The 72,089-nt window shown below is 44.5% G+C and overlaps 2 protein-coding genes across 3 annotated transcripts in view; one reads left to right on the top strand and one right to left on the bottom strand.

The window, feature by feature from the left end:
- Positions 1-402: 402 nt before the first annotated feature.
- Positions 403-27,503, bottom strand: CFAP97D2 (CFAP97 domain containing 2). The gene is made up of 5 exons (XM_083168495.1): positions 27,319-27,503; positions 13,374-13,454; positions 9,717-9,835; positions 2,651-2,843; positions 403-1,443 (listed from the first exon to the last, which is right to left on the bottom strand). The coding sequence occupies exons 1-5, from the start codon at positions 27,409-27,411 to the stop codon at positions 1,006-1,008; spliced, it is 924 nt and encodes a 307-aa protein (XP_083024621.1). The 5' UTR covers positions 27,412-27,503; the 3' UTR covers positions 403-1,005.
- A 33,054-nt stretch (positions 27,504-60,557) lies between these two features.
- RASA3 (RAS p21 protein activator 3) overlaps positions 60,558-72,089 on the top strand; it is a 213,195-nt gene continuing 201,663 nt past the window's right edge. For both annotated transcript variants that reach the window (XM_083168496.1, XM_083168497.1), the window contains exon 1: positions 60,558-60,816. In XM_083168496.1, the coding sequence (XP_083024622.1) occupies positions 60,762-60,816 (55 nt within the window). In that variant the 5' untranslated portion in view covers positions 60,558-60,761. The remainder of the gene's footprint in view (positions 60,817-72,089) is intronic.

Genomic DNA, 72,089 nt, shown 5'->3' on the forward strand with positions numbered 1-72,089 from the left:
AGGGGGGGATGGGTTCTCATACACGTCCCCTCGCATGGTACCGAGGGGATTCAGCAGCATGTGTGTGTCAGGGGGTATTCAGCTGGGCGAAAGGTGGCATCTCATGCACTCGGTAAGCTGTGATGTTCGCAGCTTACCGAGCCAACCTGAATTAGGGCCTATAATATATCAAAAAAATGTATTTGTCAACCTTTACAGTTACACCATTTATTTTATTAAGGAATAGTTATGATCAGGGCTATTTTTGTGCAGGCTCCAGCAGGAACTGTGGCCCTTATTCTAGCTCACTCTTTCTGACAAATATTTCTTAGATGGACAAAACCATGAGCACTGCAGGTGAGGCAGGTGATACTTGTGCAGAGATAATTAGATTTGGGTGGGGTTTTACATCTGCCTCACCTGCAGTGCACATGGTTTTGTCCATCTAAGAAATATTTTGTCAGAAAGAGTGAGCTAGAATAAGGGCCACAGTTCCTGCTAGAGCCTGCACAAAAATAGCCCTGGTTATGATCGTATAGCAGTGGAACGTTACTGTGTGACTAGAGGTACTGTATGATGTCATGTCCCATACACATTATCTGATCCCCACCGACACAGATATTGGCAGAGGCGGGGACCCGGCAAGGGGCAAATGCATACACCTATGCTGATGCTGGACAAGAGGGGGAGGGACGTCATGCTGCAGCCGCAGTATGGCTGTCATTAACGAGGGGTCATTAATGATGCATAGGAGCGCAAATTGTTAACGACATTGAGGGTACACATTAGGAAATATTGTTCACAATATCGCCTAGTGTGTATGGGACTTTACATATCTGCTGGCTTTATAAGCGGAAGTGTTCATGACATTACACTGCTGATTGAGTATAATACCAGTTCCTAAATGTTACTACCCATTCTTTTCTTTATCTTCTACAGTAAGTGGACTATCTTGATCATGTAACCAAAATTAGTACAGGCCACCAGTTAGATAATGCTGCTGATATTATTATTAATAATAATCTACTACTCTGATTTATGGATTGAATGATTCTCATTATCCGTCTCTTGGTCACTCTCTGACTCTTCTGACTTGTCAGATCTGTCAGTGTCATCTTTCGCAGTATCAGAATAATTATCTTCATTTTCATCCACCAGTGTTTTGCTGTCTTCTGCCTTCTCCTCTCCCCCCTGTGACTCCTGTTCCATCTTGTTGTTCTCCTGGGTTTCCTCTTTCATACTGTCTGCTGTCTCCTCATTTATATCTATAGTCTTTCCTTCTGTTGTATTTTCTGTTTCATAAACTTTATTTTCTGTGGTATTTACAGCTTCCTCCTTGGTGGCATCTGTTTTACAATTTCTTTCATCCACTAATTCTCGTTCCTCATTATTATCTTCCTCCTCTGTAGCTTTAATATCTACCTCAGACTCTCTCCTGGAAGCTTTATGTTTTCCGTTTGAAACCTGCAGGAAAAAGATCAAACCTATAAATTAGTGTGTCACTCACAAATTAATAACCCCAGTATTTGTGAGGTAGAAATTTTTGACTGTAAACTCCACTGTGGCAGAATAGGATTAAATATTCTCTGTACACATTAACAATAATAAAAACAGTTTAAGCTCTGCAAGAATCATTCCCTTGCTTTCACACATTGGGGGTGATTCAAGTTCATCACAAAGCACATTTGGTTTGCTGGTGGACAAAACCATGTGCACTGCAGGTGGGGCAGATGTAACATGTGAAAAGAGAGTTAAGGTGCCCGTACAAGGTGCGACAGGGCAGTGCGATGAGATGCGTGCGCACATCCCATTGCACAGCACATAAAGTATGTACAGCTCGTGCCTTTAGTACTAGATTGCATCGTATCTAGTACAAAAAGCACATTGCTGTAGCACATTGTATGCTTTTTGTACTAAATTTTATGCAATCTAGTACTAAAAGCACGGAGTTCAAAGGTGTATGGGGGGGGGGGAGTTATTTTGTTTCTGTGCAGGGTAAATACTGGCTGCTTTATGTTTACACTGCAATGTAGATATCAGTTTGAAGTACAAACCCCCCTCTAAAAATCCTGCGTTTGTTACTGCCACATGCAGTGAACATGGTTTTGTCCATTGGCAAACCCAATGTGCTTTGCAAGTGAATCTGAATCAGGCCAAAGGTTTGTTAAATCTGGGCGAACTGCATTTCCCATCAGAGGTATGTGATCAACTGGCCAGCATGCAGAGATGGGGTAGATTTACTAATGCTTCCAAAACAGGCAAATGGTGGTTTTGCCTTAGCAACCAATCAGAGTATGTGTATTTTTTGTGATGTAACAGACAAATGATAACTCAAATCTAATTGGTTGCTATGAGCACCACCCCTATTTATTTTGTATTTACTTTAGAAAATGTATCTCATGTAAATTTTAGGGCACGGGGGGATATTTTTACAAATTTTCCTCCAAAAAATCTAATGAAACTAAACACATTTCACATTATTTTACTAGAAATAAGATTGACAAATATGTCCCTTAGTTTGTGAATAAGCCATCTTCTAGGAAGGCTCCATATTCACAGCATAAACTCCATTGAATTTACTGAGACATATCAAATGTATCTTGAAATGCTATTAATATATCCAATATCTACCAAACGGTATATTTTCTGAGGAATCCGATCCCCACAGTACCTTCTGGTGACGGGTGGCATACCATCCCCTCGGGTACTTAGCGATGCTGTCCATGTATTTCTCTGCTTTTACCCAGTCCTCGTGCCACTTTTCAACCCGATACTGAGGCTCACACTTTGTAAGTCTGTCCCCAATGGATTGATTTTCTCTGGAAACCTTCAGCAATTCTTGCTCTCTTTTTTCCCTGTTTAAGCTGAGGATGAGATCATATATTAGGTAATAAAATGAATAATTTATTTATTTATTAACAGTTTTTATATAGCGCATACATATTCTGCAGCGCTTTACAGAGAATATTTGACCATTCACATCAGTCCCTGCCCCAGTGGAGCTTACAATCTATACTCCCTACCACATGTACACGTGTACACGTGCACTCATTTTATTTATTGTAGGGTTAATTTTTGTTAGGAGCCAATTAACCTACCAGTATATTTTTGGAATGTGGGAGGCAACCGGAGTACCCGGAGGAAACCCACACAAGTATGGGGAAAATATACAAAGTCCGCACAGTTAGGGCCATGGTGGGAAAGGAAACCATGACCTCAGTGCTGTGAGGCAGGACCAAATTACTCCTTACTCCTTAGCAGAAAGTGAAACCAAAATGATATGTTTCAAACTTCTTGGATATGGACAGAGGGAGCTGCGAAGACAGAGATTGGAGGTTAGAGCAGATAGGGACTAAGCCATCATCTTTAAGGGCTTTTAACTAGTTAAATATAATTGTTCCAGTGCATAAAGCAGAGCAGTATCTTTATTGTAACCAAGGTCAATTTCTCTATTTATTTATTAACAGTTTCTTATATAGCGCACACATATTACACAGCGCGTTATATAGTCATAGGCATATCTATAATGGATGAAGTGTGTGTGGTGCACACGGGCTCCTGGGTTCAGGGGTGTCCATACTGCACACCCTGCATTCATGTTCAATTATACCGTTTTCACATCACTCAACCGGTTTGGACCCGGGATCGAGATCCCGGGTCCGGCACTTTCACATTACACCCGGATGGCCCATTATACACAGGGTGACCCAGAATTAACCCTTATTTTATCCCGGTTGGAATTGACGGTTTGGTCAACGTGGATTATAATGTTTGGAGTTTTCACACCGCAGCTCGACCTGGGTTGACTAGGGTTACCACCTCATCCCTTTAATTCTGGACACATTAATGACACCGGTTCTGCGGTTGGCTGACTTCAAGACTCCATTTCACCTGGTTTTCCATTAATATATTTTATTGAATTTTCAACAAACAAAAGGAATAGGATACAGAAAAATAGAGATTGGGAGGGACACACATACACACACAAAAAAAAACAAAAAACACGGGTATGGGATGCACACAGTATCAGTACAAGGATGCAATATATAACAATAGAGAGCTCAATACAGTGTTCAGTCAAAGAATAAGACATTTTGATAAAACATAGAAAATAGGAAGTATACCCCCAACAACCTCAAGTATCAGGTGGTTCGTTCAGACTGAACTGCAGAGGGGATGACCCAGAGGGTTGGATTACCAAAGCCGCTCCCTCACCATCTGTAACATAGTTATGCCAGGCCATCCATTTCACAATTGGGGAGGATGGTGTGGAGGAATATGGGACAAACTCGGTTTCCATTGTGAAGTGGAATTGGATTTTATGAAAAACTTTTATCACCAGGGGGGGCAAAGGATTTTTCCATGCTTGGGCTAGTGTGGCCCTTGCCGCTATACACATTTGTCCCAGCAAGTATCTACAATGGGGTGGGACTTCCGGAGGGTAGAGGTGCAGTAATGCTATTGTTGGGGCTGGGTTGAGGGTGAGGCCCATGACCTTATTGATCAACTGGAAGACCTCCATCCAGTAATTACGCAATAGGGGACAGGACCAAAAGACATGATAGAGGTGGCCTACCTCGCCGCATCCCCTCCAGCACTGTTTGGAGCAGGACGGCCAGTAGGTGTGTAGCCTATCAGGTGTGAGATATAATCTGTTAAGCAGTTTGACATGCATCTCTGCGTGGTTCAAGCACTTGGACATTTGAAAGGACGAGCTAAAGATACAGTCCCACTGGGAATCCGATATTGTGATGTCAAGATCTTTCTCCCAGCGAAGTTGAGCATTGGATTTTTTAGATTTGGGCAAGTTGACTATTACATCATACCAGAAAGAGATTTCCCCACCCGCCCTGGTTGAAGTTAAATGGGATAGGACAGAGTTAGCTACAGCACTAGGGGGATGTGTGGGGCGTGGCAGGCTCTGGAACCAGTGTCTGATCTGAATATAATGAAACATTTCCCTGGTTGGGATGGCAAAGCGGTCCTGAAGCTGAGGGAATGTGAGCAAATTAGTTCCGTCTAAGATGTCACCTAGTACCCGTATATTACACTGGAGCCATGGGGATATGTTCAAGTTGGGAACCAGTCTGGCAATGGCTGTCAACGACAATGCTGCAATAGGGGGGCTAAGGTCAGGCAGTTTGGCAACCAACTTGTCCCATGTGCGTATAGCAGAGGAGGTAGAGGGGAGTAAGGGTAAGTTTGGTGTCCGTAACTGCTTTGGTGTCCACAGGATATCTGTGAGGGGATATATGGAACATTTAGTTTGTTCAATTGTAACCCAGGGAGAAGTGAGGGGAGTTATCCAGTATTTCAATTGCGCCAAGATGCAGGCATCTTGGTATGCCGGCAGGTCAGGAAGATCCAGACCTCCACGGTGTCTGGGTAGGACCATACGGGAGTAAGCTAACTTGGGTGGGTGCGATTTCCACAAATATTTTGTGAGTATAACCCTACACTTGTCCAGGTATATCTTGGGGAAACTAAAAGGGATCGTTCTAAATAAATACATAAGCTTTGGTAGTACAGACATTTTAAAGGCAGCTAAACGACCCAGCCATGAGATCTCATAAGAAATCCAGGACGAGGTCAAATCTTGAAGGGCAGCAATGAGGGGAGGTAAATTCACATCAAAGACCGCTTAAGTAGAGGGAGGGATGTGGACGCCTAAATATATAATAGATTTGGTATTCCAGTTATAGGGGTAGAGGGAACGCAAGGTTGCCACCTCCGTCTCAGGTAGATTTATCGGCAAGGCATCTGACTTATTCGTGTTTAACCTATAATAGGAAACCGCACTGAATCTAGACAAAAGGTCATGTAAGTGTGGGAGAGAGGAGGTGGGGTTGGTGACAAAAAGAAGAACATCGTCCGCAAAGAGACACAGTTTATGAGAGATCTGGCCACACATTAATCCTGGGAACTCGCTGTCTGATCTAATTTTAGCCGCAAGGGGGTTCCATCACTAACACAAAAATCAAGGATGAGAGAGGGCAACCCTGACGGGTGCCATTGGATATAGGAAATGTGTCCGACAGAAAGCCATTGCTAAACACTCTGGCTGTGGGGGAACCATATAAGGCCATAATGGCTGACATTATAGAACCACTAAGGCCAAATTTGGACAGGACCGCTTTCATGTACAGCCATTTCACCTGGTTTTAATCAGAACCTGTTTAATTAATATGTGCCCAGAATGAAACTGATGAGGTGGTAACTCTAGGGTTGACCCAGCAATAACCTGGATTTTAGATGTAGTGTAATAGAGGTATGACGTACCTCTACACAGTCCCATATAGCAGCACTATTTCTACAGAAGAAAACACTTTCACAATGGTGCTGTGGCCATTATCTCATTGATTCGCACATGCACAGTAGAGAAACATTTGCCTTTATTCAGATACGATCGCAGTACAAATTTGTTTGGAAAATGGGCAAAACCATGTGCACTGCAGGAGGGGCAGATGTAACATGTGCAGAGAGAGTTAGATTTGTGATATTGAGTTATTTTGTTTCTGTGCTGGGTAAATACTGGCTGCATTATTTTGACCCTGCAATTTAGATTTCAGTTTCAACACACCCCACCCAAATTTAACTTTCTCTGCACATGTTACATCTGCCCCACCTGCAGTGCACATGGTTTTGCCCATTTTCCAAACAAATTTGTACTTCGATCAGATCTGAATAAAGGCCATTGGGGGAAATTTACTAAAGGAAATTTGTAAAAAAAAATAGGTGTATTTGTATCCAGAAATACACTTATTTTTTACATTTACTATCCCGAAAATATGGCAATTCGTAGTCGTATTGATGTGCTATCAATACGATTACGAATTGCCGTATTTTTGGGATAGTAAATGTCAAAAATAAGTGTATTTCTGGATACAAATACACCTATTTTTTACAAATTTCCTTTAGTAAATTTCCCCCATTGTGTGTGCCTTTTCATTCACAATAGAGATTAGTTGCAGTGCCGTGTTTACAAGCCCTGCATGTACACAAAATTCAAAGAGTAGGAGCCCACACAGTAGGTACACACAGGCCCTTCGTCTCTTAAACTGCCAGTGTATGTAGTATGTACTCTAACTTGTATGTATCATACTAATGTTTTTGTGTAATTTATAGGAGCTATGAATTATGACACTTTGGAGGAAATTTATCAAGATTGAATAGGTAAGAATGCACCCATTTGATCTTTATTGCGGCCGGGACTCGGTCATCGGCGAATTTACAATCAGTCGAATTCAGCGAATTTGCTCAGATGAACTTGGCTATATAAATAAATATGCCATTGGTACAACTCGGCCATAGATTTCTATAAGAGTACAAGAAGTGCCGGCTCTTTGATGCGGTGCTGGTTCCCCAGATCTGCAGCCTCAATATTAGTCCAGACCTTCCTTGCCTCAGGGATACACCATTGTATACAGTGAGCTAGATGCAAAGCTATGTAGAATCATCTAAAATCTAGAACCAGAGGCGTAACTAGAACCTTGCGGGCCCCATAGCAACATCTCGAAAAGGGCCCCTCCCCCTCCAGAAAGAGTGAGCATCAAAAAAAGTGTTAAAGAGAGAGAGAAACGGAGGGAGAGGGGTGATCAGGAGAGAGTGCTTCATGCAAAAAGAGGTAATGAGTGAAAGAAGGGAGAGCATGGAGAGAGAAAAGGATAGAGACATGGAGAGAGATATAAATTAAAGATGAAGAGAGCTTGTCAGGTAGAGTGAGAGAGGGTGTCTGGGAGACAGTGCCAGGCAGAGAGAGATGTGAGGGAGGGGGAAGAAAGAGAGAGGGGAAAGAGATGGGGTTCAGAGAGACAGAGGAGGAAAAGAGGGGATGAGAAAGATGAAAAAACAAGTGACAGAATTGGAGGTGGAGTGACAGAGGGTTGAGAGAAACAAGGGGTCAGGAAGCATGGGAAGAAAAGTAAAAAAAATAGAGCAGAGGAGTGAGGGTCAGAGAGGGAGGGGGTGGGGGAGCACAGGAGGGAGAAAAAGATTAGAAAGAGCAAAGAACGAAGCGCAGGGTAGAGATGGCAAGGATGGAGGAGCACAGAAAAAAAGAAGAGAGAGCAGGGGACTACAGGAGAGAGGGAAGGAGTAGGGGAGCACGGGAGGGAGAGCCAGGCATCTTTTATGTGCATATTTAACCCCATCTCCTCCACCAGAGGGTACCTTGCCCCCCCCCCGCTCTCCCCCCAACCAAAACACTGAGTACCTTGCTCCCCCCAGTAAGACCAGTGCACCTCCAGTGTCAGTTCCGTGCTGCTGGGTGGGTCTCTATCTCCCGCGCTCACCTCGTGTCATCTGTATCCCCACACACTGCTGACGCCGGGTCTCTTGCTCTCTCTCCCCTGGTCCCTGGTCATTGCTGCCGCTGGCCTCCTGTTCTCCCGGTCATGCTACAGCCAAGCCTCCTTCCCTTGTCACCGCCGCAGCCAGTACTCCTGCGCTGCCACCGCGCCTTCTGCTCCGGGTTTCCTCCCCTGGTCACCTGCAGGACTCCTGCAGTGCCACCGCGCCTCCTGTTCTTCGTATCATTGCTGCAGCCAGGCATCCTCCTCCTCCCCTGGTCACTGCCGCTGCCAGAACTCCGCTGCCAGCAGAAGCTGGACCTGGCTTCTGCTGGGTTATATCCTGCAGTTACCCCGCGTACAGATGCGGCTGCCGGAACCAAGAATAAACTTAAAGGTCAGGTGGGGAGGAGCCCCGGCTGCGGACGGGTAGGGGGACATTCAGCATAATTTGAAAAGTAGTAGAATAAAATAAAAAACTTGAAGAGGGTGCAAGGGATAGCTGCCTGGGTCCTCGGGCCCCTAAAACCGCCGGGCCCCATAGCAGCTGCACCCCCTGCACCCTCTATAGTTACGCCACTGTCTAGAACACCCAGTACTCTGTCAAAGTGAAGAGCTGTAGCAGTTAGTGACAAATTGTAGGATGCTTGTTTTCTCAAATAAAGTGGAAAGTTTGAAATCTTAGAAATTTAAACAATATCATATATATATATATATATATATATATATATATATCCTTCTCACACATGCACAAACACAGAAGGTAGCAGACTAGCTTTCAAAGCTTTTGCTTCATGCGGGCTTACTAGTGGGGGAATATAGATATAGGTAGAGGAGTCTTGGAAGAATGTATATTTTCACCAAGTTTATTTTGCCTATCCACAATATAAAATGGGTAGACCACAAAATTAGATCTAATTTGATCTGATTTAAAAAAACAAGGAAAGTTAGCTTGAAATAGTTGATGGTGTCGGTGTGTTAAAAAGACACCTAGGTATTTACGTTTTGGTTTATTTGAATCCATGTTTTGGTTTATGTCGATTAAATGTAAAAGAAGCCTCTAGAGCTAGTTTGGCTGTTGCGGGAAGATAAAAATCAAGAACTGCAGTTTTATTTGTGTTGATTTTGTAGCCTCAATTTTCCTGCACATTTGTATGGGGTGCAAATCAAAATGTTGGTGCCCATGTGACATTTCTGAAAACACTTTCTGTGTGTAGAATTGCCACCAAAAGGGTCAACATTCTTATACTGTTTATCATACAGATTAGGTTTGGGTCAGATTTGTCAATGGGCAAACTGTACAAATGGAAACATTCTGCATATTTTTTTAATTAATTTTGCGCTATTTTTATTACAAACAACTTTGAAGAATATACGTAACAATGGTTTACACTTACAAAATTTCTTATGTCAAATTCCTAGGTTTAGAATTTTTTTTTTGACTTTTACCTTTTTCCTTCGTAATTATTTTTGTTGTCAATCCTTCCTTTGGTTCTCATGATAGTTGACATTTTCTCTAGCAACAGATGGTTGTCCCTTTCAATAACTGATAGACGCTCTTCTTCAAGCTACAAAGTAACAATATTATTAAGAAGTCATTCGGAAGGAACTACTGTTATGTTATACCCCTTTAACACTAAAGTCCCGGTTCAGACCCCTTTTACTTTAGGCCAAAGACCTGAGTAATGCGTTGGTTGGCCCCATTCAAACTGCACCTGTGTGCAATGGAACCCTTCTGCCTAATTACATCATTTCTAAGCCCCGGGAAATCAGGACCTCCCCCTGCTGTAAATGGCACCTGGGCTGGACAACCTGGATTACCTGTTTACATTGCTTCTTAACTCATGTCCTTCATGGAACCGACCCTACAAGTTACTTGGGTTGTAGTCCCGGTTTCAAAAGCTCAGTGTAAAAGGGGTTATAATTGTCTTATACCCTTGTAATGGATACTTATGGTCAGACCAATCCCATAGGGGATCCAATTCCTGAATGAGCCATTTTGACGGTGCACCAAAGAGTCAGTAAATAATTAAAGACACAAAAAGAAAAATAGAGAAGTAATGCACTCTTTAGGGAGAAAATAGTATAATATACATGTTAATTGTTATTATTAAAATAATTTGTAGCAAAGAAACCAACTCACTCTAATTATGTATGTGTGTATAATATTAAATATAAAAATGTATAAAATAAACCTAAACTCTTTCATGTGTGTTTATAAAGATAGTGATAGTTTATAATTGAACCCCCAATATACAGAGAAGCCTTGACGTGGCTTGGGGGCATATCATACACCTGCGCAGGTATATGTAACCAAAATCTCTGAATTCTATCATCATGTAGTGTTCAAGATTGGTTACTAATACCATTCAGTGTGCTGGGGGAACCAATGTCTTGCTATACTTACTCAGTATTAACCCCTCCCTTGCATGCACCTGAATGTTATTACTGAACTAATTTGAGCATCTACCACTATCTGTATGTATATTGTTAGAGGCAGTGAGGAGCTTGTATTAGGAGGAGATGCAGGTCCTGATATGCCACATGGAGTAGTCTGGGGTTGCTCCAAGGTTGGTAGCTCTTAGTTCAGATATACCAAGTAAGGAGCCATTATCATGTGGCTCCTTGCTGGTTAATCGTAGACCCAATTAAGGGTAACGGTGGTGTGGGGTGCGGTGCCCCTGGACTGGATGGACTGGGTGGCTTCAGTGCTGCACGCCTTTTTTTACTTTATCTCTCTCTATTTATATAGCCTTGGCTTCCTATCACTAATTTTTATTAACACTATAATATCTCAATGGCGTGCCGCACTGGGCTTTCTAGCTTATGATAGTTTTTGGGGTGCCGCACCCTGCACCTAGATATAGCGCTAGGGACCCCCAATATACAGAGAAGCCTTGACGTGGCTTGGGGGCACATCATACACCAGCCGAAGCTACATTCCAACACAGTCACCATAGTGACAGGACGGTTTGCGTTCCACAAAGCTACTGACACTTCCGGGACGCGGTTATACTGACGTCCTTCCAGTTAGAGCTCCCGTCCTTCCGGCGGGGAGACGGCACGGCCACAGGTGATCGGCACTGGACGGCGTGACCCCCAATCTCCTTCACTCCTTTATAAGGTAAGCACCTCACTGTTAATTTGTTCTCACTAGCACCTTGACAAAGGGGTTGATACCCCGAAATGTTGGTCCTTTTTTGCACCTCAATACAGCACGTTTTATACAGACTCCTGAGTGCCATCCTTATTCCATCCTGCATTTACCCTTCTGTGGAAGGGCACCGGGGCAGCTGACCGTTTGGAGGAGTGCCGGGCCGTATACCTTCTTCTTCTATATATATATATATATAGATATATATTGATATATCTATCTATTTATATATATATATTGTAAGACAGTGGCAGGGAAAGTCATAGACGGCAGGTACCTTTCCCCTAGAATCCTGTCTTATGGCATATAGACTGCAGGCTATTTCAATCTGTGTGGTAAGCTCCGGCTTACAAAGGGTGTTCTGTCCTGGGCTGGTAATCAGGAGAGCACCTGATTCTTTAAAAAGGAGTCAGCCCTCTCCATAGTGCTCTCTCTCTCCCTGGGTGTTGGAGGCAGTAAGCTGCTGCTAGAGAGAGACAAGGCTGTAAGTACTGCATTACTTGATCTATATCTGCTGTATGCGTCCAGTGTCACATAGTGTGGCCCTGGTATAGAGAGGGACGTTTATTCTGTTTAGTTAGAGCTCAGACGAGCAGGTTTTTTTTTTCTGTTTTGCCTGAAGTGTAAAAGCTGTTGTTAGTTTCTTGCTCTGAGTGCTGAAATAAAACTCAGGCAAGCCCTGTTTTGGACCCAAGCCGTGATGTCACTGTCTAAGTCTGTGCCAAATCCTCACCTGTGCCTACCCGTTTGATGCTAAAACCCCACAATATATATATATATATATATATATATATATATATATATTTAGCAGAATTAGGCGGCACTCACAGAATTTTTCAGTGACAAAAATGCAAGTTTATTGCATGTTAAAGACCCGACATGTTTCGAGCCATCAGGCCCGTCCTCAGGGATCCTTGAGGACGGGCCTGATGGCTCGAAACATGTCGAGTCTTTAACATGCAATAAACTTGCATTTTTGTCACTGAAAAATTCCGTGAGTGCCGCCTAATTCTGCTATATATACGTGGGCTGAGAAGTCTAGTCTGGAAGGCACCGGGTAAGAATCTACGTGGAAGCAACTTGGGGAGTGCCGGTTCTTGGGACTTTATATATATATATATTGATATATATACATTGATATATAACAATAGGGGTGACGGCGGCACTCAGAAAAAACGAGACAGGACTACAAGCGGGCACCGGGGCAGCTGACCGTTTGGAAGAGTGCCGGGCCGCATATCTTCTTCTTCTATATATAGATAGATATATATTGATATATCTATCTATCTATCTATATATATATATATATAGATATATATTGATATATATATATTGATATATATACATTGATATATAACAATAGGGGTGACGGCGGCACTCAGAAAAAACGAGACAGGACTACAAGCAGTGTGGGGACCGACGTTTCAAGGCTCTTGAGCCTTTTTATCAAGGTGCTGAATTGAATAGGTTCTCAAATTGAATAGGTTCCCAATTCAGCACCTTGATAAAAAGGCTCAAGAGCCTTGAAACGTCGGTCCCCACACTGCTTGTAGTCCTGTCTCGTTTTTTCTGAGTGCCGCCGTCACCCCATTGTTATTGATGGAGTGGTCGACACTGTCCACCTCCTAGGAAGGCACCAGATGTTACTTTTGGCTACCAGTATCCCCTCAGGAGTGCCACCCTACGTTCTTCTATATATATAATATATATATATATATATATATATATATATATATATATATAGATAGATAGATAGATAGATAGATAGATGGCACTCACAATCCACTATTTCTAGCTGCTTGGGTGCAAATCTCAGGCTAATGTCCCAGGAGTATAGCCAAAATATTGTTCTCCCAGATTTCTTTCCTAATCATCTGTTTCACTACTCATTTACAGCCAGAAATGATACAGTACCTCAAATAGTAATGAAATGGGAAGTAAACAGTAATTACCTTCAATTTCTTCAGTTTGAGATTGAGATGGACATATGTTTGAGGACTGTGTGTATCCACCATCGGTTTAGCTGACTGTACCTGAAACATACAAATCACCATCACTACAACATATATTTGCTGTGAAATATATCAATAGTTTAACATACTTATTTAAAATAACAAAATAAAAACAGCTAATCGCAACATTTACTACATTCTGATCCTGATGGAGAGGCCCCTGCTGGGCCAACAGAATATTTTGCAATCTATATACACAAGGACCCTTATTCAGCTTTACTCACAAAGGCAAATTTCTTCTCATATGGACAAAATCATGTGCACTGCAGGTGGGGTAGATGTAACTTATGCAGAGAGAGTTAGATTTGGGTCGGGTTTTACTTCAAAGATCAATATTGCAGTGTAAAAACTGTGCAGGAAAAATACTGGCTGCTTTATGCAGCCAGTATTTTCCCTGCACAGAAACAAAATAACACCCAAATCTAACTATCTCTGCACAAGAATCAAAAGAAAAAATGACAGAGTGCTGATCCAAATTATTCCTATTCCCAAAAATGCTGCTGTCTTTACTAAGAGAGTACTCCACCCCTTACTTTAGAACAAACAAAACAAGAAAGAAAAACAGCGCTGATCCGGGAATATATTTAAAAATAGTTTACTAATAAATCAAATAAAAAAGAAAAGCATTAATACAATATTTAAAGTTTAAACACTTCACCAGCCGGTGGTTATAATACATAGAATGTATGTATTTAAAAGAAATTGCACATAATCGCTTCCCAATGTTTACTGCTTTTAGGCCCTTATTCTGATCGGTGCGGATATTCCCGAATTCTTACGGTGCGGTCCGCACGCCACGGTGTGCTGCCGCGTGCGGCCATCGTCCGTAGAAACGCCCACGTGTCCTCCGCATTCGGACGGACTCACTCTTTAAGAACAGGGCGTGTTTACGGACGAAATACAAACCATACGTGTGCGGGTGAAACACTCCGATTCTGCACGGTATTACAGAGTATGCACGGGAATCCCGCATCCAAACGGATGGCAAGCGGTGCTTCCGCACGGAAGCGGTGTATTTACGCCAAACTACAAACTATTATGTCTATTCTGCAATACATCACATGACCCACTTATTCAATTACCTATCCTCATACAAAAATGCCTGTTTGGAATTGGAATCAATTAGATGCCAATATATCCTTACAAGCATGCCTAACACATGCATTGCACACATTAACCCTTCCAGCAATTGAAGCAGCAATGGTTTCAATTAAAGCACTGACAAGCGTCCTATTAGTGAGTAATGAGTAAAGGAGTCGATTGTATTGGGTTCAGGTGTTAATGCTTGTAGTCATTAGGCGTTCCGTTCGGCTACCGCAAGACCGAGTGGTTTCCGCAAAGCAATACTTGACTTATGGACACCGCACATTTCTATCGGTTTTGGTCGCGTGCATTCGGAGTGCTATCCGAATGTACGCCCCCCAACATAAGTGTACTCCCCCGTGTCCGCCCATGTTTCCTCCCAGTTTTTCCCACTTTGAAACTACGCCCATGTCTCATTCCGCATGACGCCCATAATACGCCCATATTTCAAGACTGATTGCGGGGCACAGTTTTGTACGGGATTTGCACGAACAGGTACGGAGTCAATGCGTGGCACATGCGCGTGGCGTTCTCCACGCATGCGCAGACGCCGTAAAGACGCTATCCGAAAGTATGCGGAAAAGTACGCATCAATCAGAATAAGGGCCCTAGTTAGTAAGGCAGACAGCACGTTAGTTCTCCTTATATATAACTGTTAGTATGTCCATAAATTGGAGTATTGAATGAACAGTCCTTTTAGCTCCCTCACAGCTAATTATGCGGTTTTTAATACAGGTTGAGTATCCCGTATCCAAAATGCTCGGGACCAGGAGAATTTTGGATAACGGATTATTCCGTATTTTGGAATATTTTAATATTTCAATTATGTATTTTGAAGTATCTTGTATGTATGCTGTATAAACACATAAAATACACACAAATATATTTTATTACCACATAAAATACACACAAATATATTTTATTACCACATAAAATACACACAAATATATTTTATTTGTTCAAAAAACAAGGTGTCAAAACATGAAACAAAATTTGTGTACTATCTCAGATATTGAATTTGAATGCCAAGCAATCATTTTCTTGCACATATATAGTGCCAGTTACATATCATGTCACCAGTAGTGCTGTTACAAATGTCCCCAGTGAGTTTTTAGCAAAAAAAATATTTTTTATTCACTTTCTGGAATGTATGGTTTTCGGAATAATTTGGATAACGGATACTCGGATACGGGATACTCAACCTGTATATGATTAGTGAAAAGGTCATCAGAAGATTAGTATAAGCAGGCAGTCAATGGGTTAGTGCACTCATTAGGGTTCTCACTTGCCAATCTTTGGTTTAAGCTGCAATGTCTGGTTCCGTTTAAACCACGGTGTCCCGGCTGCTGGCTCCCAGTTGTATAATTGAGAAGGAATTTGCCTTTGCGAGTGAACCAGAAAAAGGGCCAAGTTCTAAAGCAAATGCCATGATTGGTAGACTTCATTTATTACCGTTTTCATTACAGTACAATTATGTTTACACCACAGTATACATTTATTTGTTTGCATTTTTATCTAGTTTATTGTATTTTAATTTATCGTTTCCTTTCTTCACTTGCAAAACTTTTGAATACTATGGGGGTTATTCTAATTTATTTGCATCAACACGCACGGGTGACCGATTTTGTGCGTATGCACAATGTTTGCCGGGCACACGCACCCATAACTACGGGTGGAGTGTCGGGTGGCAGCGGATAGTCGTGCCCATGGGAACACCCAGAGTTTCATGGGTGTGCTCATGGTAATCGGCCCGTGAGCGTGCCAGGGGCGGACAGCTGACATCACCGGATGTCAGCTGCCTGCTCAGTTCCTCCCGAGTGTGCACGAATATCTAAGTCACCTGTGAGTAATTTTAGATATGCGTACACTCACGACCACCGAATAATGTGGGTGTTTCCACATAGCCTTAGAATGGATGTTTATGTCAAACATCCATTCCCAGCCTGTGGGAACTAACCCGGCGTGCGGTCCGGCATTCGACGGGTGGCATCTGGGTGACTTGCAAGGCTGTGAAATTTCTGCCTTGTGAGTCAACCAGAATAAGATCCAATATTTGTGTAATGGCAGTACTTATTACATTGGCATTAAATACAGCTGATACCTCTGTAATTTTATACTTTGTGTAGCCATAGAGTAATTATGACTGCTCTTTTATTCAGCTTAAATTATATGTTATGCATAGTATTGTAACCTAACAGGTAACAGTGTTGTATTTACAATTGCTAGTAAATCTGTATATAGTTTCAATGCTGCTAAGCAACAGTAATCACTGCATGCTGTTTACTCTGGAAAGCAGTCTAGAGCATACTCTAACAAAATGATCTACTTAATTACATTATTTTATATTCATACTGTACTTTTTAATTGCTTATGACTATTCATATTCCATGCTTATAAATGAAGAACGATTATATACTCAGGTTTAAATTCTACAAGTTATAGAGGATGGGTGACTACTGTAACAGGTTTTCTTTTGTCAAGTACAGATGAATTATTAAACTAAAATTCACTAGAAATCATCAGTGAAGAGAGGGCATATATCACAGGAATAAAATGTATTTAAAAATAAGATACATTTTAATGAAATTACATCACAATAAAAATGGATGCTATATATTAAAATGCAACATATAATTATGGCATTGTATTAGTCATCAACCTAAATATACTATATTAGTAAGTCCATATTGGACCTCTTGTGGATCCCAAAGTTATTACGTAAAGTGCTTTGCCAACATCCTTGGTAAAATGAAGTGTTCTCACCAATATATTGGCGTCCTCTTTGGCCAAAGAACAAAAAGCTCAGGCTATGAGATCCGTCAACTGTCCATCCTGGGATAGCCATGGGCTGAATAACCGGTGTTGGCTGGTGGGTGGTAAGGTCCGCTCTTTAAAGTGTCCCAGGTGGACCGCAGCGGGTATGGATCAATCGGTCAATCCAAGAAAGGTCGACATTCCTTAGGTCGACACCGGAAGTTCAACAGGCAGAAGGTAGACAGGGACTGAAGGTCAACGGGGTCCTTAGGTCGACCGGCAGAAGATCGACATTGCAGAAAGTCGACAAATATTTGTTGATTTTTTTTTAGGCGTCTAGATCTAGATGTTTTGTTCTGGATGCTGTCAAAGTGTACTGAAGCCCCTCGCATCACTCGCTACGCTCTTAATGCTTTGGGCGCGGTGCCGCGCCATGCTTGGAAGACTATTGTATTCTCCCTCCATGCCCTAGTGCAATACTAGAAAAATTTGTGATGACCTTTTTATAACCAGGGGAGGTTCCAGAGGGGGGCTGCAGCCCAGTTCAAAATTCAAATAGGGGAGAAACACCAACTGCCATTCCCAGGGCCGGCAACACAAATCTTGGGGCCCCATACACGGATATCTATGGGGGCCCCCTCCCCATCAAGCACGGTAGTGGTGTGGAGCAGGGAGGGAGTAGTGGTGCGGAGCAGGGCAGGAGGATGAGAGTTGTGGGGTGGAGCAGATAGGGAGGGTGTAAATTGTGGTGCTGAGCAGATATGGTGAGTGGGAGTAGTAGTGCGGAGCAGAGGTGGAGGGTTGGAATATTGGTGCATGGAGTGAGGGTGGGAATAGTGTTGCATGATGTGCAATATAATGGCTGAGCCCAGCGCAGAGTACCTATTCATTGTACCCCCACCCATTAGTGCTCGGGGGACACTTCACTGGCTTGGGTCTGAGCAGTTGGCTTCTGGGTGCCTAAGTGGTGGCAAGGCTGGGTGTCTGAGTGTCAGGGGGTTTCGGGGCTAAGCGTCAACAAAACCAATGTCTAAGTGGTGGGGGGCAAGGTGGCCAAACGGTGGGGGACCCAGGCAACAGGAGCTGGGCAGCTGTGCGGGTGGCTGGCTTTGGGCCAGATCATTGGGGAATAGGACAATTGTCCCTTTTGAGACCGTTGCTGGGCCCGAAGTCAGCAACTAGTAACTGGTGTTACTTACACACATACATATACACACAAATACACACATAGATTACATATATATGCACACAAACATGCATACATGTACACACACATAGAATACATCTACACATGTATAGAACACAAACATACAAATACAAAGGTTGAGGGAGGATGCCACAGCAGTAGTCATTTATTTCAGCAGAAATTTTCCTCTTAAAAACCCTTACCCATGGCATATGCCCGACGCATTGCGAGCGCATGCGGTGCACTTTAAACTGTGTCCATGTCGACTGTGTTGACATTCAGGTAAAAAACACGTGAAAAACCCCATGTCGACCTTTTCACTGTCGACCTAGACATTGTCGACCTAATGACATGTCGAACTAATGACCTTTCGACCTAGAACCGTGTCAACCTTTTCCCATGTTGACCTTTTCCCATGTCGACCCAATGACTGTCGACTATCATGCTGTAGACCAAATGATCCCAACTTGTCCTCTCTGTCCCTTCACAAGTGTGCCATCCCACCCGCTGGTTTATACACTGGCACCCCTGCTAGTTTTTCTTTTTTTTACAGGGACGTGACCATGCCCCCTCTTGTTGGCCACGGTCCCTCATTTTATTGGAGCCCGACAGAGCTGTCGGTGCCCCTGATGACAACCATTGTCATGGGGACCTTTTGAATCTGTAGACCTTACTGTCTACCTATTATTTATCAACCTTGTGACTCTGTTGACCTATTGTATGTCACCCATATGGATTCCATCTAATGACAGATTAGATCTTTTATACCACACCCCATGAATAAACCTCATAGTTTACATTATACATGGTAAAAACTTATTTTTTATTTGTTTTAAGGAATTCCCATCCCCATTTTTATAAATATTAGAAATAATGTATTAATAAGTTGATTATTATAAATTAAGAAATTCTTTTTATTGGTCAATATAAAGATTAAACCAAAATCTCAGCAAACATTGTTCAAGTTTATTTTATAAAAGAATATGCACCTAGCTAGTTATTATTTCAAAATGTTTTTACATTTCTAAAGTTGCTCAATCATTTTAATTACATTGAAAATGTGACTGTTTAATTGATATACTGTATACTGGTAAAATACCCACCTGCCACATAATACTGATCATATAGTTTACAGTAGTCATTGTCAGACTTGACACTGATGTGTGTAATGATGAATATTTTGTAGCGTTACCATGGAGCTAGTGTAAAGCTGCTCTTTAGGAATATTAGAGTAGTCAGAAATGTCACTGTGTCACTTTGAAGTGACAAATAAAAGCTGCAGGACAAGTCTTCCTCCTTAGGTGAGTGCTGCAAAAGAACATTTGCATATTCCGTGTGTTGTCTCCCCCCCCAGGCATGTTAATAATAAAGGGATTTCCACACATACCCAGATATCTGTGACAAATGATATACAGTATACAGGATCAACTAAGTAACAGACTACCGATTTCATATTATCCTTTATCTAAAAATAAGAGAATGCCATTTATATTAAATGAATACTTTAGGTAAAAAGACATATCACAGAAAATAGAGACAAGATACAGTTTTGTAAAGGTTCTTTAAGGCAAATAACAAACCAGACAATTAGTTATATGAAACAGGACAATTATGTTAATGGCAGATTTAAAAAAAATGCCACATGCAGACAGTAAGAAACATGACTGACAGTCACTATGATTTATAGTTAATTCTAGCACACTGACATAACAATCTGCCTCTTGTTGCTTTAGTCAATGATTTCAATATGCAAGCAAAGTCAGCTACGAAGAAGTCATAAAGTGCTTGAAGAATTAGTTACTGTGTACAGCAAATGTCACTACGGTACAGTAATTGTCATATTTGACACAATATCAGTAAATGCTAGAAAATAAAAGTAGTGCTAGGCAGTGACGGACTGGGTCGCCGACTTGGTCCTGGCATTTGTGCCCGAGCTTTCTGGTGAGTGTGCATGCGATGTGCACATGCATGCATGTGTCGCGCATGCCTGTGCTTCCTCTCCCGGCTTGCAGGAGAGAAGGGAGTAGTGGCATGTGATATCCCCTCTCTCCTGGACCCGATGCGCACAGAGAGAGCCGCCGGACCCGCTGTAAGTCCAGCGGCACTCTCTGTGCACTGATCAGGAGGTGGAGCCTCCAGCTTGTGGCAAGAAAATGGCCCACCTGGCCATCAGCCCCTCTGGCATTTGCCAGAAGTGCCAGATGGCCAGTACGGCCCTGGTGCTAGGTTTCAGTAAACAGCCATTGTACTTAAAGCAGAACTGGGATCTAAGAGCGATTGATCTGAACAAAAGTTTTCAAGCCCAATAAGAGGTAATTTACGAAGCACACCATCAAGTTTAGTCCTGCCATGTACCTTGATTTCATTATACTGTACTAATTAAATTGGTAAGACCAATTCATTTATAGCAAAGAACCTTTTCCATATGTTTATATGAACTTGGATGCCCCTGGAACGTCAGTAAAGGCTTATTAACTCAGGGTAATGCTTAGGACAGTGGTTTCCAGACTGTGTGCCTAGGCACCCTGGGGTGCCTCAGGATATTTGCAGAGGTGCCTCGGGTTGGGGGTCCATGACCAAAACAAATTATTTATGCTCAAAGTGATAGGCAAAACCAGTGCTGGTGGGTGAATAGCATAAAAGGTATGGACAATTAGCACCACAGCTATGTTCCCCACCACATAACTGAACCTGGGGGTGACTGGTATGCACAATTTACTTTATGTTTTTGTTTAACTATAAGACATTTTTTGAATAGGGGTGCCTTGAACAAATGCTGATATTCTAGGGTGCCCTGGTCAAGAAAGTTTGGGAACCACTGGCTTAGGAGTTCAGATGGAAACATCATGGTAGGAGGTGGGACATGGTGGGTAGCTCCAGTGGTTTGTCAGATATAGTTTAGACACAGGAGGAATAAGCATTGGTCAGAACCAAATGCAGGTGTAGCACACCAATGATCAAGCGTATAGTGTGCAAAAATGATGCTGTTGCTATGGAGCCCACCTGCACTACAGTTTGGACAGTGCACAAACTACTAAGATCGTGACAAGTAGCTTGAAGACTAATTATTTATACCAGCCCGCTGCACCCCAGTGGGCTGTGTGTAGCAGATTCAACACAAGAAGCACATGGGAAAGAAGCGAGCGGCCTTGGTTAAGGATTGTGGTAAGCAGGAGACCCGTGATAACAACTAAGAGTGTTGCATTATGTGAACTATGGGAACTCTGAGCCAAATTGTTGCTATGGGGCCCACAAAGTCATGCACCTATCAATGATCATAAAGCATATACAGAAAAACACTTAGGACCTTATTCTGGCCCACACGCAAAGCTGCCTTGGGTGCAGGGGAGAAATCATTCGATGTTCGGCGACCATCGAATGATTCCTAGATCACTCGCAGATGTAAGACACCTCTCTCTAGTGTCTTACATTTGCAAGTGCCCTGTCCCGAAGGGGGGCGGGCAGTTACATACACTGACGCCAGCTGCCCGACCCCAGCACCCGCGTCACAGGCGCATTTACATGGGAAAGCCCATGAAGAGCTGGGTGTTCCCATGGGTGCAGACCGTCGTCGCCCCACTACTAGCAGTTCGTCGTGCTCGCTCGCACCCAGCAACTGCACATAAAAGCACATGTGCGTACGCTTAACATCGCTCCCCTCTGCAGGGGGGGGGGGGAGCGATGCACTCAGAATAAGGCCCTTAAAGTATTGCCATAGCGCATACATTCATGGGGCTAAATAACCTTGTTTATAGATGAGCAGAAGCCTGCATACTAGAGTTAAAAAACTTGTAGTAAATACAGAGCATTTTTAGGATGATTCCGTAACTGTACGAAAGGACTTTTGCATAATTAAAGACATTTTAAACAGTGAAGTTCTGTTGGTGGACTGGTCTTATACTTTAAATGGAACCAGTAGTATATCTATAATGTGTGCAGGGTGTGCGATGTACACAGCAGGGGCACAACCATACATTTTTGGGCCCCATAGCAGAACATCCCAATACTTCTCGAGAGACACCTCTCCACAGCAGTTATTCATTTTAGCACCATAATAAGACCATAGTTCATTCTCTGAACCATAGTAGTGGAAACCATCATGGTTTCTTACTTTACATGATGTTAAAGTGTAGGGCTACCATTACAAATTATGCCAGTATCCCCAATTCACATGATGCCATGCAGTATTCCCAATTCACATTATGAAATACAGTTCCCCCTTTTCTCCCCAATAGAGTGTCCTCTAGATATACTGTTTATTTCCATGTTACAGTGCCCCAATTCATATTATTTATTAACAGTTTGTTATACATCGTAATAAGTTCCGTTGCACTTTACAATTGGAAATAGGGATAAAGCAAACTGGGTATTTACAGATAGCCCAAATGGTAGGAAGGCCCAGCTCGCAACCTTACAACCTATAGATTATGATCCAGTTCATCCACTTCATATTGTGCCACATTACACTGCCCCAATTCTTATTATGTAACATTATAGTGCCATCCACATTACAATAATCAGATCAGATTATGACAAAATACAGTGCTCTCCAGTTCATATTATGCCACATCATTGTTGGATTCAGGGGGGGAGAGGAAACCCAGGCACGTGCCCCCCCCTGTCATTTCATTTTGTAGCTGAGGACAAGGGCTTTCCAACGAGCCCAGCCCCGTGTCACTAGTCCCCCTGAAACCGGAGATATCGCCTGGCAAAACTGTAACTTTTTCCCCATAGGATAATATGGGACCCGTTAATTCCGACCCCCACCCAGTTCCAATGGCTGCCAGTTCCCCCACTGGAATCACAGAAGCTTGTGGTTGATCTCATTCAATTCAATCGCTGGGCCTTCAATATTATACCAGGTTGGTCCATATCGGTCAATCGGTTCCAGAGATAATGTGGGTAAACCGATTTTTTTTTATTTTTTAAATTTAATTTCATGGCTGTTCATGTTCTTTGAGGGCAAATTACCCTGGAACCAAACGTTCCAGTTTCACTGGACCAAAATCATTCAAAGCCCACTCAAAAGTTCTTCAATATGATACTTGTCTCATGTAAATGGGTCAGTTGGTTCCGAAGATATAGCTGGTTAAATGAGATAACTGGTTAAAGGGGGGGCGGGGTGGTTTTCTCTCCCCCTCACACCAGAAAATGCAGGGACTAGGCTGGTGTAAATGGGGCCAACCTGGGAATGCATTTTCTAGTGTGAGAGGGGTATTATTTCAAATAGCCGTCCCAGTGCAGTGCTCTGTCAGTGGCTATCACTTCTGCCTGGCAGTGGCTGTCCCCCATTTACCGCAAGCATGTATTCCCCCTTGGCAACGAGCATGGAACCTCTGGCAATAAGCATGGAACCCCATAAGTTTTAATAGGCATTATGGTGTTTGGCATAATACATAATGGACATAATGGTGTGTAATTTAACGTGTAATGGACATTATGGTGTAAATGTTTGGCGGACAATGTCCCTGTTTATGAAGCGTATTGTGAATTTTTGCTTAATCTGTGTGGCATTATGTGAAGTTTGGCTCATTCCATTTGGCATCATGTGTAATGGGCAAGTATAATGGGGTCTAGTATTTTGTTGCATAATGTGTAGAAGTTGTATATGGTGTGGTACACTACACTCAAGGACACGCCCCCTGTTGAGTGGCCACACACCCTTTTCCAGAGCACACTTTCGGCGCGTGCACAACTACATCCTTCACTTTTGTCGCCATGGTGGGCCTGCGTACTTTAAATGCCAGGGCCAATTTTTAATCCTATTCCCACTCTCTCTCTCTGCCACTCTCTTACCATGTACACTGGCACCACTAACACCGCCCCTCCCCCACCTAAACCCTATTTTATCATGGTGCCCCCCCCTGTCATTTTATCCTGGATCCGCCCCTGTGCCACATTACAGTGAGCCTTTACCATGATAATATCCCCTACCACTGAAAAATTAAATTCAGGTTGGGCATTGGATCAGACCCAATTGCTTAGAAGGCAAACTTGGAAAATGCTATGCAACTTTTTATTCTGGTCCGAAGCCTCTGGGTCCCATAGCAGTAGCACACCTTGAACCCAGTTTAGGTACACCCATGGTACACAGGGATCGGAGGGTATTAGTATTAGACACCAATGTCTAGTACTTGCTTCTCTGGAATTCAATGTTGGTAACAGCAGTGCTGCACAAATAACAGAGGAAATTGTGCAGTGGACACTTTCCCAAAATCCCAAGAAAACATTGCACAGATGCCATATTGCATAGTACCATAGTCTGACTTACACATCCTCTTAGAGAGGAGGGGGCCGACAGGAACTGAACACTGGGCCCCTGAATATGCACCTTCATGTACACTGATGTAGAAGCACATTTATAGGTGTACTCTGGATAGTGTAATAAATAACTTTACTTATAGCAAAATGACACATAGTAACAACCCAGATATCACCTCACGTGTTTGATTCAATGAAGCTAAAAGGATTAGTATAGGATTAAAATGGAAACATTTTATGTATTGAAAATAATGGTACCAAAGTGATGGACAGTGGACTTGAATGTCACAATTAGCTATTTGTACCATAAAGGTCATTTATATGTGGTTGGAAATGAATGCTGCTTCCTTGAATAGCACAGTGATAGTGTGATCCACGGGCCGGCTCAGGTCTTTTGTTCCAGGGTAGTCGGATGGCAATCAGGGAATTTAGATTTGAGGAAGCAGATATGCTTAAATAGAGTTAACTTTTATTACTCACCCTCTAACAAGAGGGTAGGCCACAGCGGTAGGCAAAACGATTTACTGTAACCACAAGGTTAACGACTCAATGCAGAGTAATCAACATTACACACTTCAATACATCACAATGAATTGCAATTTAACATAAATCAGGGCCTTAGTGTACACTTCTATACAGTGGCGTAACTAATAATTCTGCGCCCCCTGCCGAAAATGCAGGGGGGCGCACCCCCCAGGGTAAACAAACACAAGTGGAGGGGAGCCGGGGTGCGGCGGAGGTGAGCCAGGTGGGTGTGTTTTACCTCGGGTTGCATCCGTCTGCGCCGGGTCCCGGCTCTCCCGGCTACTGCTGCTAATGAAAAGTGACACTTGGAAAATGGCTGCCCCCATACAGCAGACGAAAAACTGTCTGCGGTATGGGCGCAGCCATTTTCCAAGTGTCACTTTTTGTATTAGCAGCGCTGCGGCTGCAGCAGCAGCCGGGAGAGCTGGGACCTGGTGGAGACAAAAGCGCCGGCGGCAGAAAGCAGCCAGTGAGTAATAATAGTCCCGCAGCCCCCCCGGCGCCCACACCCTCTCCCCACCACCGCGGGGGCTGTGGGACGATAGTTACGCCACTGCTTCTATATCTCGAGAACAACTTGTATAAAGTTAACACACAGTAACGTACCTTAAACGTACTACACAACTCCACTTATTCTAATAACCACGATGTCTGCAATACCCAATAAGGGGTGACCTAAAGGTACAGGTACCTAATTACTGTCCTGGACCCGAATCTAGTACTCGGCCTGTGCACAGGAATTAATGTACAACTCCCCTGGGCACATGTCTCAAATGAAACGACCTGACCTTCCTACAGATCAATAGCCGGGGTCTCACATTAATTAGGCCTTCCTACGGATTAATAGCCTGTACTACCTGGTAGCTATCTGGCCTTCCTATGGATCAATAGCCAATGCTATGCAGCTGACGCTGTCAGGGTTAGGAATTTCCCCAAAAGGAGTTTGGGCTGGTAGGACCTAATCTGTCCTTGACTTGGCAACTGCGTAGGGGTTAATGGGCTGGACGGTCCTCCCTGTATGGGGCCCTGCTTCTGTACACTGCTATAAATTCCAATCGATGCCGAGCTAGTTGTTCCCTAGTAGGCTGCCGGACAATTACTGGGCTCCACTATGGCTCTCCCACTCTGGGGTACACATCTACACCCTTAGGGCCACAATCTCTGCTGGCTCCACTTAGGTAGGTCCCGCCCCTTCAGCTCCAGCACTCATGGGAAGGTAATTAACCCCCTTGCTGCCGTGGGTAAATTAATGGGGTCTGGCTGCAGTGGGACCCGCTGCTGGGTGCCACAATAGCGCTGTAATAATGCAGTAGGAGGCATCTATTACAAGTAGATGCCTCCTGCTACAGTACCAATCCAACCTGCATCCTTTTGGCAAACTAGATAAAAAGTGAATAATATTTGAACCTACACATCTGACATTATGCAACGTTGCCCGTTCCAGCTTTACACAAGGATGATATAATACACTAAGTGGCAGCTAAGTGCAGCACTGCTTTTGAGTGTACAAGTGTTTACACCATCTAAGCAAAATGACTCAACATATGCTTAACAAACTGACACGGTACTCACAAAGTCACTACTTTAGTCACATTATGTTAATTGTATTGATATAATTAAGAGGAAAGTCATTGATATTTAAAATGCAATTAATCAGCTTGGTGCTGAGACTGAGCCATATAATTAGCAAAGGCTTCTGGACTTGTTATGAAAGGCACACTGTTTACTCTGACCTTCAGGGGATCACCTTGTAGCCAGAACAGTATGTTTGTTTTCTTAATTGATTTAGAAATACCCATTCATAGAATTTCAACAGTCTTCCAGCTTCATTGAGAAACAAGTGTTGAATACTTTTTTTGTTATAATGACCTCAGAAATGCTGCCAATATTAAACAATACAATATCAATTCATGGAAATACTGGATTATATATAATATAACTAACACAGGCAGTGTCGCTAAAATCTAATATGTTATATACTGTAGGTCAAATAGCTCAGACAAACCAACTGAGTTAAATTAGTTATTTTGCTTTAGAACTAGAAGTGTTTTATGTATTAAATAACAGCTAACATACCTTTCTCTTATGCTCATCATAGTAGGTTTTGTCCCATTTCTGCTGTAAGTATTTATTACCACATGGTAATATTGGCTGATAGGCTCTGTGCATCCTGACAGTCAGCTACCTCCCCTGCCTGCAAACTTTGAAATGAGTGACTGAGACAGAGGATCAGAGCCTGGGGAGAGAAACCGTGGAGACAGTGGTGTGTTTGTGGCAGGTCATGTGGTGGTTGTCATGACATCGGTATTAAGGAGAAAAGTGAATAGCCTGTGCTTGGTAGCATTTCAAACATTGCGGCAGTATATAAGCAAACAAAGCCTGAATATGGGAGCCTAAATCCACCAAGTCACTGCATAATAGAACATTGCTGCCACATCAATCCAGCTCAAAGCCTGTCACAGGTGAAAGCTCCCATTAGAAGGGCATGTGCACGTAGCAGACCAGCAGTTGGAGATGGGCAACAGGATTTTGCTTGTAACTTTAACTATGTTTGGCAATGGGAAAACCAGCATTGGCCTGGAAATGCGGACATCATTATTAAATTCCTATCATCTGTATATTATTTATCTCGGGGGACCCTCAAACCCACTTCATCATTGGGACATGTTTTACTAACATAGGCCTTTATTCAGATCTGATCACAGTACAAATTTGTTCTCAAAATGGGCAAAACCATGGGCAGAACCTACACGGGCCAGATGCACTGAGCTTCAAAAGTGATAAAATGGATAGTGATAAACAACCCGCCAATCAGCTCCTGCCTGACAATTTTAAACACAGCCTGTGACATGACAGGTAGGAGCTTATTGGCTGGTTGTTTATCACTCTCCATTTTATCACTTTTGAAGCACAGTGCATCTGGCCCGTATAGGTTTTGCCCACCCAAATATAACTCTCTCTGCACATGTTACATCTGCCCCACCTGCAGTGCACATGATTTTGCCCATTTTGAGAACAAATTTGTACTGCGATCAGATCTGAAAAAGGACATGAGTGTGTGTTTCTGCAGGGGCTGCCATATTTCATATGGTAAAATACAGGACAGAAAGGTGGCCAAATCCTAGAGGCATGGTCATTCTCCTCTCAAAAACAAAACAAAGCCCCCTTGTGTCTCAACAACTCTCCAATGCATCTACTGTCCCCCAGTGTCTCTCAAGTGGCAGCACCTTTTTGTCTCTCCAGACCCCAAGTGTCTTCCCAGCTTCTTTCTGTCTCGATATCCCCCAGGGTCTCTCCAACTGTAGCTCCCAGTCACTTACGACCCCCATACATTAGTCCGGGATGCAGTTAATTTGCCGGCGGTCGGGATCCCGGCGGTCGGAATCCCGACACTGGAATCCCGACCGCCGAAATCCCGAAACTTTCTCCCTCTGTGGGTGTCCACGACACCCATAGAGGGAGAATAAAATAGCGTGCCGAGCGTAGCGAGGCACCGGGCCCGCTGCGTGGCGAGCGCAGCGAGCCGGCAAGGGGGGGCGATCCATGTCCCCCCCTTGTCGGGATTTCGGCGGTCGGGATTCCAGTGTCGGGATTCTGACCGCCGGGATCCCGACCGCTGGCAAATCGTATCGGACCCCATTAGTCCAACTTGTCTTAGGCACAAGACCTGATTTCTCTTGAACGTCCACCTTTACGGTTACCTACCTTCTATGTCTTCTGGCTGCTCCTCTTTTCAATGTGGCTTCGCTCTGTCATTCAGCGGTGCAGTGCCATAACTGTGGATCCAATTATTAATAATATCAGCAGTTTCTAATATTTTCCCAGACCGTGGTACAGTAGGTGCAACTAATGGCAGCAGATATTTTCTTTAAATATCTGTAATTCAAGAAAACATTTACACATACTGTATATGTTGTGTTGGCATTTATTAATGGAGAGCAACAAGTACAGGCCAATTTGAAGAGTTGGCAAAGGTGAGGGCATTCCCTGCAAATTAAAGAGTAGCTGCACCAAGGCACTTAGTTATGTAGAGGTAGAGCGCAAACACACAGGATGCGTGTCTGTGAGTTTATTGAAATGACATAAAGTATACCTCTCAACTGACCCAATTACAGCAGGACAGTCCCGCTAATTGGAGACTGTCCCTGCCAGGGGTCGCAGTGTACCGCGGATGAGGGCTTGCAGTTGGGGAAGCCGGAGATCACTGCATGCGCACAGCATCTCTTCAGTGCAAGAAGTAAGCAGGGGGGCTGCTCGGGGAGCACTAGGCACGCCCCCAAAGTGACGAAAACGGGGGTCGCTGCGCTAAGCCATGCCCCCCTGTCCGAGACCTCGCCCACACTGCTGGTTTCTGCACCCCTCCTCGAGCCAGACGCACCCTCCCAATTTAGTGCCATTCATTGCTGTGTGGAAGGGCATAAACCCATACATTTTGTACCAGCTAAATGTTGTCAACTTTTAATTGTCATGCTGTGTTGCTATTATTAGTGGAAGTCATTTAGCAGCTTCTCCATTTGCCAGAATGCATTAACGTTAATTTTGCGGTCAATGTGATAAGAATATTTACATGTTAGGAAGACATTCCCAATGTACACTTAAGGAGCCCATACACGCTCCGTTGTGGGCGTACCTTTTGTACTTAAATAGTACGCATCGCATGCCTTGTGTATGCAATGCGATGTGATGCGATGAAAAGCTAGTACAAAAAGTATGTGCAGCACATACTTTTTGTACTGTACGTTGAGATGCGCGGGAGCGCGCATCTCACAGTACAAAACGGAGCCACCGCGATCGCAGCGTGTATGGGCTCCTTAATTATCGTTATTCGCTTACTGAATAACAGAGGTGAATCAGAGCAATATTAATGGAGACATTTAGAAGTGCATCGCATTGAGGTGACAATACAATCATAGAATGTTAAACTGTGTTATCACATTTATGTTTTGCTTATATTTATCCAACTCTCTGAACATTAAGGTGCACTGATAAATTGGGATACTGTTGCTAGGGCGACAGTATGAAGATTAACATATATTAGGTCGACCACAAAAGGTAGACAGGGCTTAGGTGGACACATGAAATGGAGCGTCAGAAGGTGTTTACGCATGGGGCCTTCGAGCAGGAGTTTCCTGTGAGGCTAGTGGAGGTTGCTGCCCGGCTGCTGTGGTTGTGAATTACATAAAATCAGAGCTGCCAGGAAACATTCTCTATCGGCCTGCAGCCAAACAGTTACTGGCTGTAAACTGCTAATTGCTGGATGGCAGGTAGCAGGTGGAGAGACACCGCAGGAAGTTATATAGATTTTTACTTATGTAGGGGCCCCAATGCATTGCTTTGCCTAGGGCCTACAAATGCCATTAAGACGGCCCTGCCTGGGAACATTTGAGACACAACTTGTACCAAAACCAACACTGCATGAAAATTTTCTGATGCAAACAGAAGGTGGTGCTAATGAGCTTTGTACAGAAAGACAGCATGCAATGATCTACAGGCATTTTATCAGTATACTGTAATTGGCAGTGCTTTGTTTTCTATAAAGCATACTTGCCTACATTTTGTCTGCTGCATTTCCAGGGGGCGTGGCCGGAGCCTGACATCATCAAGCCATGCCCCTATTACAGTAAATGCCATGATTTGTGGCTCTTCTTGGAGGGTGTAGCTCTAATATTACGCGATTTGCGCATACTTACCTACTTTTGCACCCCATTGAAAAAGTTTGTCTAGTTCCATATATGGACCAGAGTCAGATTAAGTGGGGGTCCCAGGCAGTGTTCCTTCTAAGCTGTGCGCACGTGCGCGCGCACACAACTCGACGAGCGTGCGCACAGACATTACAACAGAGCGCACAAAGCAACAGTGGTCCCTTTTTGCATTAATGTGTGTTTTACCCATTAACTACATTTTGTGCTGTGTTTTAAATGTTTAAATGTTTAATATCATTTTGAAGTAAAGTTAACACAAATGCTGAACGTCATTTTCCAGTTATATATAAGTGACGCACAAAAATTTAAATTTCCTTCCAGAGTTGCACAGCCAAAATCTTTTGCCGCACACAGACTTCGTAAAATTAGAGGGAACATTGGTCCCAGGGTGTCAGTGCCTCCTGCCTTAGTTGCCCTTTCAGTAGCGCACGCAGGGGGGGGGGGGTTCTGAGTACCCAGAAACCCCCCCAGGAGTGTAAGGGCACTATGCTGAAAGCTGAGGGTCCCTTCTTTCCATAGGTACAAGAATTTTAAAAATCGGCCCTTGGGAACTGGAGATATCTGACTTCAAAGCAGTGGTCCCCATCCAAGCCTGTTAATTGCTCTTCCCAGTCAGATATTTCAGGTTCTGTCTGACTTAGAGTTTTTCTGAGGGTATATTCCAAAAGCTGGGACTCTCCCCATTTGAAGAACACTAGCAACTTGTCCCTACTGTTCCCAGAACCAGAGATATCAGCCTTCCAGCAGCTGGTTACTGCTCCAGCTCCACACACCTGGTATGTAGTTTTATATACTTGTTGGCAGATTGCTCTGCCTCCTGAACTCTGATCCCCTAGTCCCCAATACCATTTGGTAGGTGGGATTCTCTTGTTTTTAATTCCATTAAAATCTAAGAAATCTATTTCTGGGAACTGGGGATATCTGCAGTCAAGCAAGCTGTCCTCCCTCCAGAAAATTATGAATAATAAGCCCACTCCACTATACACCCCTCCTCTGCATATTAAACATCCTCTACCACCCTGGAAGTTATGTATCAGGCCCCTTCATTCAGCCCAATGCCCCCTTCTCCCACTCCATCTCCCACCATCTGTGCAGTAAAGGGGTAATTAGTGGAAATTACTGATCCAGGCTCTACATGCTGAGCGGTTGATATAATACCCCCTACCACCCGGGGGACATCAAAGCTTCCCCCACCCCTACCGCTGGAGGATCGGTAGGTGCCCCAATACATTGCTATGCCCAGGGGTCTACACTGCTGTTGACGCCCCTGTATGTATATATATATATATATATATATATATATATATATATATATATATTATTATTATTATTATTTATATACATTTGGTCTATCTATAATACTTTAACTGACCCGGCATATACTGGGTCACTTAATATGTCCATCTCCGTGCTTTGCTCCGCCCCTCTGGAAACCCCCTTCTGAAAATCCTGTGTTTGCCACTGCCTTTGGCCGGAGTGATACTTATTTTCTACTCACTCGGCATATTATGTGTGATAGTAAACGTGATGCCTATGCAATAACTTCCAAATGCAATTTAACCATACTTACTTTTAAAAAAGTTTTTCAGGGACATTGTAAAGAAGGCACCAAAATTGGGGGGCCTTGGGCAGGCCCTGGAAGGTGGCAATTAGGAACACGTGCACTGCCTCATGCTTGCCTACTCTCCCAGAATTTTCGGGAGGCTCCCGAAAATCGGGTCCCCCTCCCAGCCCCCTGGAAAGGTGGGCAATCCTTCTGCATTTTCCAGGCAGCCCCCGCACCCCCCTTCAATGCTGCATAAAATAACCGGTTTTCACAGGACCGCAGCAAGAAGCGGGGCTAAAATGACGCAAATTGCATCATATTGTGTCATTTTAGCCCCTCCCCCAATTTGCGGACCCGCAAATTACATCGTTTGACTGCCATGGTGGCGGGGCTTGATGACATCTGCCCGTCCCGCCCCCCTGACATGCTGCTGTCGGGTCTCCTCTCCGGGCTTCTCCCAAAGAGGAGGGAAAAAAAGTTGGCAAGTATGCACTACCTCATCTGAGAGGCATGTCCTAAAATGACTTACATCCAAATGTAGATGAGCCCAAAAGCAGTTAGAAAGATTGACTCTATTTGTTAAAGAAAATTCACTGATACTGTACGTGTTAGGATTTTATTCATGTATTGTGTTTTACACATGGTTCCAAAAAAAAGGCCATTAGAAACCTTATTTTAAATGCATTCAGCCATAGGCATCCTTATGCCTTATAATAACCAATGCAGGGAAATGGTATTGATGATTCCATTTGAATGTATATATCTTGTATTTATTTTTATTTATTTCCTCCCAAATATGTAACCACTGTGTAGTGTGGGTTAGGTTAAATCAGGGGATTCCCTGGGCTTGCTGAGAGGCTCTACATCTGTAGGTCGACACCTGAAAAAGGTCAAATTAGTCTAGGTTGAAATTGGCAAAAGGTCGACACAAGCAAAACTGACTTGTTCTTACTTCAATCTTACGATCCAAGTGGGCATAGAGGGAGAATATAATAGTGTGCCGAGCGCAGTGAGGACACAGGGTACACTAATACGTGTCCATGCCGGCATGTGCCAACATAGACACCAAAAAAGTAAAATACTGACCTTAACCTGTGTTGACCATTTCCATGTCAACATTTTCTCATGCTGACCTTATTCATGTGCTGCCCTATTGTCTGTCGACCAATAGTGGTCAACCTATTCTGTCCTGTCTACTGCTGGATGAACATCGGTAGAATGGTTGTCCAGAACGATCAGTAATAAATACACACTTTACTTTGTGTGAACCACTGTACCAATGAATGTGATGAATATGGTATCCGGACTGATCATAGACTGATTCATGATAGACGGTCATATGGTCGACCACTAATGGTCGACAGTCAAAAGGTCGACAGGGTCTAAAGGTCGACAGTCAAAATGTCGACAGGGTTTAAAGGTCAATTGGCAATAGGTCGACATGGCCAAGATGTCGACATGGAAAAGGTTGACCTGAAAAAGGTCGACATGCATTTTTTTTACTAACTTTTCAGCCGACATGTCCCGACAGTTGGTATTTCATGTATCAATAGGGGAAAGGGAAAGTTGGAAAACCCGCGCACAAGTTACACCCAGGGCCGGCGCCACCACTAGGCAGCTCTAGGCATTTGCCTAGGGTGCCGGCCACTGGAGGGCGGCACTTGGAATGAAGCAAGTGTACCACCCCCCCACCCTGGAGCCAGGTGAGGAGTGAGCGGCCCTGGAGCACCGAGGAGCGGCGGCTGTGCAGGGATCCCATGATGCCAGGAGCATGACGGCGCCCGGAGACTGCAAATGGGTTAGTTGTATCACCTCCGGCGGCAGTCTCCCCTCACACCCCCCCCCCCCCATGGAGTGACCCGGCTGCTCATCACTTCCCTCCCCCCGGTGTTGGTGACCCGGCGGCGCATCACCCCCCCCCCCCCCAGCAGGTGAGCGCGCGCGGGGGGGGGGGGGCGGCGGGGGGCAGCTCCAATGCTATGAATATTTAATAAGCGCTCATTAAATATTCACTGCGCTGAATTTAGGACCCAGCTCATTGGCTGGGTCCTAAATACCATTTCAGACCCGATTTTGATGCCAAAATACCAGGTCTGAAAAGGGTAGGACCCTCCGTTTTAACAGTTTTACAAAAACGGCTTTTGTAAAACGGTAAAGTGGTCCTGCACCTTTCAGACCGCACAGATTACCATTTTAAAACGGTTAAAAATCAGCAAAATACCGGTTTTTAAGTGCGGTCTGAAAGGTGCATAAGTGGAATCAACTGAGTCCTTCCAGCAGTCTATCGCTGGTGTCAATCACAGTGTAAATTCCTATAATAACTGTAAACACAAATGCAAGTCAATTGATACATTGTATGGTGTTTATTGGAGTCGATTTTATGAACATCCCTCCTATAGGTAATGGTCAAATGTTTTAATTTTTGAGGGAGTACACACCATGAAAAAAAAAACAAGAAAAAAACAGGCAAGGAAAACAATGGTAGCCACTATCTGCGGTGACGATGAAGAAGGTAAGTTACAAGAAAATACAACCTCCACAGGTAAAAAGACCACAGCCACTGCTATCGTATCAATAGACTTGTCCTAGTCCTTTGTTGAGGCAGTGAGTGGGCTGTGTTGTGAGCCTGTATGTATGGAGTTAATAATTCAAGGAGTATAGCTTCTGCTGTCTCCTCCCTAGGGATAAGGTGCCCTGTTGAAGCATATATCAGTGCAGGGTCTTGCCGAAGCCTCTTGGGTGTAGATGAGAGTGCTAATGAAAAGGTAGAAGTTTAGAGAGTGCTAGAGTAGAGTGCACAAAGAGGCGACTTATACCTGGTGGGTTAGTAGGCTGCTGCTTCCCATTTGTCCATACATTGATGGGGAGAGAGCGGTACTCACCACAAAGCTACGTTATATTTAAGGTGGAATATCTGCTGTCACTTTTATGTGGGTATATGGTGCCCTGTTGACAATTAGTCAGATCAGGGTCCTGCCAAATCCCCTTTATTAGTGATGAGAGTATTCCTAAATAGAAGAAATTTGTTGTGCAGAAGAGATATAGAGGGGACAGAAAATATACGTCTTAAGGAGCCCATACACGCTCCGATAGCGGCAGTGCGATGTGTGCTTTGAGGTGCGCACTCCGGCGGCACCTCATCGCACAGTACAAAAAGTATGTGCTGCACATACTTTTTGTACTTGCTTTTCATCACATCGCATCGCATTGCATGCACAAGGCATGCAATGCGATGTGATGGATGCTATTTAAGCCCAGAACGCACGCTGCTATCAAAGCGTGTATGGGCACCTTTAGGTCTGAGTAATCAGTTGACTGCTATATCCCATTGCTCAGAGCATTGATGGAACAAGGGTGTCTGATTTACAGCAGACAGCATATATAAATGTGCCTTGGAAAGTATATGAGAAAATATAAGATAAAGGTGATCACCAAGGTCTCTTAAATTGGCAAACAGTGCTGGTTAGCGTTATAGGGAACTGGTGTGATCACCGCTGTTCCTTTAAGTAACTATACACAGTTACTATGTATAAGCAAGCGCCGTCCAATGTGATGGTGGTGGGGGATAGTTAGGTATGCGTAGATCGTGGCAATCACCCCTGTATGTGTTGCAGGTAAAAGTGGCTACCACTGCTTACCTTGATGTTCGGAAGCTCTGTGACATCCGTGAGCTTCTCTGTAAACTGCCGGGATGGTGCAGTGTATCGGCGTGCGGTATAGCCGGCGCCGGGTCTAGTTGCAAATGAGCAGACAGCTGTTTCGCAAATAGGTGAGCTTCGTCATGCCCTACCATCCACTAGGGCATGGAGGGAGAGTGCAGCGAGCCATGCTAGGGGGCGCGGTACACTTAGACAGTGTCCATGTCGAACTATGTCCACATAGACACTCTAAAAACATTAAAAACTCGTGACCTTTTGACCCTGTTGACCTTGTGACTGATGACCATCAGTGGTCGACCATATGACTGTCATAAGTCAGTCTATGTATTATACCATAACCGATGAATAGTAATCTGCACATAAAACCTGGTCTTCAGATGCAACCTGTATTCTTTTGATAAAACATATTTGAAGAAGGAGACAAACTCTTAAGAGACCTCATGAATACGTCAGAAATCTAAACAATGGGCCGATGATTGTACAGGTATGTATCCATCTTAAGTCATTGCCTGATTTTAAAGACTTTTGTAAAATTTGTACTTAGGATGTTATCTGACATTATATTATATGCTACTGTACTTACATAGTTACATAGTAGGTAAGGCTGAATAAAGACTTGCGTCCATCTAGTTCAACCTACGTTTTAATAGTTTTTCCCTTGTTGTATAGTATGTTGTGAAATTTTTAAAGACAGATTATTATTATATTTTGTACCCATGGATGTTTTTAACCAATAAATTGTTATCCAACCTTAATTTGAATGGATTTATTGTCTCTGCCGACACCACTTCCCCAGGAAGAGAGTTCGAGAGAAGATAGGAGGGACTAGCACAGACTCCCGGTAGGATATATCACATTACAAATTTTAGAACCAACATATTATAAGTCACTGGATCTAATGTCCCTAATAATTTATTTGTTGGTGGTGCTCCCTTGAGTCACAATTTACTATATATCGCAAAGGAAGAAAAAAGGGGTGACTCTTTTTGTCGGGGCACTACTTAATATAATTCTTTCAAAATTTACTGACTTCACCTTATTGTCATATACAATGGGGAGAGACTATTACAAGGAAAAAATTTTTATAGTACTATGCACTATCACTAGGAGGCTCAGATTAGTGGAACATTAAAATTCCACACATCTACGCTTCACATTCCAATTCTCAACACATTCTTAATGGTTGTATATCAAAAACACTTTTTTTGTAACAAATCCGTTATAGGTCGGATTGAATATGGATAGACTATTTCTCTATTTTTATCTTTATTTATTTTACACTTCACCCCTTTTTTTATATTATTTTTTACATTGATTTCACGTTGATTCACATTTCTTTACCCTCATATAAATATTTTTACTTTCTTAATTTCAATATATTTCTGTATGAAATAATTTTTCTGGATATATTGTTTCGACACTGGTCCAATATTTAATTAAATTAAATCCATTATAATTATCATTACTATAGAGTGCAACTATATAACGAGATAATCATGTAATGTGCTCTTATTAATATGATATAAATTAGCACTGGATATAAACAGTTCTGACTTAGAAATCAGTCCGAACAGGGTATTATAGACTACTTGAATGACATAATTATATCCGCAAAAGGTAGAGGCTGGGAGAACTCACTGTAGTAAGTCCCCTTCTATTTTAGAACCAACTGAGTTAGATCGTTTTCCAGGCAACTATATCTATTATTAGGTTGCCCTTCACATAAAGTAGCGCGAATATGCAAACACTTGTCATAATGAAAGAACTATGTACAATGCCCGATAGTAAAACATTAGCCATGAATGAAACCTGCTTGATAGGGGAGGAACAAACACGTCAGAGCACTTACGTGTCTGAACGACAGCCCACTATGCAGGGACGCCGTCCGTTGCCAGGATACTGACGGAGACGTGATACACATGGATGAGGAAAGGCTATGCGTATCAGCTGATGACGCACTCACGTGTCTGAATGATAGCTGATTACGCGGGGACGCCATCCGTTGCCATAGTACCGACGGAGACGCAATATACACAGAGGGGGAGTGGCTGTGTGTCTCAGCTGCAGACGGGACCGCAGCCCAATAGAATCTATTTCTATATTGAGTGACATTTAAAGCGGCAAATAGAATAGCCGCTGGGATAGAGGCAAAGAGCCAACCAAACGGGAGGTGTAAATACCCGCGAAAGAGTGGTAGTATAAGTACACGCTATTTAGCCATTATTATGTACTGGTGAACAAGCCTCCAGGCGAAACGCGCGTCCAGTATCGGGGCTTTATGTCACAGATGGGAAATCTGGTGCAAGAAGGATGATCCAGCGAATATGTCTAAGTATCAAAAAATTCTTTTTTACTTTGATTTTCTTTTGCTTTGATTTCTCCTATTATCGCTTGAGTTAAGTTGCTGAAATCAAATCCAGCTTGTGATGTGTTGGATACAATGTATTGGTGGATTGGTCTCTTATGCCAGAGCAGATGCATTATAGCTTTGATTTTTTCTTACTATCGCTGGAGCTAAGTTGCTGAAATTGATCCAGCTCATGATATGCTGGATACAATGTATTAATGGATTGGTCTCATATGCCAGAGCAGATGAATTGTAGCAACTGACTCCTATGCCAGAGCAGATATTTTGTAGCAACTGACTCCATTATATATGTGGCTGTGATATAATATATCTATTGAGAGAAAAATTCATTGTTTAAATGGAGGATGCATTATTAATAGAGACAAGTCGCAGAACTACCCAATTTATTGTGTGATGGATACAATGCATAGATAGGCTGATCTTTGATGCCAGAGCATATACATTGTAGCGATTGACTCCAACATACCTGTGGCTAGGATGCAATATGCCTACTAAGAAATAAATACATATAATTAATTTTCGTGCATAAGTGAAGGGCACATTATATGGTGTATAATATTGGTAATAACTAGGTGTATGATATCTCCGTTACCTAAGGGACTCTCATTGGTCCCGGTGACAGGGTGATCCTCTGCACTGGTTGAACTATCAGGGGTGAAACTGGATCCGGTTTCCAACAGCAGATCCCTATACCCCTTATCTTCTTCCTTCACTGATCCAACCACAGGTCTCCACATAATCCATTCCTCATCTGGTCCGTTCACTGTCCTTGAGACACACGGCCAGAAAGTAGGCAAGATTGGAGACTAAGGGAAATCAGCTAAAATTTCTATCTATTGATATCTTTCTCTGGCTAAACCCTCATGAATTAAAGCACCATTAAATTTTAGGTATTTACCTTTATATATCACAGAACTATATGCTGTGGTAATCCCTCTGTGACAAAGCACCTGACAAACAGATATTTCGCCGTTTTTTATTATTTTTTTAATTCACGATAATCAATAATTGATTACACATTATTATATTTGCACTTATATTAAATTTCAGTATTGTCACTTCATCAAAAAATCAGCCAGGCCATCTGATGCCTCACGGGATGATATCCCTTTATTGAGACCATGAAGTGATCAAGGCTGATACATTCACATTAATTTGTGAATTTGTGATAAAGAATACAATTGAAAATTGTTATATATTCACGTACACTATCACTGCATCCAAAAAAGAAAAAACTATAAAAAATTTTTCCTTGTAATAGTCTCTCCCCATTGTATATGACAATAAGGTGAAGTCAGTAAATTTTGAAAGAATTATATTAAGTAGTGCCCCGACAAAAAGAGTCACCCCTTTTTCCAGGAAGAGAGTTCCAAAGTTTGACTGCTCTGACCGTAAAGAAGTTTTTCCTTCTAAGGTAACAAAAGCTTTTTTTCTTCTAATCTAAACTCATGCCCTTGTGTCCTAGATTCCTTTCTAGCAGTAAAATGGGTCTTTGACAGTTCTTTACTGTATATTGGCCCCTGATATATTTATACATGTTGAGCATGTCCCCCCTTAAACGTCTCTTCTCTAGTGAAAATAGTCCCACATTTCTCAATCTTTCCTCGTAGCTTAAATTCTCCATTCCCCTAATTATTTTGTTGCTCTTCTTTGGATTTTTTCTAGTTCTATGATGTCTTTTTTATAGTGCGGGGCCCAGAATTGTACTCCATATTCAAGGTGAGGTCTAACCAATGCTAGTCCCTAGTTTCCATGCCCCTTTTAATACATGCTAGAATTTTGTTGGCCTTTTGTGTTGCTATGTGACATTGAGCACTACGCCCCAGTTTGTTATATATTTGGACTCCTAGATCCTTTCCCAGTACGTCTTATTTAATTAGCACCTTCTAGAAGATAATAGAATCTGATTGGTTGCCCATAGCGACATCCCATTTTCAATAGAACTCCCATCTTAGTAAATGTCCCCTTGTAAGTCTGTTTCCTTAAGAATTTACTAATCAAGGGATGTCGGTGCTAAGGCTATATCTATATAAGCTTTTATTTAAAGATTTGTCTGATTAGCAATAGTTTTAGAGGAACAGTAGCAATTGTAACAGATTTGCATCTACGACCTATTCACGGGCAAGATGAACGTGGGCACATATATAGTTCTACTTCTGAACTCTCCTGTTCTGTGCTATTCTGTGTAATCAACTTTCTCTCTGCTATCTCCATATATGAGTCTTAAGGGGCATACAGAATTGGTGACCCTTTTTTTTTGGCGGCGCAACGTTCTCAACACACATCGCTGTGCACCCGCGATGCTGTTTGCTGAGCAATTGTGCTGAGCGGGGCTTTGCTTATTTTTAATAGGCAAAGCCCCGAGATCTAGCAGGAAAACCAGTACAAGCACTGGCTAGCTGAACCAGTTAAACCAATACTAAAATAAAACTTGCACACACCGTGAAAGCATAACTTTATGCACACACCCATACATGCCGAAACACACATACTCACCTACTGTATGCTGACATATAGATCGGTCCCCTTGTCCAGTAGAAATCAATAGGTACCTGTCAAACAAAATATAAAAATCCAGTGTAGATCTGATCTCTTTGATCCAAAGTAGGCATCCAATGGGTTAAAAACAAACAAACCGCAGAACTCTAATGATGGACTGAAGTGCAGCATGCGTAAACGAAAGGGATAGGACATGTGTAAATGACAGGGATTCCCTTTCCGATTGCAAAGGAAACTACTAAGTTAATAGGGGTAACCTTGGCCCATGGTTGGCCTGGGGGACCCCTTAATTGGGGGGGCATCTCTCCCCCAGGGACCCCGGCCAGGGCTGACCAGTTAGGTAGCAATTGGCAAGGCCGTGGGCACTTACATAAAACCGTACCGGTCCAAGGGTCTGGTGCTGGTTTGTCCAAGAGTCTGGTGCTGGTTTTAAAAAGATGGGGAACCCCATCAAAATTTACCCAGGGCTGGTTCTGCTTAGGAAGGAGGATACCACACCATTTTTTTCTAACATATTGCAAAAAAACAAACATTCCCCTTACCAAAAAATTGCACCTTTGCCTTAAACAATCGCCGATTCCCGTTACTACGAAAATCACCAGAATCACAATCAATCTCTGGTCAACCCTTCAATATCGCACCCTATTACATTTTTTCATAGGAATGCCCGCAATGTTGGGTACATGTACCCGGCGAACAGTCTGCACATGCACAGAATCAATGTTTCTCACACGCTCACGTGTCCCACTCATGTGGGTGGCGTCTCTGCTTCAGGGAGATGGGCAGGGAGGAGCAGAGCGAGGAGACGGCAGGGAGACGGTCGGGGATGGGGGACAGGGCTGCAGCACTTGTGGGGGAATGGGGCACATGCACATCTCATGTGCACGTGCCCCCTTCCTGCCGAAAGGCAATGGATGGTGATTGCAATAGCAGACGTGGTGACTTGCACAGTCAGAGTAGTGCGGGTGGGGCAGCAGGCTCAGGTCAAGCTGGGCATTCCCATGGTAATTCGGCCGAGACGTGGGTGCCGGGCTCGGGCAGCTGATGTCACCGGATGTCAGCTGCCTGCCCTGTGCATGTACCAGGGCACCGCAAATCTGAGTAAACAGAGAGCGACTTGGATTTGAAAGCGCTTTAGAAATCAGTCGATGGTCAACAACCATCGAATGATTTCTGCCCCGCATGCAAGCTGCAAATGGATGTTTATACAAAAAATAAATTTGCATGCGTGCGGTGAAATCGGTGTGAATGTGGTGAGCAGGAATTCATGCGGGCAGCATTTAGTTGGCTTACAAAGCTTTGAAATTCGCAGAGCCATTTGCAGGGATCAGGGCAGGCCGGGGCAGGCGGCAGGGATGGGGATTACCCATGGGAACGCCCAGCGTTTCATGAGCGCTCCATTAAAATACTGGACGTTTCCATGGCTACGTGGGTGGGCTGAAGCCTGCCTGTCCTGCACTGACTTTTATTTGTGAAGGCCGAAGAAATCATTCGATGGTCGGTGACCATCAAATGATTTCATCTGCTGCGGAGACATGCGAGGGAATGTGTTTTCGTTACACATTACCTCGCATGTTAAAGAGGGGAATCGTCGGCGGGGCGGGCACTTGGGCGAACGGCGTCTCTGGTGCTCGGCAAGCTTCGGTCCTCGCAGCTTATCAACTAGAACTACTAGAACACACTCTTAGTATAAAAATGGTATGGAACACAGACAAGACAGGCAGGGGCAGATGTATGACCATTCGATAAGAGGGAGAAGGGGTATCAGCGCACGTTATGTGCACTGATACCACTTCTCCCCCATGTATGATGGAGCCAGCGTGCGGTATGCGCCCCTGTCCATATTGGCGCTGCTATCTATATGATAGCAGGCCGAATGTATGAACGGTCAGCATCGCTGACCATTCCTCCCGATGCTGGTTTTGGCTTCGCCAGCAGCAGGCTGGCAAAGCCCTATCTAAACAGCAGGGACAGTGCTGTCCCTGTTGTTAGCTCTGGGCTATGCTGGGGATCTCGTGTGAGTAGCGAGATCCCGCGCATGCCCAGTCCAGCAGGCTGGGGGAAAGGAGATAAGTGTAAACTGATGCGCTATCTCCAGGAGGGGACATCGCCTGAGGGGGGAGTTAGTGCTCCCCCGCTTCGGCAGACAAGATGTTAATACATCTTGTCGGTCTCCCCTCCTGCTTCACCTCGCTAATGAGGCGAAGCAGGAAGTATTATAGCGGCGCGAAAAGTGCTGCTATAATACATCTACCCCATAGGCCCTTATTCAGATCTGATCACAGTAGTACAAATTTGTTCTCAAAATGGGCAAAACCATGTGCACTGCAGGTGGGGCAGATGTATGTGGGGCGATCAGATCTAAATAATGGCCATAGACTGGACAGGCTTTCTTAGGTTATGGATAGGATAGTTACAGATAGGACAAACAGACGTTGAGGATATGGAAAGGCAGTCCTAGGATATGGACCATAGACAGGACAGGCAGACACTCAGGATATGGCACAATGGACAAGCAGACACAGGGGGATCAGTATGATTTACCTATCGTTAAACTGAATCACCAACAATTACTTGACTCACACAGTTGTATCAAAGTTGCCTACCCTCCTGCATTCTGCAGGAGACTCCCTGAAATAGCAGCAATCTCCCTCTCTCCCTCATTAGTCTAGCAATCTCCCTCATTTCACCTAGCCCACATTACACTGCTACATCTTGGGGGAAAAAAGGAATGAGAGATAGATACATTTACATAGAATCATCAGCGCCATTTCCCAGCACTTTACCAAGTATAGTATCTCTTACTTACTGCTTTGGGGCTCATCTACATTTGTATATAAGTCATTTTAAAAGATTCCTCTCAGATGTAGCAGTACACACCCACGCTTCTAGGGGCCATGTTCACAAACTCTTTTCACAAACTCTCCATATATGGAACTAGACACACCCCTTTGACACGCCCCTCAATGGGGCACTGTGCAAAATTCTACTGCCAACTATAATCTCCCTGAAACTAGTTTTCAAAACGAGGCAAGGGCATCCCAAGCCTAGGGCAGGCAGGCAGAGTAATAGGCACCTCGACACTGGCTGTAGGCTGCCACGATTCCTAGCTGAGGAGAGCACCGATCATCCTCAGGATACAGCTACAGCACTGACTTTGCGCTTCACAGATGGTGAGAGGAGCGAGGACGTCAAAAGTGGGCAGAGCTATAAATGGCCCGAGAAATGGGAGGAGCTATAGATGCACTGGGGAAAGGGGCGGAGCTCTGAGAAGCTCTACGTGTTTCTCTGGGCATAAACACCCAGCTTCATCAGGAGCAGAACTGATGAAGCTGGGTGTTTATGCACAGAGAAACGCGTAGAGATTCTCAGAATCATTATTCCTTTGACATCACTGGACTCCTGGGGATTAGAACAATACTTACAAGTTCCACAGGACATGGGTCTTATAGTCATGCCTGGTCATTCTATATTTGATACATCTGGATTGGACCTGCAGCAACTACTCCATCCCTACCACTGGATAAAAACTCCAACAACTCAGTTTACACTGTAACACGCATTAAGATTCGGCTACCTGGCAATTTCATGCTGCTTTAAACAGAGACATTCCCTCAAGTGTAACCAATTATCCTGGATATAGGATTCTTTAAATGTCCCACAAGGGTATTATATTATTCTAATTTATTTTATTTCCAAAAACTTTTTCTGTGTGACTTCATATTTAATATATGTATGTTTTTAATCATATTACATTTTTTATTTAAAATAAACCTTTTTATTTGCGAAACAAGCCAGCGCTGGTTAATCTCTTGGTTACTTTGTGCATTTATTTTACTTCAGAATGGAAGTAATCATTGCATGTTTAAACAGAGAAGGAAAAATACCAGTAGCAAGAGAGAGACTGCAGATTTTAGGTTGCGATGATAGGTTTAGGTTGGCATATTTAAGGTCACTGAAAATGATAAGGTCACAACTGGCACCTAGCATCCTATATTTAACATAATGTATTGTTTGTTTACTAGCTAAAGTACCCAGGGTTTATATCTTCATGTGATTAAGTTTTGAATGAGTTGAATGTAACTGACAACATTTTAATCATAATAATCAGCAGCTTAGCAGCTCTTCCAACACACCCATGAGGTGGCTGCCATGTGTCGTTTTTGTTTTTGGGGTGTCGCCAGTAGCCCTAATCCCCAGTTTTTACTTCTGCTCAGTTCTATAATAGGACGCCACGTGAGATTTAATGTGAAGCTGCAGCTAATAACTGCTAATAAGCTACCTCCGTTTATTACGTCCTTACATAATGACGCATCTTCTTTTACAGGTTTTTGGAGGTGGTCTCACTTTTTCAGTTTCTTCGATGCTGTTATGCTGGGTACACACCAGGACGACTAGGGCACGATTCTGTCAATTTAGATCCAATTCCGACCGGTTGTATGCAGATTGTATGTACTATCGTGTGTTTTTGACATTTATTTGATCCGATTCCGATCAAATGCGCGTTCACGCCGCTCGTTTGGTCGCATCTTTGGTCCTACGTGCTGCAGGTAGGATCTGTCAATCCCAGGCCGACCGACCGTCAATCGTATGCAGATCGTGAGTGTTTTTTGCCGCCTCCGTCGTCCGTCCGTCGGTGCGTCCGTCGTTTGATCCAGCCTATTTGAGTGGCATTTCCTAAACACTCCCCCGGCGCCATGTTTTTCCACATAGCAAACAGCGCTGGCGCAGCAGTTGGACTCTCCTTCTTGTCTCATCTCCCAGAACAACAACCTGGTATGTTTGCACTCCCAATGCTCTTCTATGCATGCCCACTGTTGCCACCAATGTATATAGTGTGTATAAAGCACTGGTTTGGCAACCGTGCACCCGACCATGTCACTGTTTTTTTTGGGTGGGCCCCATGTCTGTGTGTATACATATAACCAATGTCCACCATTGCAGTATTCAAAGCACTCCTCTCTGCTAGGCCCCATTCACCTGTGTGTGTGTGTTTGTGTATATATAGATATATATACATAAACCATTGTCCACCATTGCAGTATTCCAAGCACTCCTCTCTGCTAGGCCCCATTCACCTGTGTGTGTGTGTTTGTGTATATATAGATATATATACATAAACCATTGTCCACCATTGCAGTATTCCAAGCACTCCTCTCTGCTAGGCCCCATTCACCTGTGTGTGTGTGTTTGTGTATATATAGATATATATACATAAACCATTGTCCACCATTGCAGTATTCCAAGCACTCCTCTCTGCTAGGCCCCATTCACCTGTGTGTGTGTGTTTGTGTATATATAGATATATATACATAAACCATTGTCCACCATTGCAGTATTCCAAGCACTCCTCTCTGCTAGGCCCCATTCACCTGTGTGTGTGTGTTTGTGTATATATAGATATATATACATAAACCATTGTCCACCATTGCAGTATTCCAAGCACTCCTCTCTGCTAGGCCCCATTCACCTGTGTGTGTGTGTTTGTGTATATATAGATATATATACATAAACCATTGTCCACCATTGCAGTATTCCAAGCACTCCTCTCTGCTAGGCCCCATTCACCTGTGTGTGTGTGTTTGTGTATATATAGATATATATACATAAACCATTGTCCACCATTGCAGTATTCCAAGCACTCCTCTCTGCTAGGCCCCATTCACCTGTGTGTGTGAATAGCAATCTGCACAATAAAATGTATAGTGGTTTTCATAAAAGTTTATTAACATTTTAAATACTTAAAACATAAGAACTAGGTAAACTGGTAACTATAACTATAAAAATTTAAATATGAAACAAAACATGGGTATAACTATAACAACTAAAATGGTTTTATCTTTTTACAGTCCCAATGTCCAACGCAAAGGAACAAGAGTTTTTGGAAGGGTTTATTGAAAAATATCGTACACACGAATGCCTGTGGAGAACCAAATCCAAGGAGTATTCAAACAAAATGAAAAGAAACCAAGCCTTGGAGGAGTTGGCACGCTACAGTCTTCCATTTCACCCAGAGGCCAATGTTGAATGGGTGAGGAAACGCATCCAGAATATGCGCACGGTGTTCTTAAAGGAACACAAGAAGATGGAGGCTGCAAAGAAGTCTGGTGCTGGAGTCGACGAGATGTATCAAACATCGCTCTGGTACTATGACCGGTTGACATTCACCCTCAGCCAGGAGTCGATGAGGACAGGAGTAGTCCTTATGGTCGAACAGGAAAACCAAGAAGTCGCGGCGCAGGAGGAGGAGGAGAATTCGCAGTCTGCATCGGTGAGTCTATTTTTTTGGCTATCTAATTGATTCCTCCTGCCAATCCACAGCGCCCTCCCCATTAAAGTAGGCCATGTACTCTTCCCTCACCTGTTTGGCTCGTGCACTCCCTGTGTAGCGTTGTGTTGGGGTTTGCAAGGAGGATATCTGCACTACCTCCTCTGGCAGTTCTTGGTCTTCTTGGAGTGCTGTGCCTGTAGCCCTTTGCTGTGTGGCTTTTCTGCGGAGCAAATTGTGCAGGACACAGCACGCCGTGACAACCCAGTCAATTTTGTCCACCCTCAGGTTAATGGCAGTGTGAAAAATGCGAAACCGGCTTGCCAGGATGCCAAAAGCATTTTCCACAACACGCCGTGCCCTGGATAGCCTGTAGTTAAAGATCCTTTTGTCATGGTTCAGGCCCCTTTGCGCATATGGCTTCATGACATGCTCGTGCAGGCCAAAAGCCTCGTCAGCCACAAAAACAAAGTTAAGCCCCTGTTTAGTTTCCTGGACAGACGGCAAGTGAAGGGTGTTCGCTATGAGCCTTTCGTAGAACTTTGTGTCCTTGAAAGTGCCACCATCCGATGCACGGCCATTCCTTCCTACATCCAGGAAGATAAACTCATAGTTGGCATTCACCACAGCCATTAGTACAATGCTAAAATAGCCCTTGTAATTAAAATAGTAGGAACCACTATTGATAGGCTGGGCTATGCGGACATGTTTGCCATCAATGGCTCCACCGCAATTTGGGAAGTTCCATCGCTGTTCAAACTCCTCTGCGATGACTTTCCATTCATTCACGCTGGTAGGGAACTGAAATTAGAAGTAAATAGAATTGATTAGTAAACATGTTCAATTTTTTTACAGCTTGGTGACTACCCACCTGCAACCCCAGACCTATCTGTCCTATCTGATAATGCATGCACATCTAACGAAGTTCCTACTCCGGCACGCACTCCGCCACCCACCCTGGAACCCACTCCACCACTCCCCCGTGCCAAAAAAATGCGTGGCAAAGGAAAAAAAGGAGAAGCAGCGGCACATGAAGAATTTATGATGCGGGCACATCAAGTCCTGCAAAGAAACCCGGACAAACATGACAACTACTTCACTTATGTGGCAGAGTGTGTTCGCAACATGGCTCCTGACCAGCAACTTACTTTTGAAAAGTTATGCATGGAGTTGGTGTATAATGGCAGTTTAGGGTATCTCAACAGTGGCACTAAAATAGTTGGCATTGGTAGTGCACCAGACACACCACTGTCATTAGAATCACCAGTGCCTACTCCGCCTGCCACCGTAGCAGGCCAGTCGAGCACAATTCCAACACATACCCAGTCAACACCTACACAGCCTTCTCAACCCCCCCAGTACCGTCAATTCTACAGTTCTTTACTGATAGAAGATCCAGAGTGTCCTGTTTTTGAGGATCTGTCTTAAAAAATAGGCTACTTTATCATTTACCATCGACATGGTCTCAGCTGCAGGTATGTGATGGCCACTGCTCACATGGCGTATGGCGCACATCAATGTGGCCGGGACCATTGCATCTGCGCCATGCGCCATGTGGGCCGCAGCCTTTACATATCTGCAGCAGACATCCTCTGCCACACAAGGGCCACAGTGTGTATTTTTGTTTATTTATATGCTGCTACCTGTACCTGCATTACCAGAGGGAGAACAGGATTCTCCTCAATCTGGATAGCAAACTCCATTTATTGCCCTTTTGTCTTTACCAATAGTATGGGGTACTGTGCGGCAGACATGGTCTCGGCTGCAGGTATGTGATGGCCACTGCTCACATGGCGTATGGCGCACATCAATGGGGCGGGGGCCATTGCATCTGCGCCATGCGCCATGTGGGCCGCAGCCTTTACATATCTGCAGCAGACATCCTCTGCCGCACAGTACCTTATCCCTACTGTTGTAAGGGCATGTTCCAGAAGTTACCAGAGTGTCTTTTGTCTTGGTTTTCTACATATATGCTGCTACCTGTACCTGCATTACCAGAGGGAGAACAGGATTCTCCTCAATCTGGATAGCAAACTCCATTTATTGCCCTTTTTTCTTTGCCAATAGTATGGGGTACTGTGCCGAAGACATGGTCTCAGCTGCAGGTATGTGATGGCCACTGCTCACATGGTGTATGGCGCACATCAATGGGGCGGGGGCCATTGCATCTGCGCCATGCGCCATGTGGGCCGCAGCCTTTACATATCTGCAGCAGACATCCTCTGCCACACAGTACCTTATCCCTACTGTTGTAAGTGCCTGTTCCAGAAGTTACCAGAGTGTGTTTTTTGTTTTTTTATATGCTGCTACCTGTACCTGCATTACCAGAGGGAGAACAGGATTCTCCTCAATCTGGATAGCAAACTCCATTTATTGCCCTTTTGTCTTTACCAATAGTATGGGGTACTGTGCGGCAGACATGGTCTCAGCTGCAGGTATGTGATGGCCACTGCTCACATGGCGTATGGCGCACATCAATGTGGCCGGGACCATTGCATCTGCGCCATGCGCCATGTGGGCCGCAGCCTTTACTTATCTGCGGCAGACATCCTCTGCCACACAGTAGCCCGTACTTATTGGGAAAGTTTAAACTGGGTCATACATACTTAAATCTTTATATATAGTGTGTGTTTTTGTACAATATCTTTTATATATGGTATTATAATATATTTTTGTTGACACAATCTATTTACTATTTTACATGTTTTAACCATGAAAGGCCTAAAAAACCTGTTTCTGTCCTAGGCCTAAATTATAAATAAAAATATTTTGTTTGCACAATAAAGTGTACAGTGTATATTTCATCCTTACCTTGCAATACTGGTACTGCAGCACCTTCACAATGGCTTTGCAGGTCTCCGGGATGATGAGGCCCAAAGCTTGCGGGGAGATGAGGGATCCAAACTTTAGGTCAGCAAGAGACCGTCCTGTCGCCAGAAACCTCAGGGTGACCACCAGCCGTTCCTCAGCAGGGATAGCCATGCGATACTTGGTATCCTGCTTCTCGATGTGGGGAGTCACCAGACGCAGCAATTCCTGGAATGTGGCATCATCCATCCTCAAGAAGTTACGGAAATCGTCTGGGTTATTCTCCCTGATGTCCCTGAGCAGTGGCATGTGCGAACGAGTCTGACGCTGAAGTAGCCACTGCTTTGTCCAGCATGATCTTTCTCTCCTGCGCTGGGCTCTCTGACGCCTGAGCTTCAAAACTGCATAATAGAGCAGGTACTGTTGCTGGTGACTACCCATCACTGCATTCTCCATAGTGCAGGGTTAAAAGACACTTTGTAATGGCAGGCAAAACAAAGTAATGTGTAAATAGCTATGTCCAGCGTTCAGCAGGTATAAACCAAGCCTCACTAGTAACAAAGCAGAAATACACTGGTTTAAAATGGCTGCTGCTATTCCTATCCCCCTCTGCTAGTCCTCCCCCTCTGCTAGTCCAGCCCCTTCATTCAAATTTCAAAGGCCCATCTGACGACGGTCGCATGTGTTCTTGCAAAAAAAACAAAAACCAGCGATCCGACCGTCTTAACGACCATCGCGGGCGCATCGGGATCGGATCTAGATCGTTCCGCAAAAAAACACAATTTTTGCTAATCGTTTGCTGGGGACTGCCTGGGAGCTCCCGGGAAGTCCAAGGGAAATCGTTCCATGGTCGTCTATCGGTCGTGAACGACGGTGGTCGTCCTGGTGTGTACCCCACATTAGTAAAAGCCGGATTGAGTCTCACTCGCTTATTATATCCATACTCTTCTCTGCGTCTTCTTTTCCCAATTTTTGGAAAAGGGGTGAACTCTCCATCCTCCAGGCACTGTACGAGATGTGCCCTCATTAATGGACGGTTGTATTTGCAGGTGTTCACGTCGCCAGTGAAGAGGAGCTCCACAACATTTGCAATAGAAAATACTGCACAGTCTTTTGAGTATTGGTCCTGCTTCTCCACATCCAGGAGTTTGATGTTTTTCAGGGTGTCCTTTTGTATAACAGTCCCATAGAGGTCTTGCAGTTGTCTGCTAACAGAGGGGGTAAGCTGCCAATCTCCGCTGTCCGCAACTTCTATCTGTCCATTCCGAAAACAAGACATAAAGCAGTGGGGGATATCTGTATTTGGGTGTAATTGTACTGAGAATCCAGAGACAGCATCAAAGGAGCCAGCAATACCTTTAAAAAAGGATTGCAATCCTTCTACATCAAATTGCTGGCGCAGTATTTGCTGAGCAGCTTCGATAGTGCCGGCAGTCAGACTGCAGTCCTTCAGAATCTTACTTCTGTGTTGTTGTGTCAGCCTAAAATGAGGCAGCCACATTTTCTGTAAATGTTTCAAGAATTATCTTGAATTTAAAGCAATGAGAAAACACGTGTAAACAGCTAAACAGGGGTATAGCTACAACACCGATCACTCTCATTCAATGAGTGATTGTCCTGTCCCAAGCAGGGACTTTTCTTTCACACCTGCTGTGACATCACAAAGGCTGTCTGTGACATCATCAGCCTCACTCTGGCTGCTTTCCCCCACTGCATGTAATGATTTATGTGGTTTATCATAGTTTATTAATCAGAGGTAGATGGGCTACAAAATAATGGGCATAATGCAGGAGCAGGCACATACTTGCAGGTTTCTTCCCCTCTGAGTGGTAATATTACTGTCTCCCATAAGGGTATATATCATGTAAGCAAAGAGTAACCACTGCAGTGATAAACACTTTGGGCGACATTCTACGGGCTGAGAGAAAAGCGCATATATTTTTCGCACTCCACATCGCCGCTCTTCGCACTTTCAGAAATCGCATTTTTTAGTCATAATTCGCATATTTAATGGGATGCGCATTAGAGGCTAAAAAGTGCGATTGAGTGCGATAATGGGCGAATGGTACTTGTGTACTTTCACGGCTCCCATCGCATGCCATCGCATGCCATATATAGTGGCATGCGATGGCATGCGATGGGATGCGATTTTTTTTAAACAGAGAAGGAAAAATACCAGTAGCAAGAGAGAGACTGCAGATTTTAGGTTGCGATGATAGGTTTAGGTTGGCATATTTAAGGTCACTGAAAATGATAAGGTCACAACTGGCACCTAGCATCCTATATTTAACATAATGTTTTGTTTGTTTACTAGCTAAAGTACCCAGGGTTTATATCTTCATGTGATTAAGTTTTGAATGAGTTGAATGTAACTGACAACATTTTAATCATAATAATCAGCAGCTTAGCAGCTCTTCCAACACACCCATGAGGTGGCTGCCATGTGTCGTTTTTGTTTTTGGGGTGTCGCCAGTAGCCCTAATCCCCAGTTTTTACTTCTGCTCAGTTCTATAATAGGACGCCACGTGAGATTTAATGTGAAGCTGCAGCTAATAACTGCTAATAAGCTACCTCCGTTTATTACGTCCTTACATAATGACGCATCTTCTTTTACAGGTTTTTGGAGGTGGTCTCACTTTTTCAGTTTCTTCGATGCTGTTAGTAAAAGCCGGATTGAGTCTCACTCGCTTATTATATCCATACTCTTCTCTGCGTCTTCTTTTCCCAATTTTTGGAAAAGGGGTGAACTCTCCATCCTCCAGGCACTGTACGAGATGTGCCCTCATTAATGGACGGTTGTATTTGCAGGTGTTCACGTCGCCAGTGAAGAGGAGCTCCACAACATTTGCAATAGAAAATACTGCACAGTCTTTTGAGTATTGGTCCTGCTTCTCCACATCCAGGAGTTTGATGTTTTTCAGGGTGTCCTTTTGTATAACAGTCCCATAGAGGTCTTGCAGTTGTCTGCTAACAGAGGGGGTAAGCTGCCAATCTCCGCTGTCCGCAACTTCTATCTGTCCATTCCGAAAACAAGACATAAAGCAGTGGGGGATATCTGTATTTGGGTGTAATTGTACTGAGAACCCAGAGACAGCATCAAAGGAGCCAGCAATACCTTTAAAAAAGGATTGCAATCCTTCTACATCAAATTGCTGGCGCAGTATTTGCTGAGCAGCTTCGATAGTGCCGGCAGTCAGACTGCAGTCCTTCAGAATCTTACTTCTGTGTTGTTGTGTCAGCCTAAAATGAGGCAGCCACATTTTCTGTAAATGTTTCAAGAATTATCTTGAATTTAAAGCAATGAGAAAACACGTGTAAACAGCTAAACAGGGGTATAGCTACAACACCGCTCACTCTCATTCAATGAGTGATTGTCCTGTCCCGAACAGGGACTTTTCTTTCACACCTGCTGTGACATCACAAAGGCTGTCTGTGACATCATCAGCCTCACTCTGGCTGCTTTCCCCCACTGCATGTAATGATTTATGTGGTTTATCATAGTTTATTAATCAGAGGTAGATGGGCTACAAAATAATGGGCATAATGCAGGAGCAGGCACATACTTGCAGGTTTCTTCCCCTCTGAGTGGTAATATTACTGTCTCCCATAAGGGTATATATCATGTAAGCAAAGAGTAACCACTGCAGTGATAAACACTTTGGGTGACATTCTACGGGCTGAGAGAAAAGCGCATATATTTTTCGCACTCCACATCGCCGCTCTTCGCACTTTCAGAAATCGCATTTTTTAGTCATAATTCGCATATTTAATGGGATGCGCATTAGAGGCTAAAAAGTGCGATTGAGTGCGATAATGGGCGAATGGTACTTGTGTACTTTCACGGCTCCCATCGCATGCCATCGCATGCCATATATAGTGGCATGCGATGGCATGCGATGGGATGCGATTTTTGCAGTTTTTAACCAATTTTTTTTTACAAAATCGCATGCGTTTTTTAACAGAAAAGCATTCAAATGCATTGAAATTAGTATCAAACATGTTCAATGGCCCCCAAATGTCATTTTTGAGGCTGTACCACCCCCACTATCAACGCGAACCGGCGACGGCGGTACGAGCGGCGGCGGTACGCGTACTACGACCTTTTCATACCCCCACTATCCACATTGGCGTGGAGTTGAGAATAGAAAGTGTGGCGAGCGCCGACGTGGATAGTGGGGGTATGAAAAGGTCGTAGGATGCGTACCGCCGCCCCTCGCGGGATCGCTGCGTTCGCCACGCTTCGGGTTTGCGTTGATAGTGGGGGTGGTACAGCCTCAAAAATGACTCATTGAGCCGGACCTGGTTCCAAAAATACGGGGGACAAAAAGTGTAGGGGTCCCCCGTATTTCTGAAACCAGCCCCGGACTCTTGGACCGGTCCTGGTTCCAAAAATACGGGGGACAAAAAATCTGAGGGTCCCCCGTATTTTGAAACCAGCACCGGGCTCCAACAGCCCGCAGTGTCATGCCACAGCCGGGGGACACTTTTTACATAAGGTTCCCCGGCTGTACCATGAGCACCGTGGCTGGTCAGCCTTGGACGGGGTACCTGGAGGAGTGGGGACCCCCCCAATAAAGGGGTCCCTCCCAAGACTTCACCCATCCAGGGCTGAAGCCCGGGGCTGTCACCGGCGTCCCTAGCCAGTGGACGCCGGCCTGATGGTGTAAAATCTTTCAATCCTAACATTGCTTTATACAGGAGAACTACAAGTCCCAGCAGACCTCCCACGCAGGCTGGGACTTGGAGAACCATAAGTCCCAGCATGCGGGGCATTAATGGGACCGCTGGGACTTGTAGTCTTTATTACTTTATTACATACAACTTTATTACATACACATCCACACACCTCACTTTTACAACCACATACTCACCGATCCAGGATCCAGCGCTGGTCTCCCTTCTGCTGCAGAGCCGGCTACCCCTGCACTGACAGCGGGTACAACCGGCTGTCTCCGATGCAGCTAACAGCTTCTGTCGCGTTGTCCCAGCGCGACACAGGCTGAGAGCGTGATTGGGAGATGCGTCTCCATGGAGACGCATAGCGATGCCCCCCTAGAAGAGAAGTCTAGATCCACCCTGATGAATGGGGACGCGATGTAATAAGGTAATGGGGCGGGAGCGGTCTGGTGACGCGTGAGGAGGTGGGTGTGCTTGCCCCTTCGTGACATGTACAGGGACGGGCTACACAGCGGCCGAGTTAGCTGTGACTGCGCATGTCTCTGTGTGTGCTGTGCTGCTGCCGATTCTGAGTGTCCTGGGTTGGGGCTCTGCATCATGCTTGTTTATACATTTCCCAAATTCCTGCCGGTTCCTCATGCACAGAGCAGCACACACACGAGCTGCAGGTTACCTCCCTGCTGCCGGCTCTGTATAATGCCTGCTTTTACTATAATATGCTTTGAGAGATGAGACCAGTGTATGTAAATGGCATTTGTAAAGGTTCTTGTATTTCAGAGCACATCTAATGTATGTTACACAAATAATAGACTTGTCTGTTGATGCCATCATTTGGCTGCAATAACAGGTGCATGGCCTCTCACCCCTCCCTGGGGTATATATAGATTAGAAGGGTAGGAATGGGCATTGGTTTGTAGTCAGGAATGGGAAGGGGGAGGAGTCAGAAATGGAAAGGAGGAGGAGTCAGGACTGGAGGGGGAGGGTCAAGAGTAAATCGCCTCCCCTAGAAGAAAAGTCTAGATCCGCCCCTGAGCAGGGGGCTGCCGGACAGGAGAAGAGGGGAGAGTTGCCGAGGACCCGCTCACACATCACACATGCCGGGCGTAGCTCAATGGGCAGCTCTTAATGCAAGAGCTGTCCTTTGCAACAATAATTGCATATGTTAGTGCATATGCCATTATTATCTATGCAGTAGCCAGTGATGTGTGGCAGGGAGGGGCTGCGGATGAGCATCCCACCCCATGTACCATCACAGCCAGACATCTGACACCATGTAATGTGGTCTGTTTGCAAATCACCAGTTCACTCTAACCAGTGGCGGGCTGGGCCGGGGGTCAGGGTGCCATGTGCCCCCCGGGCCACTTTACCAGTTCCTGCTGCGGGCCGCCTGGTGATGATCCACCCATTCATTGTCCACCGCACCTTCTCCTGTCAGCGGCACTGGCCACGGCTACTGGAACATGGCCGCCGCCCCCTGCCCCGAGGATGCATTGTCCTCCTGTCAGCGGTGCTGGCCGCGGCTACAGAAACATGGCCGCCGTTCAGGGGCGGATCCAGGATAAAATGACAGGGGGGCACCATGATAAAAGAGGGTTTGGGTGGGGGAGGGGCCGTGTTAGTGGTGCCAGTGTACATGCTAAGAGATTGGCAGAGGGTGGGAATGGGATTAAAAATAGGCCCTGGCATTTAAAGTGCGCAGGCCCACCATGGCGACAAAAGTGAAGGAGGTAGTTGTGCACGCGCCGAAGGCGCGCTCCGGGAAAGGGGGTGTGGTCACTCAACAGGGGGCGTGTCCTTGAGTGTAGTGTACAACAACTTCTACACATTATGCAACAAAATACTAGACCCCATTATACTTGCCCCTTACACATGATGCCAAATGGAATGAGCCAAAATTCACATAATGCCACATGGATTGAGCCAAATTCATAAAATGCCAAATGGATTGAGACAAAATTCACATAATGCCACATGGATTGAGCCAAAATTCACATAATGCCACATGGATTGAGCCAGAATTCACATAATGCCACACGGATTGAGCCAGAATTCACATAATGCCACACAGATTAAGCCAAAATTCATAAACAGGGACATTGTCCACCAAAGGCGTGCATTAAACATTTACACCATAATGTCCAAGTTACACGCCATTATGTCCATTATGTATTATGCCAAACACCATAATGCCTATTAAAAATGATGCTACATAAGTGCTGATTATCTACATGCTCATTGCCAAGGGTTCCATGCTCATTGCCAAAGGTTCCATGCTTGTTGCCATGTGGGATTACATGCTCATTGCCAAGGGGGAATACATGCTCGAGGTAAATGGGGGACAGCTGCCGCCAGGCAGAAGTGATAGCCACTGACAGTGGCAGAGCCTGGCTGTATTCAGAGCACTGCAGGTCCTGGCTATTTGAAAAAATACCCCTTTCACACCAGAAAATGCATTCCCAGGTTGGCCCCTTTTACACCAGCCTAGTCCCTGCATTTTCTGGTGTGAGGGGGAGAGAAAACCACCCCTTCCCTCCTTTAACCAGTTATTAAATTTAACTGGCTATATCTTCGGAACCAACTGACCCATTTACATGAGACAAATATCATATTGAAGAACTTTTGAGTGGGCTTTGAATGATTTTGGTCCAATGAAACTGGAACGTTTGGTTCCAGAGTAATCTGCCCTCAAAGAACATGAACAGCCATGAAATTACATTTCAAAAATAAAAAAATTGGTTTACATGCAATATCTCTGAAACCGATTAACCGATATGGACGAGCCTGGTATCATATTGAAGGCCCAGCGATTTGGAATGGAATGAGATCAACCACAAGCTTCTGCGATGCCAGGGGGGGGGAACTAGAAGCCGCCAGAACCGGGTGGGGGGTCGGAATTGACGGGTCCCATATTATCCTATGGGGAAAAAGACGTTACAGCTTTGCCAGGCGATATCTCCGGGAGGCTAGAGACACGGGGCTGGGCTCGTTGGAAAGCCCTGGTCCTCAGCTATAAAAATAATGACAGGGGGGCACGTGTCCGGGTGCTCCCCCCCTGAATCCGCCACTGCCGCCGCTCCCCTGCACTGAGGACATGTCCTCAGTGCAGAGGTGACATCATGATGCCGACGCTGCCCGACTGTGCGCCTGATGTGCGCTCAGGAAGAGCCGGTGAGCAGGGGACGGAGGGCGAAGCAGCACCACAGTCCTGGAGATGCCGCCACACTTCAGGACTGGACAGGTGATAATAATAATCATTTATGGCGATTAGTTTGGTATTTTTCACTGCTTTTGCCTTAAGCGTCCCAAAACCCTTGTGGTTGATTACAAGTGAAATGTTGGGCGTCAGTGCTACCAGTGCCTAATTCTAATTATCAGTATGAAATGCTGTGCAGTTTGTAGTTACTGTTAGTGTTGTGAATGAGTTGCAGGGCAATGGTACATAATGGAGAACAATATCTTTTATCTACCATTGCCCTGCAACTTTTCCTCTCCCATTAACCGATCTAAATGTGTCTGTGTTGTCCTCCTGTTGTTATAGAGGAGGAGCAGCCTGCGGTGTCCTCCTGTTGTTATAGAGGAGGAGCAGCCTGCGGTGTCCTGTTGTTATAGAGGAGGAGCAGCCTGTGGTGTCCTCCTGTTGTTATAGAGGAGTAGCCTGCGGTGTCCTCCTGTTGTTATAGAGGAGGAACAGCCTGCAGTGTCCTCCTGTTGTTATAGAGGAGGAGCAGCCTGCGGTGTCCTCCTGTTGTTATAGAGGAGCAGCCTGCGGTGTCCTCCTGTTGTTATAGAGGAGAAGCAGCCTGCAGTGTCCTCCTGTTATAGAGGAGCAGCCTGCGGTGTCCTCCTGTTATAGAGGAGCAGCCTGCGGTGTCCTCCTGTTGTTATAGAGGAGAAGCAGCCTGCAGTGTCCTCCTGTTGTTATAGAGGAGGAGCAGCCTGCGGTGTCCTCCTGTTGTTATAGAGGAGGAGCAGCCTGCGGTGTCCTCCTGTTGTTATAGAGGAGGAGCAGCCTGCGGTGTCCTCCTGTTGTTATAGAGGAGGAGCAGCCTGCGGTGTCCTCCTGTTATAGAGGAGCAGCCTGCGGTGTCCTCCTGTTATAGAGGAGCAGCCTGCGGTGTCCTCCTGTTATAGAGGAGGAGCAGCCTGTGGTGTCCTCCTGTTGTTATAGAGGAGGAGCAGCCTGCGGTGTCCTCCTGTTATAGAGGAGGAGAAGCCTGTGGTGTCCTCCTGTTGTTATAGAGGAGGAGCAGCCTGCGGTGTCCTCCTGTTATAGAGGAGCAGCCTACGGTGTCCTCCTGTTATTATGAATGGGGTGTTGTTGTTATTATTATTATAGAGGAAGAGCAGCTATTATTATTATTATACAGAGGAGAAAGTTTTTTTCCCCCAGCCCTGAGCCCCCCCCCCCCCCCCCCTTATTAAAAAAAACTATTTGAAAAGTTAATCGTTTTGCACCTTTATATAATGTTCAGCATTATGTGAATGTTTGGGGAAAAAAAATCTTTAAACATTTTTTTGCATTATATATTTTTTATTATTTTGCTACGTAAAAGTTATCATAATAAAGTATCTATGGTATAATCAACTCCAGGCCTAATCTTTTTTTTTTTAGTTAATCCATATGTTTTAAACGAAAAACCTCAATTTAAAAATGCCCTCTTACTTGTGGGCCAGTGCTCTGGACTTGCTCCCCAGGCTAAAAGTTGCCAGCCAGCCCCTGACTCAGACACTTACTAAGTAACAAGTGGACTGCAGTGATGCTCCTGCCCTTTACATAAAACTGATTTTGGTTGATTGATCGACAGTGCCTTGGGCAATAGGATTACCACTATTGGTTGACAGGCAATAGGTCAACATATGAAAAAGATTGACATTGCACAAAGTCAACACATGCAAAACGTCAACATGCCAAGTCAACACATGAAAAGGTTTACGTGTTTTTTAGAATTTGTTTTAACCAACAATGATCTATATGTTGACTACTATTAACATTGGTAAATGGTGCAGAGCAAAACGAGGCGCCATACCCAAAACATGGCGAGCAATGCATGCCATGCGAGTATACGGGTTACACTAATTAGGGTCCATGTCGACAAATGTCAACATAGATGCCAAAACAAACGTGAAAACCATGTGGAGATCTATTCCTGTATTGTCCATTTCCATGTCAACCTTTTTCATGTGTTAACGTTTTCACTGTCGAATAAATGAGTGTCGCCCTAGACATTGTCTATTTTATAATCCATACCGCATAAAACACACAGCATACAGCCAGGGGCACTTCAACAGAGGAGGAGGTGTGCAGGGTTAGCATTAAATGGGTGCAGAGTGTGTGGTATGGGCCCCCCTGGGACCCAGGGGTCCGTGTGTACCACGCAAATTGCACCCATTATAAATACAGCACTGCATATAGCACATGTACAGCCTCTGGCTCAGTGGGTAACTTGAGCACTAGGAGCGCCTATTGCCCAATACAGATCCGACAGCCACAGCTGCAGAGACAGGACACACTGCCGTGACCCGAGCAAAACAGGGCAGACGTTACAGTGCCCGCGCTGCCCCGTATGTCAAGAGACACTGCGTCCCGTCACAGACAGCGGAGCGGGCATCCCCTCAACTTCATAACAATCCCCATCGCGCTGTGTGTGTGTGTATATGTGCCTGAGTGACTGGGAGCTCACACACACACACGCCGCCGCCGACCTTCAATCTATCAAATATAACAGCCCAGACCGCGTCCTCCAGCCACGCCCCCTGTGCTCACTGTGTCACAGCTAGCCAATCAGCAGGCAAGGTAATGTGCCTGGCATGCCCACTGCAGGCTCGGCGCCCCGGGTTGGAGGACGGATGACTACCCGGCTGCTTCGCGCTCTGTGCTGCGCTGTGTGAGGAGGAGACCGGTTTCCAGAGAGCCGCAGTGGCCGCACCGGGAGTGCAGTGGCCGGGAGAGACCCCGCAGCGCACACCGAGCCGTGCCGGAGCGCCGAACATTATGGCGGTGGAGGAGGAAGGCATCCGTGTATTTCAGAGTGTGAGGATCAAGATAGGTGAGTCTCCCGGGTCTCTGTCTCCCGATACCTCCTGTCCCCTGTTGTGACTTTGAGCATGTCCGCTTCTGCTCTGCTGGCAGCCCACAGTCGACAATTTACCAGTGTACAAAGTTTCGTCCTGTCCCATGCTGGGTGTATGAGGAGGGGGAGTGTGCCGGCATGTACTGTAGACCTGCTCAGCTGTAGACTTATCACTGAGGACAATACCCGTGCCAGTCTGAACCTTACCCGCTGTTCCCATGTCAGCCTGCCCCTCACCCTCTCTCTCCGTTCCCATGCTAGTCTTCATCCTCTTTCTCCTTTCCCATGCCAGCCTGCCCCTCATCTTCTTCCTCTGTGCCCATGTCAGCCTACCCCTCATCTTCCGTGCCCATGCCAGCCTGCTCCTCACTCATCTCTGTGCCCATGCTAGTCTGCTCTCTTATCCACATTCTCATTCCAGGCTGCCCCTTACTCATCTCTGTGCCCATGCCAGGCTGCCCCTTACTCATCTCTGTGCCCATGCCAGGCTGCCCCTTACTCATCTCTGTGCCCATGCCAGGCTGCCCCTCACCCATTTCAGTGTTCCTGCCAGCCTGCCCACACTCATCCATGTCAGCTTGCACTTCACGCACTTCTCATCCTACTCTATCATAGAGGATATTTTCACACGTATAGTTCATGATGTGTTGCCAATAGACACAGACAAGAACAATTCAGCTGTGTGCCAACTTGCCTTTGTGTGTGATGAGGATATAGGGCTTTAGGTAGTTGAGTGGTGTGCCTGTTATCTGTTACGGTGGCTATTGTAGTCGTCACACAGTTTGCATCTGAGTAATATCTGTATTTCACACAACACGTGTACTGAGCAGAACAGACAGATACAATAACGTGGTGTGCTGCATAACTGACAATTTCCTGTGTTTTCAGAATAGTTTGGGGCATCATGGATGGTGTAAATGGTTAGCATTACTGCCTCACAGCACTGAGGTCATGGGGTCGATTCCCACCATGGCCCTAACTGTGCGGAGTTTGTATAGTCTCCCCATTCTTGTGTGGGTTTCCTCCAGGTACTCCGGTTTCCTCCCACATCCAAAAATATACTGTTAGGTTAATTGGCTCCTAACAAAATTAACCCTAGAATGTCTGTGTACATGTTATAGGGAATATCCACTAGAGCAGAGACTGAGGTGAATGTTCAACGATTCTCCGTAAAGCGATGTGGAATAGGTGTGCGCTATATAAATAATACGAATACCCGGCCGCCACGTCATCGCAGGGCAGGGGTGGTGATACCCTATAGAAGCCTATGGGCCCCCCTCTCTCTGGCTGACCTTCCTGCAGGTCCTCCTAGACCCTGAAGGTAAGCCCCTCCTCCCCCTAGCAATGTAGCCGGATGTCCTTCCGGCTGCAGGGGGGAGGAGGAGGCGCCCAGGGAGGTGATGGAGACCCCCTGCACACCACATTACAGGTATCGCGGTGGGCCTCCGTCACCACAGTGCGATGCTAGCTGCATATGTTAATACATATGCGCAGGCATCACTGCGGCCGCGTGGCAATGTATATTTATACATCCTGCCCTATTACACTGTTTGCTATATTAATATTTACTTATGAGTAGCATTTAAAATTCCAAAAATACACAGAACCAAGTTTTAGAATAGTGTCATTTTGGGCATCGTTCATAACGGCTCATTCTAGAATAGACAGTACTGCTTGTGGTATGCTGGGATGAACCTGTACTCAGCAGCAAAGGTTCCCTAGAAATTCTGAATGATAATTATATATTCTGTGGATACAAGTTGTGACTCTTTGTCTAAGATGTGTGAATGTGCTGGGTGATCTGAGCGAGGAGCAGAATTTCATGCCCATGTCTGTGTGATTTGCTACTGGCAAAACCTCTCCCTGGACAGCAACGTCTTTTTAGTTCAACAAAGCTTTCATTATTCTGTCCCAGTGGAAAATCTTTGTAAAGCAAGGCCCTCAGTGACTGGAATACAAACTCATGGCAGCTTGTTGCTTATTACTTAAAAGTGTGAGCCGGCATTTCTGAAAAAAAAAACCCAGATTTAAATTATCTCAGTACCTGAAAGAAGCTCAGATGTGGCAGTTGGGAATATCATATTTCAGGTTACTGGGGTCAATTTGAGGAAGTATTTAGTGAAGCATCAGATACTTTGCCAAATTGCCTATACTTTCTTCTACACAGAATGTTTGGTACTGTGTGTGTCAGACGGTCATTAAATTAATTAGCAAAACTTAGAAAAATAAAGTATTGACAGATCTTTTATAGAGCTTCATGTTATCTCTTTGTTATGGTTACATATAAATATTTACCAGGGCTCATTTATGAAAGTATAAGAACCCACAGCACAGATGGTAGGTTGGGACTCCTACCTCCTGTGCTTACTTTTGGAAAATGCTCCTCCTCCCTTGTACCTGGTTTCATGGGTTAGGCTACAGAATTGCAGATATTAATAAAGTGTATTGGGCCCTACACACATAGCGATGTGTGCAGGGCTACCTAGCTATGCTAGGTCGTTCTGTGCTGCGCCGCTATCGCATAGCACACAGAGCTGACAGCCCACACACAGAGCGAGCTGTCAGCTCTGTGTGCTAAGCGAGCAGACAGCACCAGTGTTCTCCGGTGGGAGAACCCTGCCGATGCCGAGATTGATGGACACTGTCCATCAATCTCGGCCAGCGATAAAGACGTGCGGGGACGCGCACTGCTGCCGATATAGCCCCCACACATACACCGATGTGAGGGCATTTGCTAAGCGACTTTGCCAAACTAAGCAAAATCACTTAGAAAATGCCTTAATATCGGCATGTGTGTAGGCCGTATATCACTGCGCTAATGAGTTCTCCCAAAAATGTGTTTAGATAAATGTTTGTGTATTGTCCATTTCTTATTTATAAATGATGCAATTCTTTATTTTTTGAATACATTACTCATGCAATAAAAAAGTCCATATAGTATTGTGGACCAATATTGATTCCTTTGTGATGATATGCATTGTTCAATGGGAAGAGTTGGGTTGAATTGATTTAATGTTGTGTAAAATTTACTGTAAGTGCATAACAAAGCTACATTGGCCCGCTGTAATGACCTCTGAGTTCAGCGGCCGTGCGGGATTCCTGCTGAACTTGAATGTATTTTTAAAGAGGCAATCATTTACAAGGCATGGTTTTGCCTTGTAAATGATTGCCCCCTTTAAAAAAAACCTGAGTTCAGCCGGCATCCTGCGCAGCCGCTGTACTCCGAAGCCATTACATCTGGCCCCAGGGCCGGACTCGCCATCTGGCCCTTCTGGCAAATGCCAGAAGGGATGATGGCCTTGTGGGCCGATTTTGTGCAGAAAGTTCTGAGAACTTTCTGCAGATCGCTGAGCCTGCTGCCACGCAGCCCCCCATGTCATTTACATATTGACGCCATGACGCTGCAGCGTTATGACATCACGATGCGGCCATTCCTGAGCTCGCTGCCTCCTGGTCACCGCCGTCAGTCATTATGCACCACCCCCTGCCATTGACTGCAGACTACACCTGATGCGGCCGAGCCGTAAACCGGAAGTGGCCATCTGCCCCTATGCACCCGGACGCACCGGTCCGGCGTGCAGGAGCCAGCATGACTGGCGGCACCTACAGGGAGACCAGGAGCAGAGCATGCAGACACCCAGCACACTATCACCGACCAACTTCCTTCTCACACCGCAAATGCTGGCTCCCGTTCTGTACTGCTGTGCTTTGATGCTCTCTCCTATCAGTGTCTACAATCCTCCCCCCCCCCCCCCCATGGGCATAATGGGGTGTTCCATAATGTGTAATGGGCACAATGATGTGTTCCATATTGTCTAATGGGTATAACGGTGCATTCCATAGTGTGCAAGGCCTACTTTCTGTGATGCCCCGCCTCGTTTCCATGAGGCCATGCCCCTTTTTGCTGCCGCGCAAGGGTCCCACAGGTGGACCTTTGTGCTCAAAATGCCAGGGCTTATTTCTGGTCCCAGTCTGCCCCCCCCCCCCCCCCCCGGAGTTTTCAATATTTTACATAGGAACCAGTAATAAACTTAAAGGGTTGGTTAGTTTTATATAATATATATAGATCTGTATATTTAAGTGAGAGACTTTCACAATTGAAGGGAAACCAACAGTTTGGTTGTGGTTTTCTATCAAGTGTCAAATCAAATGAGAAAATCTTTCACTTAAAGGTGGAGCCCAGTTTAGCGTAACCACAAAATGTTGATTTTTTTGTACTTTCTGTTCCAGTTAGCTTTTTGTCTCCTGTTGCTGTAGTTAGATACTGTATTTATTAAATTCAAGATTCAAGTTGCTCCTAACAATTCAAATGAGAAAATCTTTCACTTAAAGGTGGAGCCCAGTTTAGCGTAACCACAAAATGTTGATTTTTTTGTACTTTCTGTTCCAGTTAGCTTTTTGTCTCCTGTTGCTGTAGTTAGATACTGTATTTATTAAATTCAAGATTCAAGTTGCTCCTAACAATTTAACTCTGGGCAGAAAATGAGGGAGCTTTTTTGCTTCAGGTTTACTTCCGGGACAATCAATAATTAGCCCTGGAATATCAATCAGCCCACAGTAAATTACTGAGACTAATTGTATTCCCCCCCGTGTGTGCTTTGGGGCTGTTTGCACAGTGAAACTCAGGTCGCTTGAGTGGGGATATGGTCATTTGGTCACCACCATGATGGTCAACATGACTTAAGGTTTACAGGGTCATTAGGTCGACTTTTTTTTTTTTTTTACTGTTGATTGAGCCAAAATGTGCCGACGGGCGGTATTTCATGCCCTACCATCCACTAGGGCATTGTTGGTGAATAAAATAGTGTGCCCGAAGCATGGCGAGCGGGACGCGGTGGTACGTTTCGGTGTCCATGTTGACACAACATGTGCTGACTGGTGGCATATCATTCCCTACCATCCACTAGGGCGTGGTGGGAGAATAAAATTGTCCCGAAACATGGCGAGCGCAGCAATACCTTTTAGTGTTTATGTTAACATTCTGGTAAAAAAAAAAATCAACTTTTTCAATGTCATCCAAATGACTGTCGACCTAAATGCATGTTGACCCTTTTAGTGAGTAGACCTGTATTGCTGCCTTTCCGAATCCTACTTAATTCTGTTATCATGATAGCGTATTAATCCGTATTTGTTATTTGACCTGTTTAATTGGAACAATATTTATTGGTTACTTGCATTGTGGTCTCTTGCATCATCTTACATATATTTAATTTCATAAGACATATAAGGGCATATGTATCAAAACTTGCAGAGAGAAAAAGTACCAACCAATCATATGTTAACTGTTTACAATATATGTTTAAAAAATGACAGTAATCGTACACACACTGTGCGATTGTCGCTGATATCAGTGGCAGCAGGGTCCTGGCACGATATTTCTCACTTTGGGCCTTATTCTGATCGGTGCGGATTTCTCCGCATGCGGACGTCCCCCCGATGTTTATCGTCTGCGCATGTGCAGAGGTCACTCTGCGCATGTGCAGGCGATTTCGCCGCACGTATTCTTTACACGCCACACAGGGGGCATAGAGGGGCGTGAGGGGCTACTAAGCCTCATTACCCTATGCATACGCCCCGCGTTTCATGGGCGTTCCCATGCAAACGCGGGGCGTATGCATGGTAATGAAGCCGTGACGCGTGTGTAGGGGGCGGGCATCTGACATCGCCGGATGTCAGCTGCCCGCCCCCATACATGATTTCACACGGACAAGTGTGGTCTTGGGTGGCGGGACCTAGTGGAGCGTGCGGCCCTGCATTCGATGTTCGGCGACCATCGAATGCAGGGGCTGCTCCCAAGACGGAGGAGGCGTATCCCCGTCCAACTTTCATGCGGATCGCCACATATCCGCGTACGGATGGAGGTGGCGATCCGTATGGAAGGCGGGGATTCGCCTGCACGGTCGTGGCCGCATATTCTGATCGGGCCGCACCGATCAGAATAAGGGCCTTTATCTCCAAGCTTTGATACATGTCTAGTTGACCTGTGAATGTGGTTCCAAATGCATTGCAATTTACATGTTTGTCATTATGTCCTGTTGATTGCACTAGGCAGCACTTATCGTCCATATCGCCCATGGTTACATGTTAACATGGTCAGAGCACAATGGCTAAAAAGTTTGCTCACATGGGTACAAACAATTAGATGCAGTATGCAGGCCACCCACATGTACAGCAGATTATATACACACCCAACATGAAGAAAGTATATTTTAACGTTTGCGACAAAAAAAGTCTGTCTTCAAATGATGTGTAAACAGTGGTTTTTGGTCAGAAAAGGAAGTGAAAAGTGCAAAGGAAATTGCTTCACCTAACCTAACTCCTTTTAAAATCGCATTTAAGTATTGTTTTATCTATCTGTTTTGTATGTAACTATACCAAATATAGAATAGTAATGGGTACTCTTTACCTAGCACGGCGCCCACGATTTTGATCGTGGGCATCGCAGGTAAAAAAATCGCGGGCATCGCGGCCATTGAATGCACTAAAAATCGGGTGCGACGTGACCGACGCGATGCCCGCAATTTCCCATAGGGATCAATGTTAAATTTCTCAATTGACCCGATTTTACTGTTCAATGCCTCAATGGACCCGATTTTTCCATAGGAAACAATGTTAAATGGCCCACAGAGGCCAATTAGCCACCCTGAAGTGTGAAATGGCCCCCACAATTGTTAACGCCACCCCACGATCAACGTCAACCCGAAGCGTGGCGAGCGCAGCGGTACGCGTCCTACGACCTTTTCATACCCCCACTATCCACGTCGGCGTGGAGTTGAGAATAGAATAGTGTAGCGAGCCACCGAGCCCGAAGCGTGGCGAGCGCACGCGGATACCTTCACAGGTAAACGCGTCCCCTTGCGGGGCTCGCCACGCTTCGGGCTCGGTGGCTCGCTGCGCTCGCCACACTATTCTATTCTCAACTCCACGCCGACGTGGATAGTGGGGGTATGAAAAGGTCGTAGGACGCGTACCGCCGACCCTCGCGGGCTCGCTGCGCTCACCACGCTTCGGGTTCACGTTGATCGTGGGGTGGCGTTAACAATTGTGGGGGCCATTTCACACTTTAGGGTGCCTATTTGGCCTCTGTGGGCCATTTAACATTGTTTCCTATGGAAAAATGGGGTCAATTGAGGCATTGAACAGAAAAATCGGGTCAATTGAGAAATTTAACATTGTTCCCTATGGGAAATCGCGGGCATCGCGTCGGTCGCGTCGCACACGATTTTTAAGTGCATTCAATGCCCGCGATGGGCGCCGTGCTAGGTAAAGAGTACCTAGTAATGTTATACATTAGCTAACAAGTGCTAATATAATTGCACCAAATATGAGATGTGTGTGTGTGTATATATATATATATATATATATATATATATATATCTATATCTCAAGGTGTTTGTTGACCTGGCACTCCCCCAGCTGGTCAGGGACCCAGGTGCCTTCCGGAACAGTTGTGCAGGAGTAGGCAAAGAAGCAGACAGCGGCACTCTGGGAATTTTCAAAAACGTATATTAGTGCAAAAATAGCATACCAACGTTTCGGGGCATAAGGTACCCCTTTGTCAAGGTGAACAGTGCTGTAACGTTACGTTTTTTTATTTTTTATTAAAGAATTGTTATGTAGTGGTCCAGTCAGCCATTGATAAGTTTAACAAAAACTTATGGCGCAACTCAAAAATCATTGCCATGAAACATCTTCAAAATGGAGTATATTGTATGCTGCTTCTCCACTTTCATACAGTAGTATGTTTTCCTACCTACTTATAATGATGCCTAGAATCAGAGCTCGGATGATAACTCTGATGGGAGACAGGAGAACAAGCGACTTCACAAATCATGTGGGCTATGGGTCAGTATTCAATCTTGGAGAGTCGGTGTTTTGGTGAAAACAGTGGCGCTTTTTCCCCTGTTGGAAATACCCCCTGGGATTGAATACCCCCTTATGACTATTATGTATCAAGGCATGATTTTTTTTTTAGGCATGTTTGAATTAACACCACACCCTCACCCAAAACATCTAAGCTCATAAATTACTAAAAATCTGTTTTCTTTAAAAACTATTGGGTGTAGGTGTGAACAAAAAGAATTGTATTATTCCCCTCCCCCCCCCCCCCCCAACAAAAAATAAAAAAAATTGAGTTTTTCATAGAAGGACTCAAACCCATCTTGAATGTAGCAAAAGTGATAAGCATGCACAGTTTTCCAAGCTTCAGGCAACGGTTTATATAACAAAGGGTCATCCATAAGCATTCTCAATTATGCATGGTTCTTCATATCTGTGCAAGATGGCTTTGCCTCAGCTGCTGAGGCAACGAGCTGATAAAATGATTTATGCTAGTAGATTACGTGCTAGTAGCTTCGCTGTATGGCAGATACATTAGTAAAAAAGAGCTGGTGAAATGACTGGATTCTTGGGTAAAAAGTGAACTTTAATACAGTGCTGGGCATCCTTCAGTACTTGTGAACTGATTTATATCTCTTATAGCTATCCGCTAGCCCAGGGGTTCCCAAACTTTTTTGAATTACAGCACCCTAGAGCATCAAAATGTTTTCAAGGCACCCCTAGGTCAAATGTTTCTTATTGAGAAATTCAGGAAAAAATATACCATATATACTCGAGTATAAGCCTACTTTTTCAGAACATTTTTTAATGCTGAAAAAGCCATTGAGTGAGGGTCCCACTTGAGTCAATAAGTTTTCCCAGTTTTTTTGTTATAAAATTAGGTGCCTCGGCTTATATTCGGGTCGACTTATACTCGAGTATACATGGTAAAAGGAAGTACATTGTGTGTGTATATGTCACAGTTATGTGGTGAGGGGTGGAATTTGATCCTGTTTGTCCACATATGTTATGACTGGCAGCCACTAGCACTGCTTTTGCCTGTTACATTGCACATCACTAATATGAATTGATCCTGGTCCACCAACCCAAGGCACCCCTGTAAGTGTCCTGAGGCACCCCAGGGAGCCTAGGCACACAGTTTGGGAACCACTGTGCTAGCCATTGAATTAAATATCCAACTATGCTGGTGTCTTGCTATCCCTATTTTATAGAGTAGATAAAGAGTTATTTGCAGCAGGAGATAGTAAATAATGGCCATTGCATAATATACATAGAACGTTTAGAATAATTAATTTTGTTGTGCTTTGTCAAATGCAGTAACAGCATAGTGAATCCATAATTGCTCCTTTGTTGCATAAATGGTAATTTACTTATTTTCATTGCTTATGTTTCATAGCCATATTTAATGCCTACCTGCCTTAATCAGCCATAGGCTTAGTTCAGTTATGATTTTGGGGCATATTTATTATACACATTTGCATCCCTTTAAAATGTAAGAAACCCCTGATGCAATATAAAAAATAAATAACTAAATATCATAAAACACTGACGAAATGCATTGGATGCAAAATGGCCACAGAACACATTTAGGCCTTATTCTGGTCCGTTCACCGGATGTCAGCTGCCCTCCCACTTCCCCCTGAACATGCACAAATATGTAAGGTTGCTCAAAGCAACCTTACATATGCGTGCACCTTCCACATCTTTTGATGGTCGGCAACCATCGAAAGATGTGGGAGGTTCCCAATAGTCTGCGAATAGATGTTACTGTGTAACATCAATTCGCATGCCCTGCGTACGAGTCACCCTGGGGTGGCGGAAGGCGGGGTTTGGTGGACTTGCAAGGCTACGAATCAACCAGAATAACCCTCTTAATCTCTGTGCTGGCAGCAGAATTACAACCTTGCAGCACTAATGGTGCCCATACACCGTGCGATGCTCGCTCCCGCGGGCATCTCATCGCACAGTACAAAAAGTATGTGCTGCACATACTTTTTGTACTGCCCTCTGATCGCAACGCATGCGATGCAGCCCATAACGGGTGCGATCATCGCACCGTGTATGGGCACCATTACACTGATGCTGCCCATACATATGTGAGATCGCATACTATCCTTCGATTTCGACCGCATCTGGCCAAGAAATCTAATGATTGTATGCATTTTTAAGGGGACATTAGACGCGATGCGCGGGCACGCCGGTCGCATGTCGGGTCTCAAGATCTTATGTGCTGCACATAATATCTATCGAATTGCAGAAGTGAGCGCATTTGGTTTTTAACCACATGCGATGCTTGAATGCGATCTGCAGGTGGGGGGCGGAGGGAACACGTTTTCATCGGTGTGGGGATGGGGAGAGGGGGCCGGAGGCACCGCTGGCGGCATGGGAGAGGGCGGGCAGAGGGCTGTGTTATGTAGCGCAAGAAGTGCTAGTGGGTGGCGGGGGTCTGTCAGTGGTTGCGGCAAAAGTGTTTAAAACACTGGCCAGCCCTCTGATTGGCACAGCTATATTTTGTAACAATTATATTTTGTACAATTATATTGCTGTAACAATTGTAAATTTCTCCATTGTGAGACGAATAAAGGAATTCTATCTGTCTATCTATATCAGCCAATCAGAGGGCTGACCAGTTTTTAAAAATTCTGCTGCCACCACTGCCTAACCCCCGCCGCAGTGCTAGCGCTTCTTGTGCTACATAACGCCGCCCTCTTCCAGCACCCGATGTGCCATCTCAATATGGCACACGACATCCGGTGCTGCAAAGGGGACACTTTAGCACCACAAGATGCAGTCGAGTTCGATGGACATTGCACTGCGATGTTGCATCGAATCCGATTGCACATATGTATGGGCAGCATAACTTTTAGACTCTTGAATTTTTGTGTGTGGCATTATAAGGCTGCTTACAAAGATTAACAAGTCCATTGGCAATGTTCCCAGGTTGCATCCCACTTGTCTAATTTAATGGACCCCATTGATACTTCATATTTCTTATAGAGATGTAGTTCCATGCTTTTTAGTCACAATTTAAAAAAAAAACTTTTTTGTATTATTTTTGCTCTTTTACTGTATTCATATTTGCTATATTTGATCTTTTTGTTTTTATACTGTGCTATTAAATGTGATTACATTTTATTAGTTAGAGAAATAGAAATTACTTTCAATTCTACCTATGCGAGCTAATGAAGTTTAAGTGGTGAAAACGCTTACACGATCCATAACTTTCCTAGTATTAACACTTTGTACTGAAATCAGTTGTAGGTTGCAGGTGGGCTACTGTACATTGGCATGGTTATATAGTCTACTACTAGGCAGTAGAATAAATGTCTGTTTTTTTTTTTAAGAAATACTAATATGCAAGTTGGATGGAAAATGCTTTCCCATCCCATCAGTTGTGTATAAGGCAACAC

This window comes from Crinia signifera, chromosome 2 (genome assembly GCF_055691185.1).
Source record: "Crinia signifera chromosome 2, ASM5569118v1, whole genome shotgun sequence".
Lineage (NCBI taxonomy): Eukaryota > Metazoa > Chordata > Amphibia > Anura > Myobatrachidae > Crinia > Crinia signifera.

What these genes read in the sequence shown, in the direction of transcription:
- CFAP97D2 (XM_083168495.1), bottom strand. Translation starts at nt 27,411, where the DNA reads ATGCACAGAGCCTATCAGCCAATATTACCATGTGGTAATAAATACTTA. An exon ending in ATGATGAGCATAAGAGAAAG is followed by an intron (nt 13,455 to 27,318) that starts GTATGTTAGCTG and finishes TGTATGTTTCAG; the next exon opens with GTACAGTCAGCTAAACCGAT. An exon ending in ATGCCACCCGTCACCAGAAG is followed by an intron (nt 1,444 to 2,650) that starts GTACTGTGGGGA and finishes TTTTTCCTGCAG; the next exon opens with GTTTCAAACGGAAAACATAA.